This window comes from Pseudorasbora parva, chromosome 2, assembly GCF_024679245.1.
Source record: "Pseudorasbora parva isolate DD20220531a chromosome 2, ASM2467924v1, whole genome shotgun sequence".
Lineage (NCBI taxonomy): Eukaryota > Metazoa > Chordata > Actinopteri > Cypriniformes > Gobionidae > Pseudorasbora > Pseudorasbora parva.
Window position 1 is genome coordinate 10,341,311 of NC_090173.1, and position 72,089 is coordinate 10,413,399.

The 72,089-nt window shown below is 38.9% G+C and overlaps 1 protein-coding gene and 2 long non-coding RNA genes across 3 annotated transcripts; all 3 read left to right on the plus strand.

Annotated features, from left to right (window-relative positions):
- Window positions 1-29,925: 29,925 nt before the first annotated feature.
- On the plus strand, window positions 29,926-33,018 carry LOC137050109 (uncharacterized). Its single transcript, XR_010899871.1, has 4 exons — window positions 29,926-30,609; window positions 31,153-31,245; window positions 31,773-31,894; window positions 32,604-33,018. It is a non-coding gene; the product is annotated as an uncharacterized lncRNA (long non-coding RNA).
- Window positions 33,019-40,262: 7,244 nt separating this feature from the next.
- LOC137050120 (uncharacterized) lies at window positions 40,263-48,146 on the plus strand. The gene is made up of 3 exons (XR_010899882.1): window positions 40,263-40,330; window positions 47,553-47,653; window positions 47,784-48,146. It is a non-coding gene; the product is annotated as an uncharacterized lncRNA (long non-coding RNA).
- A 13,156-nt stretch (window positions 48,147-61,302) lies between these two features.
- LOC137050131 (interferon-induced very large GTPase 1-like) lies at window positions 61,303-66,169 on the plus strand. Its single transcript, XM_067428742.1, has one exon. The coding sequence runs from the start codon at window positions 61,389-61,391 to the stop codon at window positions 65,925-65,927; it is 4,539 nt and encodes a 1,512-aa protein (XP_067284843.1). The 5' UTR covers window positions 61,303-61,388; the 3' UTR covers window positions 65,928-66,169.
- The last annotated feature ends 5,920 nt before the right edge of the window (window positions 66,170-72,089 follow it).

Below are 72,089 nucleotides of genomic sequence, written 5' to 3' on the forward strand. Positions count from 1 at the left end.
CTCTGAGCTCATTGATGACTCTAGCCACAAGCATCTACATAACTCCAGACACATGATGCGTATTATGGACAACATTCTCTGGTGTGCACCCGATGGCAACACAGCGCCACAGCTTGTAGTGCCACGGTCGCAAAGGGGGGTGATGCTAATGTACGCCCACAACACACCATGTGCTGGACACCACGGCACCAGAACCACGTATGACACACTGAAACAGGTGGCATATGGGCCTGGGATGCATCAAGAGACGGCAGAGTATGTTAGAGAATGGCTAGTTCGCTGCCAGTTCCAACCAGCAAACCCGAACCACAGAGCCCCACTGCAACACAGAGGGACCACGTTCCCATGGTCAAACCTACAAATCGACCGGGTAGAACCCCTGCCCAGGTCCACAAAAGGCAAAAAGTACTTTCTCACAGTGGTGTGCCAGTTTACCAAGTGGGTGGAGTGTCAACCAGCACCCAACGACACCGCCCAGACCACGGCATACCACCTGATGAATCACATCTTTTTCCTGTCAAGATTGCCACTGAGAATCAACTCAGACAGAGGCATCCACTTCACTACTGAGGCCATGCAACAGATCTGGAAATGCCTAAGAAACGCGGCCGTGATCATGCTCCTGTGCCTCCAGACAATCAGAGGCCAGCCACCACCAGACATCATCACACCGGGTCCAGCCTCGGGCATCGTTCTGAGAGAGCAACCTGGACTGCTGATCACCAACTGCCAATGAATCCTCAAAAGAAAGACGTACTCTCCTGAACTTCACATCAGCAGCGCAAGCTCCTCCAGCCCTGCACACAAACGCAAAAGGGGGGGAGGAGCCCAAGCCCTCTGCCTAACCTTATACCAGCTTCAAGAACCTTCTCCTCCAACACCAGGTAGTCACCTTGTAGGCAATACTGCCAAGCCCCACACTATGTCATGCATGTGATTTGAGAAAGAAGGCCTTTAACGAACACAAGGCCGCCTCTGAAGGGATTCTCAAAACCCCAATGACTTTGAACTTTGAAACAGAGAAACCAAAGTGGATCACCAGAAGGCACCCAGCCTGGCCACAATGCGAGGCACCCTCTGAAAAGTTCCTAGTCAGCATAGGACATAAAAGTGTCAAGATGCACAGTCCATCTTCCTAGGCAGGAGACCTAAAGGACTGACTGGCCATTGCGAGGAACATGGTTCCACCCAGGGCTGCAGAAAGCCCACAGCACACCTGCACCACACAAACGGACTTCTGGATGACAGGTGACGCACCGTCAGGGCACCTGCTGCCTCGACACCTGCTGCACAAGCACAGAGACCTGAACTGGGCTACTGTCTGCCTTATCTGCCATGGAACGACCATCACTTCAGGAGACACAAACAACTGGAGCCTAACATGGCTATGGTGTGTCTGATCTTCCTGAATCTTTGATATCGCTCGTTGTTGTCCATAGGAGGGACAACAACTAGCGAAAGGGGGGATTATGTAGCGACTCAGGCGAATCAAACACACAATCGCCAGTTACATTTAACAAATCTGTTGTGAAAGCTGTGTGCTGGGTGGCAGACCTTCCCCCAACACAACAGAGGGAGATTCTTCAGTCACCCTGGAAACCATCTGATAAGACTGTTTTATGGCCCCGAAAGGAATTTAGCCACATGAAGTTTCAGACACAAAGAGTTTAAGACACAGAGCTTTTGCCTCAAATTATAGACAAACCATCTATAAATGAACATGCACCCCAGGACATTATATGTAAACACATAACTGTCTTGTAAAATGTTTATTCTGTATGGTATCTTGCATCTTTTTGTCTTTGTCTTAACAAAGTACTAGTTCAGATAACCTCATATATGTCATGTCTCCTATCAAATTAATGCTCACTTCACGACTTACACTTCCATGTATATCACTTATTCAGAAAATGCAGTGTGTGTTTGTTGCATTAATTATAGTATGAAGACTCAGAGACCCACTGAGTCGAACTTTCAAACAAAGGGCAATAAAATCTGCTGAGGAATTTCCCGCCGGGAAATCCCAACACTCTCATTGGTTAAGTCTAACCCTGGAGGGTGGGACTATTTCCAGACCTTAAAAGACCAGTGAAGACAGCCTCTCTTTTTGTTCTCTTACTCCGCTCTGTTCACTTCTCCTCTCTCTCCTGTGGGAGCCAACACCCACGGGGGGGGGGGGGGGGGGGGGGGGGGGGGGCTGGCACTCAAGCCAGGCCACCAATGCAGGCCCTCCAAGCAGGCCTCATCTCTTCCAAAAATCTTCTCTTCTACAATCCGATCTTCAAGAACACGAAGCATCGCTAAAGCAAACAGCCGCTTCCCTCCCAACCTCGGAAAGGACCGCCGGACCGCCGGACCGCCGGACACGCAGACACACATGCACACAAGCGAGAAGCCAAAACGAAACCAAAAAGAATGCAAGTATTCTATTTCTTACTGCTGTAAAGAGGGTGTGTTATTCTCCCGTTGGGATAAATTAACTCCGTGAAGGTCGTATTTGGTTGAACTGAAGGAAAGCTGTTTCTTACCCTCCCCCACTCTCTTTGTCTCTCTCTCTCACTCTCTTTGTCTCTCTCTCTCTCTCTTTTATCTCTCTCTAACTTCAGTCTATTCATTATTCTCTTTTATGTATTCTTTCGTTAATATCTATACTTCTACTCTCTTGTTGCATATTTAGTATGTACTTTCTGTGTGAATTGTAGTGTTATTTTTAGTCTGTGTTTATTAAACCTCCGAAAGACATTTAATGAGTTGAATCTGTTATTCTGCCACATACACAAAGTCAATGAAACTTGCGATCTAAACGTTACCTAACTGCTTATGCTACTATGTTAGTAAAGTAAACTGTATGACCATTTGAAATATTGAACTTATCCTGATCAGTAAAGTTAATGTTTCTTATGCGCTCGTAAAGCAGTAATCCCTTTATTGAGAATTGATTTGAAAAGTCTATAACTAATTTGCAGGACAAACTTAGTAGGATAATTTCAGGCAATTTCATAAAGGGTTACTTGTATTTAATTAAACAATTTTCCCTATCGGAAAATTTTAATACGTAATGAACAACTGGCAAATCATATTCATAAATTCCTGAATATTGAATATTAAATCCCTTTTGAGTTAATTATTCCCCGAGACATTAAACTCATTAGTCGTTGTTGTTACAATGCTTATAGCCAATGGTATCTGTTGGGCAGTGCCATCTTAGCCCTAGGGTAGACTCTTGAACCTCAGAAGAGTTTTGAGTAAGCCACAGTTCAGCATTATCTGAGCGAGCTTCTTGAGGAAGATGGCTTAGGACGTCAGGGGCAATACTGGCCCATTGGCGGATCTCAAAGCCCCCTGATGCCAAAAGGACACATAATTTCTCAAGTAATTCTTGGGCTTCAGCTTTCGATGGTAAACTCTGTAGACAGTTGTCCACTGTGATCATGCACGTGTTTTTGGAGGGCAAATGTGGCACAACAAGGAGAACATGTGGTACCAAAAGGCAGAACCTGCCACTCATAAACCACAGGAGGTGCATCACGACAGAGGTTTCGCCACACAAATCGAAGAAGGGACTTATCCTCAGGCAGAAGGCATACCTGGTGAAACATTGCTTTTATGTCCCCACTTATCGCGATGGCATGCTCTCGAAAGCGAAGAAGGACCCCCAAGAGCGATGGACCAAGAGTAGGGACAGGGAGAAGAGATTCGTTGAGGTTGCGGCCCTGGTATTGGTAAGAACAATTGAAAACTAGGTGGTTCTTCCCATTATGTTGTACCAGATGATGGGGAATGAACCATGATTCCTCACTCTGTGCAACCTCTTCCTCAGTCAGCTTGCGCACTGAACCTGCCAATTCAAGTTTGCTAAATTCCTTTAAGTATGCTGAGGCTTTGTCATCATCTTTAGCAAGTCGTTTCTCAGTACCTCTGAGACTTGGCATGACAGCATCTTTGGTCGCATGGAAAGGGGAAGTATTTATCTTCCGTAGCAAAGGGGTCGCATAGTGCTGGAGGTTGTTGTGCTCAACACGGATGGTTTTGCTTTCCAGGAATGAGAGTGCCTCTTGATCCTCTCGTGATCGAGTTGCCTGTTTCTCTGATTTGAATGGTAATGTGTCCACCTGCCACAACTTCTCCACATTTCTCATAAGTTCAACTGTTTCAGGGTTTACTGAGGGGTCAGGTAACAGTTCCGAGATCTAGAATGCTGTGGTAGACCTCTGGCTGGGCCTTGTAGTGTCCATCCCAATCTGGTCCTTATAGCAACCGGTCCCCCTGGTGGTCCCAGACGTACTGGTTCTGTTGGAGTGAACAAATGAGGCTGGTCAGCTCCAATGAGTAGAAAAGGGTAAACTTGATCAAAGGGCTCAAGTGGCAAGCCTCTGAGGTGTTTGTACCTCTTCTGTAAGGTGGCTAGTGGGTAAGAATGATCAGCCAGTCCCAGATTCTGAGCAGTGAACGCTCCATTGATGTGGTAATTCCGTTTTGGCTGTGAAGCAGGGGAAACACTAAAAGAGACAAATGCTCCTCTGAGTACTTGGGTTTCTTGCCTCATTGTTCTCAATGCTAGGTCCTCAGGAATTCCACACAGGCCAAGCTTATCTGCTGCTTCACACAGAAGAATGGTCCTCTCTGAACCGTCGTCGAGTACAGCATAAGTTTCCAGAGCACGTTCACAATACTGCAGACAAACCTTTGAAATGCCTCATGATCTCCTCGCTTGATGTCTGGAGCATCCATGACTTGTGCGATTCTTTTGAGGGCTAATTGATGAGGCTGACCAAACCTCTCATTTAAGGCCACCATTGTATCAGAGTATGGGGTGGCAGAGTTCAGGTAAGAATCAGCAATCAAGGTGGCTTCCTCTAATTTAAGATGGTCAACCAGTATCTGGTATTTAAAGAGCTCAGTAGTGTTGACTGGGAGTAGATTCTCCAATGACATCTTCAGCCTGGCGAATTCTGCAGGATCTCGATGAATTAACATGGGAATTCGTGGCTTAGGGCCTAAATAGACTTTCTCGGTTGCTGGCACAAATGTGGGAAAGGTTTCATGAGGCAATGGTTGTGGCTGACTGAATGGCATTGCTGGGTGTGTAGGCCATGGTTCAGTCTGTTGCACTGATTGTGGTGTATACACAAATGGTTGCAAAGGAACTACCTGCCATGGTGCAGAATTAGGCATTGGATATGGAGCTTGGATTCGAGGGCAGGTAAGGGAAGGATATGGTGAACTGACCTGACCTTGTGTATCTTGTGGCATGGGGTTAGTCCTGATCTCCCCTCGGTGAGGCCTGAATGAAGGATTCTGGAATGAGTTTACACAGACTGGAGTATACTGTCCATAGTAGGGCTGTGCTACTGCTCTCTCCACTTCTAGTCCCACGGGGTTTGAATAACTAACAGAAGTGACTAGAAATCCATGCTCCTTTCTAGCTCTGTAAGGGGACCCAACACATACAGGAGGTGATGGTTAAGGCCATGACTCAACCTCCAGAGGAGGTGGATTAACCTCCACTGTCGTTCTGCGTCTCTGTGGTGTCAGGCGGTTAACTGAATGGGACTTGATTGAGGCCACCGCTGATACTTGGGCCCGGAGTGGTGATACTTGGGATGATGCAGAGTGTGAAATTGGCTGACTTGATGCCAGGAAAGAGGCGGCTCGGTCATTTTCCAGTGATAGGCGAGTATCTGCACCTGAGATTCCCCCCAAAGTCCCATGGCCTCTGGATAATGCATGCTGGCGCACTCTATCACGCAAACTCTGTACAAGCTGAATGTCCTGGCCATTCTGAGTTTGAATGTCCTCTAATTCAGTATAGAAGGCACCCCACTCATCTCTGACAGAATACCGACTTCCAGGTCTGGCCAGCACTGAACCCGCTGTTAACATCATTCTGCCAGTTCCATCACTCTCTGCACTGCACTCCTCTTCGGGTCTAAATGTACTCTGTGCTGCAATACCTTCTATATAAGAGGAAGTCAATTCTCCGTGGCCTGTTACATTCACTTGGTAGTCTGACAAATAGGTTGGCAGTCGGACTTGCCGTTTTGGCCATACAGATTCTTGAAGGGCTTCACTCTTGTCTCTAGAAGCAGCCATCATTAACCAAGGTAAGCACTGAGCTCCGGCTCGAAGGACCAAATTTGTTTAGGAGAAAGGACCACAGGTGCTTAGTAGGTTATAGTTCTCGCCTTGGAGCGTCGGTCAGAACGCAAGACAGGAGTCAGGAATGAGTTTGAACACTTTACTGAAGTTTCTTCAGCAGCATAGACATACATTAGACCACAATGTTGTCACACTTTAGATTACAGGTGCAGATTTGGATGCAGAGGATGCAGTTGGTTTGCATTATTCTTGACTGTATATGTGTATGGCTGCAAATAGACAAAATAAATGTTACATCCAACACTATTATTGATGCAATCTTTCAGTTTAACATCATGTCCAACTATTTATCCAGGCAAAATAACTTTTGAATCCCTGTTCCTTAACATCTAAACGACGTGAATATGAATTATACGATGACGTTCATCCTTTGTCAACAACACGGCATGACTCATTTTGTCCCGAGTGGATTTATGATCCATATTCTCGATTATTCCTAGAAACTCACATATATAATCAATCTTAAACAAGTAAGGAATATAATGAAACTCACTTTCTTCAAATGGACGCACACAGTCATTAATAATCAGCGCAAACACTGCACTGCACTGCATGGCGCCTCAGCACTACCTTCGCAACAACCGGTTCTTTTACGTCTTTACGTAATGACGTCATTTCTATCATCCTGGCGGATGAAAATACATTCAAACAAATCCATATAAAGTATTTGTAATCAAAACTTAGTATAGTAATAATTATATGTAGTGGACAGCACATTCCAGGGCCCAGTTTATGGCCAGGCCCCTCTTTGCCCGTAACAATGGACAAAGGTTTGCTACATTTTGATTGGATCTTGTTGGACTAGCACAAACAAGATGTCCAACGCCATCAGATAAAGATGCTTGGACAACAGCCAGACACCGCTTTGAGGGCAAGAAGAAGACCTCTAGTACCAAGCCCAGGAAGGACAGGACTTCTCATTGGTCCACATGCAGTTTCTGCCCTTCACCCATCTAGAGATGGATCCCTAATGACCTGATTTGTGACGGCCATAAACATTCCCCAGGACCTCAGCAGTAGTGGGTGAAACAAAGAAAGACCAAAACTGATCCATCCAAATCCATTCACAACTATGTTTGGAAACCTTAAGTCTGATGTAAACTACACATATCCATCTCATACTTATTCAGAGAAATAAGTATTCTCAGTGACAGCTATTTGTAATGCAACATCTTCCACAAATTCAGCTGTTAATGAACAAATAAATGAACACATGACAGTTCAATCTTTTTCCATCATGTTTGGTGTCTATTTGTTTAGTATATTGCCATGGGTATTCTGATGGTGGTTTGGAAAGTGAGAAATGCATTGATGAACTTTAAAGACCCTTTAAAGACTTCTAACTGTGTACAGTATGCAAATGAGTTCCACAGGGGAAAGAAGGGTGGGCCACACTGTGTGCCCTCTCTGATGCCAGCAGCCAATAGCAACACTGGAATGGAGAAGCGCCAAAATGCAATCTCCTCCTATTCGGAAAAGGATAAAGGTACCCTTTCAATAGACACTCCTTGTTCTGAGTCTGTCCGCTGAGGATTAGACTGTGACAGAGCAACCAGGTTCTGAGTCTCCATGCAAGAGACAAACAGTTCACCAGGTTCTGAGTCTGTCCGCCGAGGATAAGACTGTGACAGAGCAACCAAGTTCTGAGCCTCTGGTTTAACCAGAGAGACAACACAAGATCCGAGGATCTGAATCTACAGTTTGTGAGGAAGTGACAGATACGACAACGTTCTGAGCCTCCAGCCGGTGAGGAAAGAGACATTAACCAACACTACGTTCAGAGTTTTAGTCCAGCGAGACGACTACAGCACGTCCAGAGTCTCCATGCTAAAGAGACCAGAGCAGATTGACCAACTTCTGGGTGTCTGGTCCAAAGACACAGAAGACACACAGAGACATTTGCAACAAGGTTAAGCTCAGGAGAGCAAACCTTCACTTCAAGGTTCCTTCGTCTGCGTGTTCCAGATTAAGGACCTTCTGCACCTACTTCAGGGCCTCATCTGCGTGTTCCAGATTTTAGGACCCTTTGGTGCCCCAGGAGATCAGCATCCCACAGACCTTCGTGTTCAAGGCTGTTGAAACAGATTCCAGCTCCTTTCTTCACTGCATCGTCTCCCAGCAAAACCATTGGAAGAAGTCATCACCATCGGACTGCTTACTCAACCACGTGGAACGTAAATATCACTTAACCAAACCTCTTTCTAGAGACCTTGGCATTGTTGATTATTATCAGTATATGATTTTCTAATTTACATTAGAGGTAATATAACTGATGCTAGTTAATAACAAATAATCTTTCGTTTATTTGTTTGATACATAATAAGGTTCTTCACCTTAGTTTCAGAGAAACAACAGTTTATCTTTCCATAAGATAACGTAACTCTTCTATAGCCTCACTCAACTTACTCACATGTATTTTATGCATGGTATGCACTTTATTCCTTTATCATTCATTGTATTCATTTAGTAGTTGTGTTAATTGTTCTGTTTATCTTTTGTTAATAAAATCTATTTTATTACAATTGTGTCTTCCTTGTGCTGATAAAACAGAAAAGGCTCTACAAGTTAGAAATCTCACCAATCTTTCAGATAAATCAGCTGACCAACTCTCCCCCCTTTACATTCATTACAAATGACTGGGCAGCCTCCTGTTTGGAGTGTTCTCATACAGCCAAGGTAAAAGGCCTTGACTAGTGTCCCAAACTAACAGGGGGGAAGGTGGTCATCTGATGTACTCATAACCACACCTTAAGTGACGTGTGATCCAAATTCACAACGTCAGCGGTGACGTGAGTACCAATCACTCTCTTACTTAGTGTCCTTGGGTGGACACAAGTAAAAATTACTACATATAATTGACATCATCATCATCTTGGAAACATTTTTTCATTTATGTTTTGCAACAGCACTAAATACAGTTCACCAAATCGAACTGAATCGATTGTTACAACATCTACTTCAAGATATTAGTTTTATTTCTAGTTTGAGAGACTGTCACTGATGGCAGAAAGTTAATAACTACAGTAACTTGTGGGATCAGCCCTGATTTGAGACGCGAACCGTTTAGAATGATTCAGTTCGATTTGGTGAACTGGTTCGACCGGTTCACTATAAAGATCCGGTTAAAAAGAACGATTCGTTCGCGAACCGGACATCACTACAACTTAAAACTGGCGCTAGCACTGGCTCTGAACTAGCACCCGGTTCATGCTGGTGTAAAAGGGGTATTTGCTTAAAAGGGGTATAATGCTTCAGTGTTAACACAATTCCTTCTAGTGTATAACTGGCCTCTGTAAGCCCAGTTTGCATGAGAGTACCCACATGAAAAAATTATATAGTATATTATAGTAAAATGACTCTAGTAAATACTATAGTGTTTTTGAAACATACTATACTAAATATACAACAGTAAATTAACAAAGTGTAGTAAATACTCTAATATATTTCTATTTACTGTAGTATCTTTACTGTAGTATGGTTCAAAAACACTAGTATTTACTAGAATAATTTTACTGTAATTTTACTATAATAGTATTTTACTATAGTATACTTATAAACTTTCAAAAACTCTGATTTGGGCCCTTTTAATTAGTGCTTCAGCATGAGGGAGTAGATGTTGCGTATATCTAGTGTTCATTTTGTCACTTACTTTTAATTTAGTCTTATGCTACATGTCCTTGTTAGTTTTAGTCATATTTAGTCATTGATTCCTCTGAGCTGACAGGACGCTGGCATGTATGTTGCCGCTTCTCATGCTCACAAACAAACTCCAGTTATCCTGTGATCATACTTCTGCTGCTTCAAGCTGCTTCTACATTAGAAAGGCTACTTTATCAATTTGGACTTTTCACTGTTGATTCCTAAACTTCAGGCAGAACTCGTAGTTCTGGACGTGGCGGAGGGCTGGCTGTCATCCATAATGCAGATTTCAAAATAAAAGAATTTCCAGTACATACCACTTCATTTGAATGCATTCGCCTTGCTCTGTCTGGGCCTCTGCAGTTACAAGTGGTATTTTATTTATTGCCCGCCTAAGGTATCTGCTAGCTTCCTGCCTGAGCTTTCTGACCTTCTTGCTTTGATCTGCCCAACATCTCCAGCTACCATCCTACTTAGTGACTTTAACATTCATGTTGACTCCAGTAATTTTTACGCTACAGATTTCTTGTCATTATTGGACTGCTTTAATTTTACACAAAATGTCAGCGTTTACACAAAATGTCAGCGTCAGTTACACATGCTAAAGGTCATACAGTGGAGCTGGTATGCTCCTTAGGTATTACACCAACCCATCTACAAACTATTGACCTGGCCGTTTATGATCACCTTACAGTCATGTTCTCTCTCACTGTGCACAGCACACACAGGAAGTGTAAGAAAAGATCCATTGTATATCAAAAAATTAAACAAGTATCCATAGAAAGCTTGTCAAACACTCTTGAAGGCCATTTGATCAGCTATTCTCCAAAATGTACTGTCGATGACATGGTTAATGACTATGCCTGGCCTTGTCACATAGTCTGGACTCTGTTGCCCCCCTCATTACTCGATCTGTCTCCTTCACCTGTCCTGCTCCCTGGTTTACTGCTGAACTCTGCCTCATGAAGGCCACAGGACGGAGGTTGGAGAGGTATTACAAAAAAACTGGTCTTATTGTCCACCGGGAAGCCTATAATGACCATGTTAGGAGCTACAAAGATGCTGTCCAAGGCCAAAAATAACTACTACTCTACATTCATTGGCAACCTACAGCATCAACCTAAACAGCTCTTTTCCACTATCAATCGTCTACTCCGCCCACTTGACAACCCTTTGCCATCTGACGTTCCTGGATTATGTTCCAGTTTTCAGGATTACTTCCAGGAAAAGGTGGATTCTATCCACCAGCAGCTACAGCAGTCCAGCTCCTCACATTCAACATCCCTCCCGCTGCTTGACACAAATTTCAAAACTGTCTTCACACCGGAGGACTCCTTTTCCTGATTCTCCATGCTCAACACAGCACAAGTTCTGGAGCTAGTGTCAAAGGCAAAGGCTACGACCTGTAAACAGGATCCAATGCCAAGTGTACTGGTTAAGGCTTGCCTTCCAACTCTGGCTCCCACCCTTGTCAACATCATCAACACCTCATTGTCTTCTGGGGTGGCCCCCTCAGCTTTAAAACTGCTGCAGTAATCCCTACACTTAAAAAGCCTGGTTTGAACCACGAAGATCCAAGTCCCTACCGCCCAATCTCCAACTTACCATTCATCGCCAAGCTATTGGAAAGGGCTGTGGCTTCCCAACTCAGACATCATATGCTATAGCACAACCTCTATGAGCCATTCTAATCTGGTTTCAGGAAACAGCACAGTACTGAAACTGCCCTAATCAAAATCACGAATGATCTTCTCATGGCAGCTGATTACTTCTGTACTGGCCTCATTGAGTCCACTTTCAATTATCCAGCAAGTTAAACTCCTTCATACAATAATTCCCGGAACCACGAAGTGATGTTTGAGAATGTTTACTGAATGAATGGTGTAAAACTGAAAATACAAATACAAAAGAAAGAAATTATATGCACTGATACATGTGAACAAAAACTGCTTTGACAAACAAATCATTAAAGACGTTAAGCAATGTCACATGAAACCATGAAAAACATGCAGGCTATTTCAAACAATATAATACATCAAATTTCACTATACAAAATGCATTTAAATTAAAGGTAACAAAATCAGCAAAACTCACAAAGAATGCCCCATCAAACTCCAAACAGAAAATGTCCTTGGACTAAGAAGCCCACAACATGTGCAACGTCATGGTGTCTCTGACTCACAGTCAGATTGAGTCTGAATATAATGACATCATCGTCCCTCATTAATGAGGTCACACTCCTCAAACTTCCTGCTATATTCCAAATAGCCTTTAGAGGTCACTTGACTTAATACAACTGGCAGGGCCAGGACAACTTCATACTGAATACTTCTTGACCTCTCTGCTGCCTTTGATACGGTTTCACAATCCATTCTTCTCACTCGCCTCTCAAATCTCGTTGGCCTCACTGGCATTGTGCACTCCTGGTTCAAATCCTATCTTACCAACAGGCAACAATACATCACCCTTAAGGATATTTGCTCTGGATTGGCACCGGTCCGACATGGTGTGCCACAAGGATCGGTACTTGGCCCTCTATTGTTTAATATCTATTTGTTGCCTCTTGGGATGATCATCCGTAAACATGGTTTACATTTTCATTGCTATGCTGACGATACCCAGCTCTACATTAGTACTAAGCCTTCCACTCCTCTTCCACCGCTGCCACTCATCAACTGCCTGAGGGACATAAAGATCTGGCTGGATAGTAACCTTCTTAAACTCAATAAAGACAAAACAGAACTCTTAGTGTTTGCTCCACAGTCACTTTTTAAGAAAATTGATGACTTCAGACTTGATGTGGATGGCTGTTCAATATCAGCATCTCCTCAAGTACGCAACCTAGGCGTCATCATGGATTCCACTCAATCCTTCCAGCAACACATTAAACACACTACTAAAACAGCATTTTACCATCTCAAGAACATCTCTAGACTCCGGCACTGCCTCTCTGACTCTGTAGCCAAGATCCCAAATCCACTCCTTCATCACGTCCCGACTTGATTACTGTACTGTAATATTCTCCTCTCTCCTTTGTCCTTCTCATCCCCCTCCTTCATCAACTCTTACAGCTGATGACTTTGCATCATTTTTCACAAACAAAACATCTCTCATCAGCAAACAGTTCTCCTCATCACAAACTGACACACACATCTCAACAACTAACACGAACACGCCTCCATCCTTCTCTCCGCTCTCCGAGGCAGATATTTCTAAACTCATCCTTTCCAATCACCCTACTACCTGTCCACTTGATCCTATACCCACTCACCTCCTTCAGGCTATTTCTTCTTCAATCACTCCTGCACTCACTCACATTGTCAACACTTCTCTTCACACGGGCACCTTTCCCACAGCATTTAAGCAGGCTCGGGTAACCCCACTGCTTAAGAAACCCTCTCTGAATCCAGCACTTTTAGAAAACTACCGACCGGTATCCCTTCTGCCTTTCATTGCAAAGACCCTTGAGCGAGTTGTGTCTGTCTGTGTGCATTAATTTAAATGTAAGGAGCCTTGCCTTCAGTAATGGATAAATCAAGAAGATCTGCTGAATCTTGGTTCTCATATAAAATGCATGGTTTCTTCAAATATGCAGAAATCAAATTGCTCTTGGTCTCCAGTGTCCTCTGTAACAATTAAAGAACAATACAACGATTTTAGCTACACACAAATTTACATACACAAGCTAAATACAAAGATTTAGTTTAAACAGTGAAACCTCAACACCAATTTGATTAATGGCTGGAGCTATGCATTTGTCTAGTATAATCTTAAAGTTATCAGCTTTTTACTAAAATCACCTGCTAAGTATCATGCACTTTACAATACATCATGTGTACAGGTCATGCTGGGCCATAGAAATGTTAATTAGATTAGATTAGATTCAACTTTATTGTCATTACACAAGTACAGGTACAAGGCAACGAAATGCAGTTTGGGTCTAACCAAAAGTGCAATAGTAGAAAGTGCAGTATTTACAGTGGTTGAATAAGTGCAGGACATGGTTATGTACTGATATAAATAGAGATGATTATTGCTATAAACAGAATATACAGGTTAATATGTACTATATAAATATAATATACAGATAACTATTACTATAAACAGATTATACAGGTGAACATGTACTATGAATATGATCATAGAATCAATGGCCCATTCGTAACGGTTTATCCAAATAACTTTAGTTATTGTTATGAATGGCCCATTAGGCTATGCATTAAATGTTCAGAAAATACAGCTATGACCAAATTTGTAATAAATAAAAGTTACAATGTATTAACAAGACGTATACTGGAAAAAAACACAACTTACTACATTCTGAAAACAAGCAAATCATTGTGTCAACTCTACACTGTAAAAAATTATTTAGAAAAAAAGTTACCTGGTTGCCTTAAAATTTTGAGTTCATTGAAATTAAATTTTTGAGTTAATACAATGAACATTTTTTGAGATTCGACAACCTTTATTAAAAGATTATTAAAAGATTTTGTAAGCATATTGGGAAATGATGTGTGTTATTTCTGGGGACACAGTGAAACATGCCAAATTGTGCTATTTTCATGATTTATCACATTTTTTATGTGGTTCAGATACAAAAATATTTTGAGTTTCTATTTATTGAAAAAATTTCCTTCATTGTATCAACTCAAATTTTTAATTTCAATAAACTCAAAATTTTAAGGCAACCAGGTTACTTACTTTTTTACTTACTTAAACCAACAAAAAACATCACAAATTTTTTACAGTGTAACCAAAGCAGATCATGAACATCAGTGTAATGTTGCACGATATCAGTAAATATATAAACCAACTGCTGATGATCACTATCTTATTTTACTTGTCATTTGGTTTTACATTAAAAATAATTGGGTAAGTTCAATAACTTACCCAAATGAATACCAGCATCATCCCAGTCCACAGGTCTCATTTCGTCTGGATGAAGTCATGAAGTTCATCACATGCACTCACTTCTAACTCTGTGTTGTGATTTGTCTCCGCTGTAATCGCTCCATTGTGATTTTTTTTTTTTTTTGTGACGATAAAAATATGCATGTGAAACATTCTCGTTGCAGTGGTCGCAAAACCGCCAAGCTCTCTTTCTCGTATTATTATCAACAGGTGGTTGTCCTTCCATGTTGATAGATAATTATGTCCAGCATTATATTTTTTTCACCAAATTAAATAGATACACCTGTGACGCGTCATACCGAGGGCGTGGTTTGAGTGGTGATTAGCAAGCAAACAACACGCGCCAAAGAGAGGGCGTTTTGAGGTTTGAAATCAACCACTCACAATAAAGGTGGGGACGGAGGCGCACCCAATAGAAGTGTATTGTTTCAAGCGCGCGAAAGTTGAAACCTCCGCATTGTTTCCGGAAGTACAGAGAACGGATTGTTTTTTTTTTTTTGTGGTGTTTGGTTGAGATTTGGAATCGGTCGTTTTCGACAGATTTAATATGGAGAGTAAAAGGAACCTTAGTTTTTCTACTCCACTGAACAGAGGAGGACAAGCAGGCTTAAGCCCAGTTACTGTGAATGCCTTGAGGAAGCAGCTGATCTCCGGCCAGAGTGCTATACCTCGTCAGCTTACTACTTTAATATCTGCACAGCCTGAACAGGCTGATCTTCTCCAAGAGGCTCTCCAGCATCTTTATTCTCTCGAGCAAAAGTATGAGCAGCACGGACTACAGGAAGAGCCTAACAACACTGTGAAAAGATTTAAAAGGGCAAGTAACGTGAGGTAAGTTCAGTTATTGTTATATAATGTGTCTGTAAACCAAAGTTGGCTTACGATTAACGTTAGCCTTATAGCGTTATGTGTTTTGTCTCCAGCGGTTACTTTGATGGCCATCTTATTCAAACTTGAAAATATTGTGGTTCTTGCAGATTGTGAATCCGTTTTTAATTTCAAACTTTACAGGAATCTGTAAGGCGCCTCCACAATTCAGAGAACAGCCCGCACAAATACGATCCACAAACTGGGTAAGACTGCTTATTGTATACTGTAAATGTTAGGTTAACCTACTACTAACGTCATATGGATTTGAAATGCCAAAACCGAATTTCATTAATTATAACTGCAACTTTTCCCCCCAGAATAGTCATCACACAACCTCGCTTTGACCATTTTCCTTTGAAGAATTAAGGACAACTTTTAAATATGTTGACCCTGAATGTGTAAAAGGTAATCCTAAAGATTTTATTTTTTTTAAACAAATTTTATATAAATATTTACCATGTGTGCTTTGTTTTGCTTACTTTTACTGGTATTACAATTATTCTTGATTTATTTAGCCGGTTGCAAGACATATTGAGACTCCGCGGAGGAAGTTTTCTTTGGCTCAGCCTGAAAAGGCCCAAAAAAAGACACACTATGAAGAACATGGCAAAGAACCGTCAAAGAAAGAGGTAAGGTAAGTTAAGAAACTGGCTAAGCATTTATTTTCTCTTTAGGAGATATGATTTTGTCAATATTGTGATAAAACTTTAGCTCATGTAAACCCAATACTTTGATCAAATCTGAGTGTGACATAACCATACTCATTAGTGAATAATGCAAATTGCATGTAAACTGGAGTGAAGAGTTCTGCTTGTCATGTGAGCACCTTCCTGCGATTAAGACCTTACTCTTAGAATACATAGTTGCATTATTATTGTTGCACATGTAAACACAGTCTGTGTTTTAGTGGTTAAATTACTGTCATGTTTTGCAGTTGCTGGAGACCATGTCCAGGGTTGTACAAGCTAACGCAGAAAGAGACCTGTGAGAGAACGCAACAATAGAGCAGATGTCTGATAAAGATGATGCTGTTGTTGATGGAAGGCCAGTGTGTATGGTGAGGTCTCCACCAAACAGAACTACGGTTGTCTGCGCTCTGCCAAGTACCACGAACCAGACTAGAAGCTGACCCATGCTACACGTCACATCATCAGTGCATCATTTTAATGTATCTTTACAAGGCTCTTTGGAAATATTTCCACCTATATATATTGTTTACTTGGAACATTTACATATATTATTCGCATTTTTTTTTATTCCTTTACATCGCTGTCCTTTTAAATACATTTTGCCATACATTCATTTTAATGTATGTTTACAATGCTTTTTGGAATTGTTTTTGTTTTTTTCATTTGGAATATTTATGTATATAATATACTTTTCTTTACATTCTAGTTCTCATTTCATGATGTCTATGTTGTATATTTATTCCTTTTTAGATAAACAATGTGTATTATTCCTTTACATCGCCGTCCTTTAAATAGAATTTGCTCACTTGTTTGTTTTTTTTCTTCACTTATTTTTATTGTTTACTTAGAACATTTATGTATATTATATAACCTTTTTTTTAACATTCTACATTCTGGTTCTCATTTTATAATGCTTACATTTTTGAATTGTCTCATTTTATAATGTTACTTTTTAGATACACTGTGTATTTATTCCTTTATATCGCTAACTAATTAACACATGTTGTGTTATTTTTTTCCCATGCCTTTTTTACCCTTTCATTTTAACTTATGTTTATTTTATATAGTTATATTTATATTGTATATTTGTTCCTTTTAAATGCCCTTGTTATTTTTTTTATTTTTATTTTTTTTGTTCTTTACATTTTCATCCATTTTAAATACATTTGTTCACTTGTTTTTGTTTCCCCATTCTATTCTTTTGCTTGTTTATAATGCTGTTGGTAATGTTTTATGTACCTTAATAAATATTCCAGATTTTCCTAAATTGTTTTTTGTGTGTATTTTTCCATTGGGGGGAGAGGGGGGTGGGGTTTATGGTGTATGTATATTTGAGCAATATCTGCATAGCTGACCTATAATAACCAATCAAATCACTATGCTATAAGGCCTAGGTTGGGCTAAGTTTTAAAAGTAACCAATCAAATCACTATGCTATAAGGCCTAGGGCGGGCTAAGTTTTAAAAGTAACCAATAAAATCACTTTACTGGGTTTTCAATGTGCCCTGTCCTCCAATAGCAGTTTGGGTTTTGTGAGTGGTTTTAAAAGAACAACCAATCCAGTTTGAGTTGAAAGGCCAATAGGGGATGGGAGGCAAAGCTGCTCAGAGGTGTGAAAATGTCTCCTGAAAAACCTGATAGGATTACTTGCCATGGCAACAAATGGCTGTAGCATGGAAGTATACGGCCACAACATTCATCCGATTTGGTATCATTCCGGATGTATACGGATATATACTGATCCATGGAATTTGACCTATCCGGCCAGTATACTCCTGGATTCTTCCGAATTTCAGCAGTGTATACAGGAGTATACGGGTCCGGATACACCTTTTTTCATGCAGTGTTTCTTGAACGGAACAACCTCCTAGACAACAACCAATCCGTCTTCAAAAGCGGCCATTCGACTGAGACTGCCTTGCTCTCGGTAACTAAGGCACTGAGACTGGCAAGGGCAGCTTCCAAATCCTCAGTGCTCATTCTGCTGGATCTGTCTGCTGCTTTTGACACAGTTAAATACCAGATCCTCCTGTCGACACTTAAGAAGACGGGGATCTCAGGAACTGCTCTCCAGTGGTTCAGGTCTTACCTCTCTGGTAGGTCCTACAGGGTGTCATGGAGAGGTGAAGTGTCTAAGTCACATTATCTAGCTACTGGGGTTCCACAGGGCTCAGTCCTTGGACCACTTCTCTTCTCCATCTACATGTCATCATTAGGTTCTGTCATTCAGAAACACGGCTTCTTCTATCACTGCTATGCTGATGACACTCAACTCTACTTCTCATTTCAACCAGATGATCCTACAGTCAGTGTTCGTATCGCTGCCTGTCTGACAGACATTTCTGACTGGATGAAAGAGCATCATCTTAAACTCAATCTTGCAAAGACAGAATTACTTGTTTTCTCAACCAACCCAGCACTTCATCAAAATTTCTCCATTCAGATTGGTTCATCGACCATAACTCCATCAAGGACAGTCAGGAACCTTGGAGTTGTGATTGATGACCAGTTAAACTTCACTGACCACATTACTTCAACAGCCCGGTCCTGCAGATTTGCTTTATACAACATTAGAAAGATTAGACCCTTCCTATCAGAACAGGCTGCACAACTCCTGGTTCAAGCTCTTGTTCTCTCCAGACTGGATTATTGTAATGCTCTTCTGGCTGGGCTTCCAGCATGCACTATCAAACCCTTGCAGCTGATCCAGAATGCAGCGGCGAGAGTGGTCTTTAATGAGCCGAAGAGAGCGCATGTTACGCCTCTCTTCATCAAACTGCTGGTTGCCAATAGCTGCTCACATCAAATTCAAGGCACTAGTTATCGCCTACAAAACAACCACTGGCTCTGCACCAATATACCTAAATTCACTTGTTCAGACTTACACACCCTCCAGAAGCTTGCGTTCTGCGAGTGAGCGGCGCCTCGTGGTTCCATCCCAAAGAGGCATGAAATCGCTCTCACGGACATTTTCCTGGACCGTTCCCACCTGGTGGAATGACCTGCCGATCTCAATTCATGCTGCCGAGTCTGTAGCCATTTTTAAAAAACATCTTAAGACACATCTTTTCCAATTGCACCTGACCAATACAGAATAGCACTTACTGATCACCACAGCAATGACCAAAAAGCGCACACTCCTGGATCATATCTACGTCTCTCATCCGGATTTGTGCCTTCAGGCGGGTGTGTTACATAGTTATCATAACTATCAGAATCCAGTGTTCTGTATTTTGCGTACGTGAGTTTTTGTTGTAGATGGCTATTGCTGTGCGTTTAGCTAGAATGCCATACAAAACCAACCCATTGGGCCACTGAATCTGCATTAACGACAACAGCTGGGGCAACAGCCTTAGTCCTAATGGGTTGTTATCATGGCTATCAAAATCCAGTGTTTTGTATTTTGCGTACGTGAGTTTTTGTTGTAGATGTCTATAAAAAATAAAAAATAAAAATGTAAACTGTGCTAATTAATTGTGACTTCTTACAGCTCTTACAGGTTGTTGGCCTTGTCTGTTTCGTTGCTTCTATTGCTCTCCCCTTTTTTGTAAGTCGCTTTGGATAAAAGCATCTGGTAAATGATTAAATGTAAAATGTAAATGTAATGGTATCCTGTTTGGTCTGCCTGGCAAAGCTACTGACATACTACAGTATGTACAGAACTCTGCGGCTAGGATGCTTACTCACACAAAACTTGGATCTTATATAACTCCAATCCTCAATAAACTTAATTGGCTGCCAGTTAAATCAAGGATCAAATATACATTTCTTCTCCTGACGTACAAATCTCTAAATGGACTTGCACCACAGTATCTGACCGATCTACTCCATCCTTACAACCAAGCCCGGTCCCTGCGGTCCTCAGACAAGGACCTGCTTGCTGTCCCAAAGTCCAGGCTACGGACATTTGGTGATAGAGCTTTCTATGTTGGTAAACCTTTACTCTGGAACAAGCTTCCTCATTCCATCCACTCTGCATCATCTCTATCTACCTTTAAAAACCAGCTTAAAACACATCTCTTTACTGAGGCCTATGGACCATAGCTGCTCGGGTTTCTCTCCCTGCCCCTCTTCCCTTCCCTTGCTGTTTGTTACGTGTCCTTGGGTTTTGTGAAAGGTGCTATATAAATTACAGTTATTATTAGGGGCCAAGCACCGAAGGTGCGGAGGCACCTATTGTAATCGTAGCCGTTCCTATTATTAGGGGCCAAGCACCGAAGGTGCGGAGGCACCTATTGTAATCGTAGCCGTTCCTATTATTAGGGGCCAAGCACCGAAGGTGCGGAGGCACCTATTGAAATCGTTAGTGTTCCTATTATTATTCTGCTTCTTCTTCTTCTTCTTCCGCCATAGGAGTCTCTGGCAGCCCATAGAACCGTATGGTAAAAAGTTGTGAAATTTGGCACACTCATAGAGGCCAGTCTGAGCTGTCACTATAGCAAATTTGGTGCCTCTAACTCAATCCCTCTAGCGCCACCACCTGTCCAAAGTTTCACTCATATTTATGCTTATAACTTTTGACCCCTAAGGGCTAGAAACAAAATTCTTTTTTCATCGGATTCCTTGGCTCAAGCCGATTCGATTTCACCCTATGATGTCATTTTCCGGTATGCAAATTTTCCCGCCATTTTGAATTTTCTGAAAAACCTACTTTTTCGAACTCCTCCTAGGCCGTTGCTCCGATTTTCACGAAAATTGAAACAGATCATCTTCAGAGCATGTTGACAAAAAGTTATGGAATTCAAGTTGATTCGTCCAATCGTTTTCAATAAACGCACAAACAAATTTTACGTGGAGGTTGCAAAAACACACTAAAGGCTATATCTCCGCAACGCTTTATCGTATTCAAACCAACCTTGGTACATGTCATCACAAGCATGACTTGAAGCAACATGCAGCGTTTCGGCGCAGCGCCACCTACCTGTCCGGAGATACGAAAAATGCCTATTTTGGCTTATAACTTCTGAACCGTTTATCCAAAAATCATAAAATTGGTCTCATTAGATTCAGGGCGTCATGCCGAGTCGACTGATATCCAATTTTACCATGTCGGCCATTTTGGATGTCGGCCATTTTGAATTATGTGCAAAAATGCTGTATTTTATGAACGCATGAACAGATTGTTATGAAACTTGGTATGGGTCATCACCACGATGCCCTGAAGTAGCCTGAGAAGTTTCGAAACAGCGCCACCTAGTGGAGAATTTTTTTTTTCAAACGCTTATAACTTTGGGTGTGGTTGACATATTTTGATGGGAGTGTGTTTTTTGGTCTCCTGAATCCTTGCCGACTCCAACGATACCAGACTTGCCAGGTTTCGGCATATGGTTTGCGCAGAGTTGTAATTTAGTGCTTAAAAAACATTTGCTGATATCTTCGAAACCGCTAGTCCGATCGAGACGAAACCAGCCTCAGAAGTTCGGAAACATAGGTCGATAGCTATACGCTAATGCCCAAATCTCAAAATATTGATAGTAAGGGGTAGTAAAATCCAATCAAAGTCAGGTGTCAGTCATTTTTTACGTGTTTTTTCATATAAATGTCTATAACTCCAAAACAAAATGAAATATTTTCACCAAACTTGACACACATATGTATGGGCTCACTACGAGGACACATAAAAAAATTGGTGGGATTGTGCCTCTTGGTGGCGCTATAATAAAACAAAACATGAAATTCCCATTGACTTCAATGCAGTATTACGGTTTAAAATGCTAATGCTATAATTTAAGAATGCACTAGTGTATCATTACAAAACTCGGTATGTGTCTTCCGCTCTATGTCCCGAACATATTCAAAAAGTTTCGGGGCAGCGCCACCTTGTGGTCAAAAGTTGTAATAAAATGTACAAAAATGCTAATAACTTTTGATTAAATTAGCCTATTGTAATGAGACTGGTCATAATACATTCATTGGCTCATGCCGAGAAGATAGATACCAATTTTGCCATATTTTGCAAACATATCTGTGCTCCATCTTGTTATTTGTTAAAAATCTACTTTTTCAAACTCATCCTACACCGTTTGTCCGATTTTCACCAAAATTGATCCGTATCGTCTTCAGACCATGCTGACAAATAGTTATGGATTTCGGATTGATAGACAAAACAGTTTTCATATACCACTGCAACAGAGTTGAGCCATGATGCAAAAATTACTCTTGAGGCTGTATCTCTGCAATGCTTTGACATATTGACACCAAACTTTGCATGTGTCATTGTCATCTCAATCTGACTAAACCACATCAGTTTCGTAACAGTGACACCTATTGGTCGAAAGTGATAAACCATTAAACCATTATTATTGACTGTATTTAAAATTTGACTGCTATTTTGCCTAAAATCAACTTAATAGGTCCTTAATGGCTCATTGTTGCAGTTGGCTTGAGACTTCCAGCCATGCTGGCATGTCTTGTCTTCTTCTTTGCGCTTGGCCCCGATAATGGCTGCTTGTTATTATTCTGCTTCTTCTTCTTCTTCTTCTTCTTCTTCTTCTTCTTCCGCCATAGGAGTCTCTGGCAGCCCATAGAACCGTATGGTAAAAAGTTGTGAAATTTGGCACACTCATAGAGGCCAGTCTGAGCTGTCACTATAGCAAATTTGGTGCCTCTAACTCAATCCCTCTAGCGCCACCACCTGTCCAAAGTTTCACTCATATTTATGCTTATAACTTTTGACCCCTAAGGGCTAGAAACAAAATTCTTTTTTCATCGGATTCCTTGGCTCAAGCCGATTCGATTTCACCCTATGATGTCATTTTCCGGTATGCAAATTTTCCCGCCATTTTGAATTTTCTGAAAAACCTACTTTTTCGAACTCCTCCTAGGCCGTTGCTCCGATTTTCACGAAAATTGAAACAGATCATCTTCAGAGCATGTTGACAAAAAGTTATGGAATTCAAGTTGATTCGTCCAATCGTTTTCAATAAACGCACAAACAAATTTTACGTGGAGGTTGCAAAAACACACTAAAGGCTATATCTCCGCAACGCTTTATCGTATTCAAACCAACCTTGGTACATGTCATCACAAGCATGACTTGAAGCAACATGCAGCGTTTCGGCGCAGCGCCACCTACCTGTCCGGAGATACGAAAAATGCCTATTTTGGCTTATAACTTCTGAACCGTTTATCCAAAAATCATAAAATTGGTCTCATTAGATTCAGGGCGTCATGCCGAGTCGACTGATATCCAATTTTACCATGTCGGCCATTTTGGATGTCGGCCATTTTGAATTATGTGCAAAAATGCTGTATTTTATGAACGCATGAACAGATTGTTATGAAACTTGGTATGGGTCATCACCACGATGCCCTGAAGTAGCCTGAGAAGTTTCGAAACAGCGCCACCTAGTGGAGAATTTTTTTTTTCAAACGCTTATAACTTTGGGTGTGGTTGACATATTTTGATGGGAGTGTGTTTTTTGGTCTCCTGAATCCTTGCCGACTCCAACGATACCAGACTTGCCAGGTTTCGGCATATGGTTTGCGCAGAGTTGTAATTTAGTGCTTAAAAAACATTTGCTGATATCTTCGAAACCGCTAGTCCGATCGAGACGAAACCAGCCTCAGAAGTTCGGAAACATAGGTCGATAGCTATACGCTAATGCCCAAATCTCAAAATATTGATAGTAAGGGGTAGTAAAATCCAATCAAAGTCAGGTGTCAGTCCTTTTTTACGTGTTTTTTCATATAAATGTCTATAACTCCAAAACAAAATGAGATATTTTCACCAAACTTGACACACATATGTATGGGCTCACTATGAGGACACATAAAAAAATTGGTGGGATTGTGCCTCTTGGTGGCGCTATAATAAAACAAAACATGAAATTCCCATTGACTTCAATGCAGTATTATGGTTTAAAATGCTAATGCTATAATTTACGAATGCATTAGCGTATCGTTACAAAACTCGGTATGTGTCTTCCGCTCCATGTCCTGAAGATACTCAAAAAGTTTCGGGGTAGCGCCACCTTGTGGTCAAAAGTTGTAATAAAATGTACAAAAATGCTAATAACTTTTGATTAAATTAGCCTATTGTAATGAGACTGGTCATAATACATTCATTGGCTCATGCCGAGAAGATAGATACCAATTTTGCCATATTTTGCAAACATATCTGTGCTCCATCTTGTTATTTGTTAAAAATCTACTTTTTCAAACTCATCCTAGACCGTTTGTCCGATTTTCACCAAAATTGATCCGTATCGTCTTCAGACCATGCTGACAAATAGTTATGGATTTCGGATTGATAGACAAAACAGTTTTCATATACCACTGCAACAGAGTTGAGCCATGATGCAAAAATTACTCTTGAGGCTGTATCTCTGCAATGCTTTGACATATTGACACCAAACTTTACATGTGTCATTGTCATCTCAATCTGACTAAACCACATCAGTTTCGTAACAGTGACACCTATTGGTCGAAAGTGATAAACCATTAAACCATTATTATTGACTGTATTTAAAATTTGACTGCTATTTTGCCTAAAATCAACTTAATAGGTCCTTAATGGCTCATTGCTGCAGTTGGCTTGAGACTTCCAGCCATGCTGGCATGTCTTGTCTTCTTCTTTGCGCTTGGCCCCGATAATGGCTGCTTGTTCTGCTTCTTCTTCTTCTTCTTCTTTTTCCGCCATAGGAGTCTCTGGCAGCCCATAGAACCGTATGGTAAAAAGTTGTGAAATTTGGCACACTCATAGAGGCCAGTCTGAGCTGTCACTATAGCAAATTTGGTGCCTCTAACTCAATCCCTCTAGCGCCACCACCTGTCCAAAGTTTCACTCATATTTATGCTTATAACTTTTGACCCCTAAGGGCTAGAAACAAAATTCTTTTTTCATCGGATTCCTTGGCTCAAGCCGATTCGATTTCACCCTATGATGTCATTTTCCGGTATGCAAATTTTCCCGCCATTTTGAATTTTCTGAAAAACCTACTTTTTCGAACTCCTCCTAGGCCGTTGCTCCGATTTTCACGAAAATTGAAACAGATCATCTTCAGAGCATGTTGACAAAAAGTTATGGAATTCAAGTTGATTCGTCCAATCGTTTTCAATAAACGCACAAACAAATTTTACGTGGAGGTTGCAAAAACACACTAAAGGCTATATCTCCGCAACGCTTTATCGTATTCAAACCAACCTTGGTACATGTCATCACATGCATGACTTGAAGCAACATGCAGCGTTTCGGCGCAGCGCCACCTACCTGTCCGGAGATACGAAAAATGCCTATTTTGGCTTATAACTTCTGAACCGTTTATCCAAAAATCATAAAATTGGTCTCATTAGATTCAGGGCGTCATGCCGAGTCGACTGATATCCAATTTTACCATGTCGGCCATTTTGGATGTCGGCCATTTTGAATTATGTGCAAAAATGCTGTATTTTATGAACGCATGAACAGATTGTTATGAAACTTGGTATGGGTCATCACCACGATGCCCTGAAGTAGCCTGAGAAGTTTCGAAACAGCGCCACCTAGTGGAGAATTTTTTTTTTCAAACGCTTATAACTTTGGGTGTGGTTGACATATTTTGATGGGAGTGTGTTTTTTGGTCTCCTGAATCCTTGCCGACTCCAACGATACCAGACTTGCCAGGTTTCGGCATATGGTTTGCGCAGAGTTGTAATTTAGTGCTTAAAAAACATTTGCTGATATCTTCGAAACCGCTAGTCCGATCGAGACGAAACCAGCCTCAGAAGTTCGGAAACATAGGTCGATAGCTATACGCTAATGCCCAAATCTCAAAATATTGATAGTAAGGGGTAGTAAAATCCAATCAAAGTCAGGTGTCAGTCATTTTTTACGTGTTTTTTCATATAAATGTCTATAACTCCAAAACAAAATGAAATATTTTCACCAAACTTGACACACATATGTATGGGCTCACTACGAGGACACATAAAAAAATTGGTGGGATTGTGCCTCTTGGTGGCGCTATAATAAAACAAAACATGAAATTCCCATTGACTTCAATGCAGTATTACGGTTTAAAATGCTAATGCTATAATTTAAGAATGCACTAGTGTATCATTACAAAACTCGGTATGTGTCTTCCGCTCTATGTCCCGAAGATATTCAAAAAGTTTCGGGGCAGCGCCACCTTGTGGTCAAAAGTTGTAATAAAATGTACAAAAATGCTAATAACTTTTGATTAAATTAGCCTATTGTAATGAGACTGGTCATAATACATTCATTGGCTCATGCCGAGAAGATAGATACCAATTTTGCCATATTTTGCAAACATATCTGTGCTCCATCTTGTTATTTGTTAAAAATCTACTTTTTCAAACTCATCCTAGACCGTTTGTCCGATTTTCACCAAAATTGATCCGTATCGTCTTCAGACCATGCTGACAAATAGTTATGGATTTCGGATTGATAGACAAAACAGTTTTCATATACCACTGCAACAGAGTTGAGCCATGATGCAAAAATTACTCTTGAGGCTGTATCTCTGCAATGCTTTGACATATTGACACCAAACTTTGCATGTGTCATTGTCATCTCAATCTGACTAAACCACATCAGTTTCGTAACAGTGACACCTATTGGTCGAAAGTGATAAACCATTAAACCATTATTATTGACTGTATTTAAAATTTGACTGCTATTTTGCCTAAAATCAACTTAATAGGTCCTTAATGGCTCATTGTTGCAGTTGGCTTGAGACTTCCAGCCATGCTGGCATGTCTTGTCTTCTTCTTTGCGCTTGGCCCCGATAATGGCTGCTTGTTATTATTATTATTCTTCTTCCGCTCTTGAGTCTATGGCAGCCCATAGAACCGTATGGTAAAAAGTTGTGAAATTTGGCACACAGATAGAGGACAGTCCCATCTGTCACTATAGCAAATTTTGAGTCTCCAATTCAATCCCTCTAGCGCCACCGCCTGTCCAAAGTTGCACTTATGTTTATGCTAATAACTTTTGAACCATAAGGGCTAGAAACAAAATTCCTTTTTCCCTTGAATCCTTGGCTCAAGCCGATTCGATTGCACCATATGACGTCATTTTCCGTCATGATAATTTTCCCGCCATTTTGAATTTTCCAAAAAAGCTACTTTTTCGAACTCCTCCTAGGCCGTTGTTCTGATTTTCACGAAAATTGAACCAGATCATCTTCAGACCATGCCAACAAAAAGTTATTAAAGTCAAGTTGATTAGTCGAACCGTTTTTGATAAATGCGCAAACAAATTTTATGTAGCAGTTGCAAAAATACTCTTAAGGCTGTATCTCTGCAATGCTTTATCGTATTCAACCCAAACTTGGTACATGTCATCACGAGCATGACTTGAAGTGATCTGCAGCATTTCGGTGCAGTGCCACCTACTGGTCCGGAGATACAAAAAATGGCTATTTTGGCTTATAACTTCTGATGGGTTTTTCCAAAAATCATAAAAGCGGTCTTGTTAGATTCGGGACATCATGCCGAGTTGATAAATATCCAATTATCCCGTATTACCCATTTTGGGCGTCGGCCATTTTGAATTTTGTCTAAAAATGCTGTATTTTACGAATTCATTAGCATATCGTTACGCAACTTGTTATGTGTCTTCTGCACCATGCCCTGAAGGTGCTCAAAAAGTTTCGGGGCAGTGCCACCTTGTGGTCAAAATGTATAACAAAATTTACACAAAGGCTAATAACTTTTGATTAAATTAACCTATTATGATGAAACTGGTCATAATACATTCCTTGGCTACTGCTGAGAACATAGATATCAATTTTGCCATATTTGGTAAAACGTCCTTTCCTCCATCTTGTTATTAGTTAAAAACCTACTTTTTCAAACTCCTCCTAGGCCGTTTGTCCGATTTTCACCAAAATTGACTCGTATCATCTTCAGCCCATCCCGACACAAAGTTATTGATTTCACATTAATAGATTAAATAGTTTTTGTTTAACACAGCGACGAAGCTGAGGCATGATGCCAAAATGACTCTTAAGGGTGTATCTCTGCAATGTTTTGACATATTGACAGCAAACTGTGCATGTGTCATTATCTCACCCTGACCACACCACATTCATTTGGTCACAGCGCCACCTATAGGTAAAAAGTGATACATTATTAATTTTTAACTTTATGTATAATTGTATATCTTTTTTGCCTCAGCTTATTTTAATAGGTCTTTAATGGTTCATTTTTGCAGCTGGTCACTCCCAGCCATGCTGGCATGTCCCATTTTCTTCTTTGCGCTGAGGCATGATGCCAAAATGAATCTTAAGGTTGTATCTCTGCAATGTTTTGACATATTGACACCAAACTGTGCATTTTTGCAGCTGGTCACTCCCAGCCATGTTGGCATGTCTTATTTTCTTCTTTGCGCTTGGCCCCGGAATTGCTGCTTGCAGCTATATTTATTATTATTATTATTATTATTATTATTATTATTATTATTGACATATATTTTTTAATTAGTCAAGTTTTAGTCAACTAAAAGTCTTGTCTTTGTAGTTTAGTTTTAGTCAAAAGACAACTCAAGGTATCTTAGTCAAGTTTTAGTTGACTAAAAGTCTCGTCATTTTAGTCTAGTTTTAGTCAAAAGAAAACTTAATATATCTTAGTCAAGTTTTAGTTAAAACATTTTAATCTTTTTTTACATTAATTATTTCTGAGATTATTTCTAATACCATTTCAGTCAAATAGTGTTTCACACATCTTAAATATCATAATTATCAGACAAAACACACTTGATGAATGACTTTTGTTGAATGCAAAATGTAACTTTGTCAAATGTATCGATTTCGACCAGAATCAATTCATATATATAAAACTAAAATATAAAATATCTTAAACTGTGTTCCGAAGATGAATGGATGTCTTAAGGGTAGGGCTGTAACGATATGCGATATGAAATCGAAATCGCAATACGCAGGTCCACGAACCTGTATCGCGATCTGAGAAGGCAGAATCGCGACACACCCCTTCCAACTCCCAGAATTATCCTTCCTGTCCAGGTCCAACTTTTAAGTCAGCAGTATGGCAACATTTCAGCTACCCGGTGGAGAACAAGGATGGCAATCGTGTAGTTGACAAGACCCACACAATTTGCCGTAAATGTTTCAAGAAGCTTCCCCAACCGGCTGGCAAAGTGGTGTGAGCGTGGCGTTTCTGTTGCGTGTCATCTGCGTGGCGTTTTCTCTTTCTTTGCACACCAGAAGCGTGTCTGACGCTGCGCTTCTGTTGGTATTGATGTACAGGAGGCCCTATACTTCATGTTAAATATATATTGCCTATTGGTACCGCAAAGAAAACGTCGGCAGTAGCCTATTGACCATACAGATATATGGTATTGACGGCAAAATAGGCTACAGAATACTGTACAGAATAAAACTGTTTTGTCCCTCCCATATCGAGGTTTGTATCGTACCGTGGGTCAAAAATCGTGATACGAACCGAATCGTGGGTTTGGTGTATCGTTACAGCCCTACTTAAGGGTGTGGAACGACATTAGGGTGAGTCATTAATGACATCAATTTCATTCATACTGTGTTTCTAAAGTGTATGTGTGCTATGCAGGTACCCAGCATGCAGTGTGGCACGAAGAGATTATGCTGTGGAGTTTCTTGATTCTTGATGTTATTATGCTGTTTAAATTGTGTTTGTTTTGCATTTTGTGCTTTTGGTTTATTTTGTAATGTTGGTCAACACAGTCTCACCCCTACTCGTCAAATGTTGCCGAACGGTCAAGGGACCCTGACGTCAGCTGTTGACGCACAGGGTACCCCTAAATCGCCATTTTTCGACGTACTGGGTAATCCACTGATTTCAATGAGAAACCTAGGACGTCATAAACAGACGTGTTGGGCATGTGAATGTTATCGTTATGATGGAATATATTGGGTTATAATTTTTACATTATGACATGTTGGAGTGTGATTCTCAATTTAATCAGCCAGCACAATTGTATTTACATTTATTTACGCTATGATACACGTTTGAAACAGCAGTCAAACCCCACCCCGCCCTAAACCTACCCATTTGCGTATTATATGATATAAAACACAGACTGTAACAGACAACAGGCACACTTTATTGAAAAAGTCCAACTATTCCGAGGCCAAACGATTGAATTGTGTGAAGAAAAGACCCAAAAGCAATCACCGTCTCTATCCGCGCCGCGCGCCGCGCGCGCCCCGGCGTCACACTGAAGACGCCACAGGTAGACCCCTCGGCGTCACGCGATGGACGAACTGGGAACCCAATTGCTTTCAGTGGGAAACCTTTGGCGTCAACATTAGACGGCAATTCTATCGGTATGAAATCGCGCTGAAGAAGTCTCATTCAGAACACATCGCGATGTTTGGCATCAGATCACGTGTGCCACATGTTGGTGAGTAGTCATACATATTATGTCCTAATATTTGATATAAAGTATTTTCTGCTTGTCGTTATCGATCATGTTCAGTCACTGCATTGTATCTGTCATCATCTCCACTGAGGCTTTGCATTTCTTTGCTTTCTAAATAAACACACCTTGCTAATAGGGTGATTAAACACTGTCACGTGACGTGCTATAGACCTTTAAACATTTGTTAATATTTAATAATAATTACTAGTGTAGTTCCAACGTGGCATTTGTAGTAGAAGCACAATAAAAAAAATAAAATAAAAAAAAAAACACTTGTCATGCGTTTACCACAGTATTGGTAGTTTTAATGTGATATTTGTTGTAAATAAACAGTAACCACAACAATTGCTATTTTTAATGTGATATTTGTTGTAAATAAACAGTAGCCACAACAATTACCATGCTTTAAATGCATTTTAATGTAAAATCCAAATATTGTTATTTAAATAGTATACTTTATAATGCTATATATTATATATTATGACTTTTTTCTCTCTTTCTTTTTTTTTTTTTTTACCTGAAAAGACCAAAAGGGCCTCTCGGACTCAGTCAACCCATTCTTGTTTGTGGAGAAGTAACGGAGAAAACCAAAAGCTGCAACAGCAAATATTTGTAATGGTATGTATGTGTTGGTTTGAACCCTTTATCAAACATTTTATTTAGCATTTGTTGTTACTTATTCTTACAAATCCCATATCTCAATCATTAAGAACATATTCCCGAAGTCTTAATAATTCACAAGATTTAACAAGTTGTCAAATTCGTATGATTCTCGTACATATAGCTCTGAAAAAAATGAAGAGACCACTTAACATGGATTTCTAAATGTTAAGTGGTCTCTTAATTTTTTTTCCAGAGCTGTATTTGTATATGAAGAGTTCAGATGCAAAAGCCTCAAAAAACCACTTCGGTCACATGACATCAGATATTCAATTATTTTTTCTTAATCAGATCAGTTGCACTGTTTATAACGTCCCGTTTGCATGTAAATAATTTATGTGATCACAAAATCAAATGAGTTATCTACATTTTCAAACAAATTCTTATGATATAGCTTGCTATTACATACTTTTAACTGTCTTAATTTATATGTTTTAAAAACAATAGTATTTGCACAGAGTAAATGATACTTTCTTGTTTTACAGAAGAGAAGAAAGACCAGACCTTATATCGAAGCAAGCTAAGAAAATAAGTCCTTTGTTTAGGGTGAGGAAGGAAGATGGACATCTTGTGCCCGAAGAAGACAGAAAAGTGCGCAAGTCCATTGGTATGTCTTGTATTGAAGCAATGCTGTAATATGTAGTACAAAATTTGATGTTGATCTCTCAAAGGACTATTCATTTCAACAGTGATCATTTTTTCTACTCTGATAAAATACGTACCATTATTCATGTCTAAATATTTTAATAACTCCTAAAATAAGCAAATGAGGTTCTGTATCTTGGATTTATTTAAAATGGTAAATATTTGTTTTCCCTTTTTGATACAATTATTATTACACTTTTGGCCTTCAGTTCTTAAAAACTGCACCGTCTTTTTGTCTTAGATAAAAGTAGACAAGTGTGGGAAAAAGCATTTAGTTGTTATAAACTCCATGTATTTCTCCATTGTTTTGTAGACCATGGATGGTTCTGGGTAGCTTTAGAAGATAATGAGTTGGGACATATTAGGAATCAAATAGTAAATGTTCTTTGAAATATCTGGTTAGTTCTTTCTAAAAGATCTACTGTTTAAAAGGTTGCTGTTGATATGGGTAAATTAGTTTTTGTTCAGTACTTGGCTAATATTATGGGCTGAAATATTATACATAATGCTTCAATGTGTATATTATTTTATGTACTGACTGCTGCTTTGTAAATTTAAATCAGGAATTGGCATTTCTGCCCATTTTGAGGTGGAGAGTTTACTGAAGAACATAGGTTGACCTGACTGTACATTAAACTTAATCTGAATTGTGTTTGTTGTTTTACTTTTAGACCAGGACTGGAGAACGCCGGATTATACGACTTCTTCCTCTGGTTGAGAAAAGGCTACACAACATCAGTGATCACATCATCTGTACATTGATTATACTGTAGGGTACAAGTGGGCGAACTGTTTAGAAGAAGAAGAACATGAACATGATAGAGGGAAGAGACAGAAACCAGTCTAGTTGTAATAATGAATCATTATTTTCCAACACTATATCAAATCTGTTTTCTGTATCATAGTTGACTGGATGGGATTATGTGGCACTCATTTGTGTGGCTTCAGCAGCTGTGAATGGATTAATATGATGTTAATGTGTTTTTTAAAACCCATTTTTATTTATCTTGAATCTAATTTGACTTTATTCTACTTTATCAACTGTATACTGTATCCTCCAATAAAGTGTTGAGTGATAAAGTATGGTGAGTATTGTGTATGGTGTTTGGTACAGTAAATACACATTCAACAAGTTTATTTAGGTTATCTAATTAATTACCAAGAATATTTTTACTTGAGAAGTAAACATTTTTTATCTGGTTATATTATATTTGGTACAATGCTCCAAAAAGTTGTATATACTTGCATGCTGTGACAAGTATGTCAGTTTTCAGTGAAATAAAGGGAAGGATTACAAACACTTCAAGCTTAACTGAAGATGATCCATGTTGATCATTCTGGTACATCTACTACTGCAATAAAAATTAAAGCATGCACATTTTCGATGCCAGGTACGTGAAGAGGGTGTAGATGAAATTGTGACAATGTCTCTTGTTATTTTACTTAATGGTGCATGGTCCTATATTTAATAGTAATAATGAAGTGTAAATAATATAAATAGTTTTTGTTTACTCTGGAAAGTGGATAATGGCAAGTTGTTGCAGGTTCATCCATTATATTTATTAGTGTTTATCCATAAAAGAAAAGAAAACTTAATAATTATTATTTTACAACATTTCTTTCAAATATTTCTGTATTTCATCAGATGGTCTTACAATATCAAAACCTATACACAAGCATGACGTTAGAATAGAAAAGACAAAATACTCTGATATTTAAATGTGACTCAAAGTTTGTTGTCCGTGATGAGGAGAATAGATCTGTGTATGTTGTACTGCCCTTACACCTCCAGGGACCCAGTAGTGGCCCCTTGAAGAGCAAAAAAAAAGCATATTTCAAATGGCTTTAACTCAAAGTCTGGTTAGCCGCAGCGTTTCTCAAAGTGTGGGGCGCGCCCCACTGGTGGGGAATAGAGACATGACAAGTGGGGCGCGACAAACAGGAGGAAATGTGTTAATTTTTTGTGCCCATCTCTATTAACCTTTTGAGCGGTCCCACATGGGATTTTTATGTCTATGCCCCTGAGAGTACGGACCCACATAAGGGATTTAGAATGTTCAATGACGTGACATCACTGCCAGAATTAAACGGTGGGACGCGCTTCCGCTGGCACTGAGCCAAATGCGGACGCGCTCAGCTCTTGACATACATCATGCAGTTTTCAACCACTTACTGTTTATTTTAGGTTTAATTTAATAGGTAACATTTAAATACACAAGTACAAGTAAAACAATACATTTAATATTAGAGTTTGTAATACACACTAGTGGCTATGGAAGCAGCAATAACAATCAATTCAAATATAATTGGCTGACATGTTTTATTCATATCAGATACACATAGTGTAAGTAACTATAAAGTTTGCTCGATTCTTCTCCCAGTTCACCGGTCACTTATTTCAGGAGATGCTGATGAATATATGTGCTGTAAATCCAATTGACAGGACTCTGAACTGCAGTGCATTTGTTCAAACGGTTCAATAACGTAATAAAAGCGATACATCTGTCATACAGCGTTTTTTTGGTTGTGGTGAGTCACGTGATAAACATGACGCATTGCCATAGAAACATTAAGGTGAAACGTTCTTAAATAACGTTGCCTTAAAATAAAACTCACACTCTAGTCAGCTGACACTTTTAGTCAGCTAAAATATTTTGACTGTACGCATGAAAGGTTTAAATGTGATGTTAATAAAATAAATGTTAACAGGCAAACTTAAAAGCCTAGATAATTACCATTTTGTTGGGGTGATTGGGGACAGGTGGGGCTCGGAGCCCTTCCCTACCTCCAAAGTGGGGAATGGCAGAAAAAGTTTGAGAAACACTGGGTTAGCGTATCACAGAGAAAATTGGCAGGACAACTGCATATGCAATGTTTACTAAATAATGTTGGCCACAGTTTTCAGACATATATGGAAAGCTGCCATAAAGGTTTTTTTAAAAGTGCTCACAGTAAAATATACAATTTCAGCTGGGCCCTCATATATGTCATAAAGGTTTACACAATGAACATATTTTAATATCCAGTTGTCCATTAAATATGTTATTTACTTAACATTTATTGTTTCATTATGAAACCTTTTAAACTACATTACCCATATATCTGTCATTGTATCAATGCAATGGGAAACATGGCGCTGTAGTTCATAGAAGTGTGCAGAAATGCTTAGGGTTAGGGTTGGGTTCTCAGTAAAGGAGTCATTTCTCAGAACATAGCGACACTTTATAGTTAGCTTAACGTATTACTGACGTAATAACACCAAAACATACTTTGTAACATGAAACGCCGTTTTATATAAGTTAAAACAAATAGTCCAATCACAGCGCGTTCTGCGATAAAGTCACAGCCAATGACAACCCAGCTGAACAGAGCCGTCACACTTACTTGTCCATTTATGGTAAATTATATCACATCTCATCCGGTTCAACTGAAGGGGTAGATTCCTTAAAGAATTAATATTTAGGCTAAATATTATATTTATTATAATAAATATTAAATATTATTTATTCTAAATATAGGCTAAATATTTATTTATTATAATTAAATAATAAAACTCACATTTTAAAATGAAAGTCTTCTTTGTGTGGTTAAACTGATGCATAATAAATATATTTGAAAGAGAATCCTTTTTCTATGTTTGTGGGTCTACAAGCATAAACTTCTTTAAGCCATCCTTTACAATCTGACCTCTTGGAATTAAAACAAATATAACAAAAGCACAATGAATGCACACAATTTTGTAAGCATATTCCAATATTTAATGTCAAACAGTTTAAATACAAATGTAGTGCCCATATATATATATATATATATATATATATATATATATATATGCAAAAAATAACATTTTACATTCTAAACTTTAATACTATATATTTGCGATTATTGTTCACTTTTATTGTAACTAAATTAAATGCCAATTAAAATAGTTGATGATTATTGTAAATGTTAACCATTTTCAGTAAGAAAATACTTCTATAAAGTACATTCATGTTACAGTTACATTAACAAGGTAGTGATATAATGATAGGTAGTGAAATAATGATAGAGGTAGTTATGGTGGACATGTACTTTAGTGACCATTGTAATAAAAGTTTTAATGAATAATTATTGATTTCAAAAGGTATTAACTCTCACTATCTTCATTTGTTCAAACAAACAACAAATGCAGAAATATACATTGGACTATAGCATCATGAAGTCAATGCATGACTAGAACTAGTGGATGGCAATAGATATGTCCTTCACTAAATCTCCTGATGATAAAGGCATAGGCAGACATCAAGAACAGTTTATGAATATTGGTTCTGCATATATCAAAGAGATCATAAGACTCCACAGACTCCATGTGAAGACTTTGAGACACTGTGACAGAGCAAAGGGTGCACTTCACTGGACATGTCCTATGCATGCCCAAACAACAACACCCAAAAACACTTATGAAGTGGACACCACCAGGAGGACGCACGAGACAGGGAAAACCAAGGAAGATATGAGACAGATGTTTCACGAAGACCTCAATGCCGGTGTTCCATGAGAAGATGTGAAAACGTGGCCACAGATCGAATATGTTGGAGGACACATGTTGCCCAATGTGCCCAGGACAGGACATGATGATGATGTTGTCAGTTTATACATAACTGTAGGATTTATTTCTGTAAAAAACGATGCATAATTAAATGTTAAATACATTTATGTAATAAGTTCACAGATACGTGTGCATTCCCATTATTAAAAGTATATAATAGCAAGCTATATCATATGAATTTGTTTGAAAATGTAGATAACGCACTTGATTTTGTGATCACATACATTATTTACATGCAAACGGGACGTTAATAATAATAAAAAATAATTGAATATCTGATGTCATGTGACCGAAGTGGCTTTTTGAGGCTTTTGCATCTGAACTCTTCATATACAAATACAGCTCTGGATATACTATACTATTTAAATAACAATATTTGGTTTTTACATTAAAATGCATTTAAAGCATGGTAATTGTTGTGGTTACTGTTTATTTGCAACAAATATCACATTAAAACTACCAATACTGTGGTAAACGCATGGCAAGTGTTTTTTTATTTTTATTTTTTATTGTGCTTCTACTACAAATGCCACGTTGGAACTACACTAGTAATTATTATTAAATATTAACAAATGTTTAAAGGTCTATAGCACGTCACGTGACAGTGTTTAATCACCCTATTAGCAAGGTGTGTTTATTTAGAAAGCAAAGAAATGCAAAGCCTCAGTGGAGATGATGACAGGTACAATGCAGTGACTGAACATGATCGATAACGACAAGCAGAAAATACTTTATATCAAATATTAGGACATAATATGTATGACTACTCACCAACATGTGGCACACGTGATCTGATGCCAAACATCGCGATGTGTTCTGAATGAGACTTCTTCAGCGCGATTTCATACCGATAGAATTGCCGTCTAATGTTGACGCCAAAGGTTTCCCACTGAAAGCAATTGGGTTCCCAGTTCGTCCATCGCGTGACGCCGAGGGGTCTACCTGTGGCGTCTTCAGTGTGACGCCGGGGCGCGCGCGGCGCGCGGCGCGGATAGAGACGGTGATTGCTTTTGGGTCTTTTCTTCACACAATTCAATCGTTTGGCCTCGGAATAGTTGGACTTTTTCAATAAAGTGTGCCTGTTGTCTGTTACAGTCTGTGTTTTATATCATATAATACGCAAATGGGTAGGTTTAGGGCGGGGTGGGGTTTGACTGCTGTTTCAAACGTGTATCATAGCGTAAATAAATGTAAATACAATTGTGCTGGCTGATTAAATTGAGAATCACACTCCAACATGTCATAATGTAAAAATTATAACCCAATATATTCCATCATAACGATAACATTCACATGCCCAACACGTCTGTTTATGACGTCCTAGGTTTCTCATTGAAATCAGTGCGTCGTACCCAGTACGTCGAAAAATGGCGATTTAGGGGTACCCTGTGCGTCAACAGCTGACGTCAGGGTCCCTTGACCGTTCGGCAACATTTGACGAGTAGGGGTGAGACTGTGTTGTGTTGGTTTATGTTGTAAGTGTTTTTATTACTTGAGTGTCACCAATGTTGTGTTTTGATGCATACCTAATGTTAAATCATAAACGTCTCAGCACGGAGCTGTGCTTGATTTATGACAATTCCAAATTCAAAGCATGCGGAGGTGCTGTCACATTTCCCCCGTTTCACATTTTTTAATTTAGAAAGAATCTGAACGATGTGTTCACGGAAGCACTGAACTCCTAAACATCAAGGAAGCCCTAAACGGCTATGGGTTACTTCCTGATCTTGAGATAACAAATTGTTTAAATACCCACTTTATTTTCCTCATTCGTTTGAAATAAAATTACACTACATCATTTGTTATCCTACTATCGTGTAGAATAGGCTGTTTGAGAAGAGTTTATTTATATGTGTGTGGTTTGCTACAAATAAATAGTTTTAGTTGCAGTAGCCTATCACTGAATTAAATTAGCCTACAGGCTGCTACACATCCTAACAAAAGGCTCTAAATCATGTTTTCTACTCCTGAATTTCCTCCTCATAACATTCTAAATCAATATTCAAACACAATAAATGCATTAATGTGTGCATTCTAAGATAACATTCGATGTCGAGCTTGCTAATCAACATTAGAGGATCAGGCTGAATACGCGCAAAGACACTAAACATCTGTTAAAATGTTATTCTACACCACGACCCAGAATCTGACCCACTTACATGTATGGGGGTACCTTGGGTATAATTTTTTATTATTATAAATAATAATTATAATGACCCGCTCATCAGAGTCCAATCAGAAATGGAATTCTTTTTTTTTTTTTTGTTTTTTTTTTTGTATTAGACACCGCGTCTCCTTTCACGCGCCTCAATCCATGCAGAGCTTTTCAGAAAGTCAGCCGTGCACCTTTAATCTACTTTACAGCGACATTAATAATAAATACAAAATCTGCTCAAAACTCACTCTATTGTGACCTTATGCAGATATTAGCTCTATATAAAAACAGACGCATACATGTATAGGCTAATAAGACAACGCAAAAGTTTACCGGCGACATCATGAATTATTATCACGCAATATTGACTAATTAATCGGCAGAGAACCGTTTTAAGAAATTATCTAAAATATTCTATCGAAAGAAATATGAGGTAAATGTGTGAATACACACGTTTAGCAAACGCGATTGAAAGGCAAATATGTACAGGTTTGTGTCTGGTTATTCAAATCAAAATATTAATTAAAGATTGATTTTACATTCCTGTCAGAAATTAAGAATTATTGTCAATGTAAATAGTGGTCAAATATCGAAGCTATATAATCTATTTAATACTTCAAAGCTCAAAGTTAAATCAGAATATTTATTGTAAAAATGTAATAATAATAATAATAATAATAATAATAATAATAATAATAATAATAATAATAATAAAGGAATTTAATCATTAAAGGATTAAAGGGGATAAGGGAATAAATAAAAAAGAATGGTAAATTTCTATGTCTAATTGTAGTAGACTAATGAAGTAATCAGTTTAAACTATTTGCAAATATTTTATTTTAAAAGAGTTCACTCTTATTCGTATGTCTAATATTTATGCTAGAAAATGCAAACGTTTTATGCCTCGTCGTCACATTAATTTATGAATTATGATCGCATTTTTTATTTTATTTTGTTCAATTGAAAATGGCGAAATTTCACAAAAAGTGAAAGAGTATTTCGCAGTCAGTTACTGTCGGTAGCTGAACATTTCTATCATAAAGCAGTTGTCTAAGACTTGCATCAACTTACATCTTTCCACAAACTCTTGTTGAGTTGTGACAGTGACAGTATTGGTAAGACCGGCCTTCTTTGATTTGATGGCCACTCAGGTAGAGCAGCCTACAAAATAATCAACTAATAAATAATTATTAAAAATAATCATATGATAATTAATCAGAAATTTAACTTAAAACTTTGTCATCTTAAAAATAATCAGTTTTACTGTGCCAATCCATTAAACGTCCATTATACATTAAAAGGATAAATTAAGACAAATAAAATGAGGAGAAAAAAAAAGTATATATATATATATATATATATAAAATTGCTCCCATTTTTTTTTTTTTATTGCTATATAATATATATATATATTTTTTTTTTTATTCATAGCTCAGACAAAATAAGTCCCCACCCCCAAACTCCGCCCATGGTCATGACGTGAAGTACTGGAAAAAGAGCAGATTCTTATTGGCTGACCCGCATTTTGCATAATATTAAACAGTTATTTAAAGCCGCAATGTGGCAGCACAAACGAATATAGCAAAAGAGACCGTGGAAAGAAGACATTCTAGCAGAAAACATCAGCGGCCTTTCTGGAATCCAGATTCCCTCAGGTTTGGCTTTTATGTATAATTAGAATTATTCATTATGCAGAGGCGTTTATCAAAACGAAACATTTTTGGTTCCTAGGAAATTACGAGAATGTTAATTGGGACGAAGTAGCCAAAAAAAAAAAAAAAAAAAAAAAAAAAAAAACACCTTTTAGGATAGCTGAACCATTTCTTCTTACTAGAGTAGGCTAAGGGAGAATTTGCTCGGTAAAATAAAATGGATCTCTCTGAGCAAACCGTAAACCCGTAGCTTTCTTCAGTGTCCGAACAAGTGTCATGATTTTTCATTCCAAATAATATCGTTAACAAACTCGGCGGTCTGTCTTTCCTATTAATGTGTAACTTTCTGCCTGCAAGTTTCCCATTGCCTTATCTAACTTTCATCAACAATGCGTTTTCTCCTGGAAAATGTGTTTTGTCCACAGTCTGTTTTTAATTAATTTTTTATTTCATTTTTATTATTATCTATTTTTCAATAGGCGGACATACTGTAGTTTATCCTAATTTATGTCCTTACGTGACCCAATCCTTAGACAAAGCAATTATGTGGCTAAAATAAATTTTAAAAAGAGGAGATCCCTGTCTGACTCCATGATAGATGTCAAACCGTTTGGACGTGTCAATATTAATGACCACTGAGCAGTCACTACATAAAACATGGTTACAGTATCTATAAATCATTTGCCATATCCAAATAACTATAGAGTGCGGAAAATAAATCTGTGAGAGATTTATTTTAGAGACAAGAACAAGTATGAGACCATCTTTGAATCAGGGCTGGATTTCCCGATAATGTTGTCTCTTAGCACACTACGGAGACTCTAAAGGTATAACTTAACTAAAGGTATTCAATTTCTAGGCTTAAGTAACATTACCAGGTGCTGTCCGTGGCAGTGGAGCTGAATTAGTTTATCAATGGGTCAAAAAACGATTATTAACTCTATGCAAGGGCTATTTAACTGCGTTGTGTGCGAAAGCGGTGTACTTTATAATAGAAGAACTTCAGAAATAGTTGAATTTGCTTTTATCAGGACTCATTTTAGGTGTGTTTGTTTCTTCAGTAGAACAAAAAGGAAGATTTTTAACTTTCCAGTCTGCCAGTCATAATGCATGTCAATGTGTAACAACTCTGAAAAAACATGCTTAGACAATATAAACAAGAACCCTGCGACACATTGTTGTCTTAATACATGAACCAATCGGTTTCTGTGAGAAACACAACAGTATTTGTAATTTTTTGTACCTCATATCCACAACGAATCTCATCTAGTGTTTCCATCCACTATTACTTCCATCTGGTAAGATCAAACTGATTAAATATCATGCGCGATTATATATATATATATAAATCGCATTTAATATATTTAATTATATATATATATATATATATATATATATATATATATATATATATATATATATATATATAGAGAGAGAGAGAGAGAGAGAGAGAGAGAGAGAGAGAGAGAGAGAGAGAGAGAGAGAGAGAGAGAGAGAGAGAGAGAGAGAGAGAGAGAGAGAGAGAGAGAGAGAGAGATTCCTCATTAGTGCCTGCGTGGATCAGTCGAATGAGGCATCTACATGTATATCTATGATCGCACCTAATTGACCTTACCGGACAGAAGTAATGACGGATGTGAACACTAGATGAGATTCGTCGTGGATATGAGGAAAAAAAAATACCATAAATACTGTTGGGTTTCTCACAGAAACTAATTGGTTCATGTCTTAAGACATCAATGTGTCATCACGAGCAGCAGGGTTTTTGTGCATGTTTACTCTCATAGAGTTGTTACCCATTCACATGCATTATGACTGGCAAACTGTTAAAAATTAAAAGTTAAAGTTAAAAATTTTCATTTGTGTTCTACTGAAGAAACAAACACACCTTCATCTTGGATGCCCTGGGGTTAAGCAGATAAACATCACACTTTCATTTTTGGGTGAACTAACCCTTAAAATAGCTGTCAGCATGTGTGTATGTTATCATAATATATTTAGCCATAGACTTCATTTACTGCACCAGCAGCGTTAATTGCCCACATCCCATTATTGGTGTAAATAACTAATTTATTTTATTGAATGACCTAATAAAAGCGCAACACGCAAAACATAATCAACAGGCCTACTATAGCGGAGAAAAAAGAAAGAAAGGGAAGAACAGCCGGTAGCTGAATTTCGGGGCTGAGCTCTGTCAGGTTTTACTTGACCAACAAGATTTAAAAGCTGCTGAATTTGCTGCCGTGGCAGGCAAACATTTTTTAATTGCAGCTTCTGAAATGGTAGCCAGGGGAATAAAGTTTTCACAGATGAAACATAGAAATGGCGTCTTTGATTTAGCACAACTATTCGCTGAATCACTTTTGATCAAACTTCCCCTCCACAGTCATCCCCTTTAACTAGACTCAATAATGGTTTGCCAGCTGATGTACCTTTGGATAATATAATTAAAAAGCTAACAGCCATCAGTGTAATGACAATTGTATTATTTGCATGAAAACACTTCAATTAGCAGAATTATATTCGTATAGACTGAGATGTAAAGAAACAGTGGTGGCCACTACCGGAATGAACTGTCAGTAGTGATAAGGTACAGCTAAGAGTGGTCCAGACCAACCTTATGAACGAATGACTTACAGAAGACATACTGATTGTTTCGGGAAACAAGTATTAATGTTAACTTAATATTGACATCGTAGAAGGTTTCGGAAAATCCAGCCCAGGATAATCTAGCACATATAATACCAATCTAATGTTATTCGACATATGATGGCCTATGATAGTTGACATATGATAGTTATGAATCCCAACTACTTTTTTAATATCAAAAATTAAAATGAAACAAGTACATAACAACAGGAACAATAACAAAACAAGACATAGATCACGAAAAATATACAAAGAAATAGATTACCAGAGGGAAAAAAAATTAAATTGCATTTGTGAATAATAATTTAAAAAAAAAGCCTAACAAGAATCATAAACAGATTAACAATGTATTGAATATGATAATTTGGATGATGATAAAGAAAAATAATAATAAAGGTGTTAATGCCTATTTTGGTATTTGTTATTTTCTGAGAGATATGTACAACTCATTCCAAAAAGCTTTAACACAAACACATTCACAAAAAAGATGACCAATTCAACATCACAGAAAGTGCATTTATCTTCTGTGTTTTGGGTATATTTATTGACTATTACAGGGGTAGCATATACATACATATATATATATATATATATATATATATATATATATATATATATATATATATATATATATATATATATATATATATATATATATATATATATATATATATATATATATATATCATATTTTAAATATTACAATGATGTTACCTATATGTAATATTTACAGTTGTAAGTCGCTTTGGATAAAAACGTCTGCTAAGTGCATAAATGTAAATGTATTTTCTTCTATCTAGTTTGTGTACAAATATTTGTGTGGAAGAGACCAGAGCACACTCCAGTTAATATTGTGTAATGCCTTCCACTTGAAAGAAGCTGGAATAGATTTTCTGTTCATAAGATTATGAACAAAATGGTTATTGAATTTTTCATCAACCAAAATCCCTTCAATTTAAATAGAAATGATATACAAAGATATTTTACTATAGGTTTACTCTCCTTTCAAGAGTTTTATACCACTAGGAAGGGCATTGAATACAATAATACATTCCCTTAACAAAGCCCCAAAAAACAATTTTCTGGCCATTGTCATCCATCAGCTGATTAACAATATATATGTTATTTGAATACCATCTCTCATTTATCTCTGTAAATAATATTCTGTTTATTCCAAATAAAACAACGGTGAGGTGAAAAATTATGTTTGTAAACTATGAAAACGAAACATGAAATTTTGCTAATTTAATGGGTAGTTTACCAAGTGAGAAGGGGCACTGTAACAATAATGCAATACCTCCAATTTTCTTAAAAACAGAATGAGGAAATACGTTCCATATAGAGTTAAACACATTAAATAGGCTAAAGTCAACAACTTCAAATACTTCTCACATTTCCAGACTGTCGCGGGCGAGGATTCACTGCAGCATTAACTTGAAGCATTGCAGGAGTTTTGCCCCTGGAGACATCACAGGCTCCAGCGGAGGGAACCTCACGCAAGCGTCATCCCAATTCATCAACAGAAATTGTAGTAATATTTGGAGTAGTTATGCGAATTAATTGTGCAGTCTCTTTGTTCATATTATTTAGGATTATTTAAGAACAACGGCCAATTTTGATCAATAGGAATCGTAGACTCCTCAACCCATGCATGCCTAATTCTGTTAAAGTATGCAACAGGGCTTTTACCAGTTCTCTGTTTGGTATTGGCTGCATGTTGAGATCACTTGTTTAGCAGAAGACACTTTTATCAAAAAAGCAGTCAATTGCTTGGAAAAAAAACTTGAGTTTACCTGAGTTGGCCCATACCCAATCAGCGTCCTCTTCATTATCGTCATCGGAATCAGCAATTAGAAGCGTGATTATTTAGACACATCAAGGGGCTTAGAATCTCCAGGTTTCTGAAACACAACACAACAAATGTTATCATATATGGGATTTAAGTTATCGACTTCTTCAATCATTTCCTCCTTGTGATTCCTGCGTGATTTCCGCAGACAGTGTTTTAGTCAAAGTAAAACAATAATCTCAACCCTTCAGTTGACTGTAGGCTGTTAACCGTTGCAGTACTGCCACAAATTGATGTGTTGACTTAGCCAGGACAGGCATATCTTTACAAATAGCTACTGCCTCGGTAACACTCAGAGGAGCCATTTTGTAACCATCTGGAAGCTGTACAAACGGAAAAACTTCAGTTGTGGTTGGCAATTGCAGATATAATCGATTAGTCAAGGGCTTTGGAACTTCAGCTGAAACAACACATTCATACGAGGGGAGGGACACATCAGATTTTAGCTGAATCTGAGAGAGAGAGTTAACTTGTTTGTTTGTTTGTTTTTTACTCTGGACCCTTATCCAATAAGTTTTCATCTTTATCCAAGCTTTATACGCATCTTTCATATAATCAATTGGCCAGTCTGGGTCACCCCAAGAACCAATGACCATACATTTTGCAGCACACATATCTTTATCTTCAGAAGAACCATTGTGGGGAAATAGATCTAATTGTATTTTCCCTTCTGACCATCCCGTGAGATTAAAGAGATAGGGCTCTGTAAAAAAACACTTTATTTTTGCTCTTCATGAAATCCTTGGGGGTTTCCCCCATTAACTAATATAAGGGAACTAATCGTCCCTTCTAATCGACTAATCGTTTCACCCATTTGAAACAGCCAACAAAGAGCTCTCCTCTGCTTTAATGCAAGCCTTACAATTTTAGAGAATGGACAAATAAAATAAAATAAAAGTCTGCGGTTTTATATTAACTTTTTGGTATTTTTGGACAAAATATATATATTTTTTAAATTCAATATTATTCATTCAACTGCCAAAAAGAACTGAGTATATAACAATGAAATGTATTAGGATTTTACAAAACAGACAGTAACATCGGTATTCACCACTATATTTAAGGGTAGCTCTAAAACCATTCAGAACGAGTTACTGGACTGCATGCTTGATGTAATGCAGGGCTTAATCACGATTTCTCCATTCAGCTAGTTTCATCAACCTGATGACATCCGCTATGCAAAGCTTCAAAAGTGAGGAACTGATGCAATAGAGGCAAACAGAATCACAAAAAGCTTTGTAGATTCCATTGGCAAAATTTGTGATGATGTACTGATGTACTGTACTATGTACTGTTGATCCAAATAAGGAACAAGGCTCTACTAGGATTGAATGGGAGACAGGGAATGGTCCCTGCTTTTGTATTGCAAGTATAGGTTAAGGTCTTTGGGATCCCCAGGAAAGCCAAGGTATCTGACTGGGAGATGATCATAATTTTATGTATCACATTCCTATACCATGAGCTGTATGATGTATAATCTCTCTCATTGGTTAAATCTATACTACACCCCATGTACTTTTTAAATATAATTTCTTCTCCTGCTAAATAAAAGGGATACTTTATACTCTCCCTTAACGCTGAGTAACTCTTCATTCAATTTCCAATTAAGAGGACTGGGATGAGGCACACCTCAGGGGCAATAATCTAACAATTTGGGGGGCTTTATCTTGGGATTTCTCCAGACAGGTAAGCAATAAAATGCTTAAGTTCATCTTACTGTCTGTTGAGTAATTGATCCTTGATGGAATTTTATATGAAGCTTGTCGGGGGCCAAGTTCTTTGATAGCATTTTCTTGCTAACTGACTATCTCTCAAACAAGTTCTGTAACAGAAACTCGACAGTATTACATGCTGGATGATCTGACACAGAATCATATACGCTTTGCTGACGTGGAAAAATACAGCACTGTCTGGAACTATGCTCACGTAACGTAAAACAGATTTACATTGGAAAAATGAGGTGCGCTGTTGAGCTACGGAGGGCTCCGAGACCAGCTGCCCTACTAAGTGCAATCATTAATATAGCCAACCTATCAACCGAAGCCATGCACTAAATGTCTCATCTATCTATCTCACTTTACAACTTAAAATGACCTAGACGCTCAGAAAATATTTTTTTGAAATAATGATGAAGACAATTATGAGTTAATTTAAGATTGATTAAGTTTATAAAGTTCTATGTTTTCAAATGGCTGAATATTTTAGTAGGTCTTTGCCCAACCTTCCCATACAGACAAGCTGTGGCTGGTAAAATCCCAGGACATCCCTAGTCTGAAAGTTCACTGCTCACTCCTGCATTGTCTACCGTTAATAATCCATTCATTTTTATAACAGGACAGCAGCGACTTTGACAGTTACTGAGTTAGACAGTAGAATAGGCTTAATGAAGCCTAGTGCTTGGGTTCTATGACGGTCCACGTTATGTCATTTGCATCACCAGGATTGTCCGCTGACGACCACTCATACAGCCCGTGTACAGCCCATTCTGAGTGTGCAGAGTGCGCTGTAAAGCTGATTTTAAAACAATCTGTATTGCATAAAACACTATATAAATTAAGCTAACTTGACTTGTCTTACTGTATATGCTGAAAATGTTACAAAATAAACCATGTTAAAAATATTCAAGCTGTTTATGCTGAGAAAAAAAAGAAAAAAAATAGTAGTAAATGAGATAAACTAATAAATAATTGGATGTGATATATTGAAACATTGTCTTTTTTTATGTAGAATAATTGCTTTGGGGAATATGGATGGCAGGAAGAGCTGTGAACCTGACCAGGATCTGAGTACTGATGAGGAGATGACAAGACCAGAGTCATCATGTGACGGTAATTTAATATCAATGTGTATGAACAGCAACTTACATTTGGATAACATCATCTTATACATTAAAATGTTGGGCATATTTAAAGTTTTTTTTTCTATGATAAATAATTTGTATTCCTTTAACTGTTGCAGGTGCAGGAGCAGGAATGGCAAGTCAACAATCGCCACTACCTGCAAAAACATGGAAACAAGTATCATTAAAATCAACAGTAATAATAGCACTGATAGCTGCAGTAGTTGCAGAAGTAGTAAATAAGGCAGGAACAACAGGAGTTGATGCGGCAGCAGGAGCAGTAGTGGGAGCATTAGCAGCAGCAGCAGCAGCAGCAGCAGGAGGAGCAGCAGCAAAAGAAGCTATATCCACTTTAAGATCATTACGGGAAGCAGGAGTGAGTGAAGTAGCAGCAAGAGCAGCAGCAGCAGTAGGAGGAGCAGCGAGAGCAGCTATATCCACTTTAAGATCATTACGGGAAGCAGGAGTGAGTGAAGTAGCAGCAAGAGTAGCAGCAAGAGCAGCAGGAACAGTAGGAGGAGCAGCGAGAGCAGCTATATGCACTTTAAGATCATTACGAGAAGCAGGAGTGAGTGAAGTAACAGCAAGAGCTGCAGCAAGAGCAGCTATATGCACTTTAAGATCATTACGGGAAGCAGGAGTGAGTGAAGTAGCAGCAGGAGCAGCAGGAGCAGCAGCAGCAGGAGGAGGAGCAGCAGCAAAAGAAGCTATATCCACTTTAAGATCATTACAGGAAGCAGGAGTGAGTGAAGTAACAGCAAGAGCAGCAGCAGCAGTAGGAGGAGCAGTGAGAGCAGCTATATCCACTTTAAGATCATTACGGGAAGCAGGAGTGAGTGAAGTAGCAGCAAGAGCAGCAGCAGCAGGAGGAGCAGCAGCAAAAGAAGCTATATCCACTTTAAGATCATTACGGGAAGAGGGCGTGAGTGAAGTAACAGCAAGAGCAGCAGCAGCAGTAGGAGGAGCAGCTATATGCATTTTAAGATCATTACGGGAAGCAGGAGTGAGTGAAGTAGCAGCAGGAGCAGCAGCAGCAGCAGTAGGAGGAGCAACGAGAGCAGCTATATGGACTTTAAAATCATTACAGGAAGCAGGAGTGAGCGAAGTAGCAGCAGAGGTGGGAACAGCGGCAATAGCTGGAGGTGTAGCAGGAACAGCAGCAGCAATATTGCAATCATTAGTAGGAGCACACTCACAAATAGGAACAGCAGTAGTTGGAGCAATAGCAGGAGCTGCAACAGTAGCAATAGCAAAACCACAATTACAATGGGTAATAATTACAAAAAAGTGGGCAAAAGAGACAGTAAAGTGGGTGATATCTGTAGTAGAAAAAAATACAGCAGCAGTACAATGGGGTACTGAAGCAGCAAAATCACCTGGCAGGAGAGAAATTAATGGATCACAACTGGATGGACAATCACAGACACCAGCAGCAGTGATGGTAAGAATTCAGATTTTTACAGAATAACTGCGATCACATGAACTGCACTATAAAATTCTTTAAGTTGTAGTTTGTAGAACATTTAAAATAGTAACTAAGCAAGTGATATATGAACACACTCCTAATAACAAGCTTCCCTTTTCAGAGCCCTTATTAATGGTTGATTAAAGTCTGCAGTAAAGGTTGTAAATGTTTTTGTATTTAAAAAAAACACTTATTTACCCTTTTTTGTAAGAACAGCAGTTAATAATATACATAAATAACTATTTAACAATGAAATACGCCACTCAGCAGGATCTTTGCCCTCTTTGTGAATTAAAACGATGGTTGCATCCCTCCAAGAGGACGCCACTGTACCAGATTGTAGCGCATAATAAAAAAAAAATCATATAATTCATTCATTTATATATCTGTCAGGTCCTAAGCATTTCTTATTCTTCAAAGTAAAGATTGTCTTAATTATTTATCTTTCCTCAATACGTCGATTCAAATAATTTGCCATTGACTCATCAGAGCAGATATCTGATTTTTTGTTGAGGGATTTGTAGAAATCTTCAAAGGATTCTGCAATTTCATCAGGTTTAGTACAGGGATTGATAGAGCTACAAGATTTAATTGTTTGTATCATATTTAAAGAACTTTGCATTCTTAATGTAATTGTTAACAAAATCTAGCCCTATTCATGTGTTCATAATATCTTTGGTTAATAAATCTTAGATTGCCTTCAAACTTATCAATGATTAAGCTGTATGCTCTCTGAGCATCGTTCACCCTCCTATAGGGTCACATTAATAATGCGCTAAACCGGCTTCATGGTATTCACTTGGAGATTATAGAATCTCGCAGTAATGGGTAGCTTTGAGCAGTAAAAAAAAAGTGACCGCAGCACCAACATGGACATTGATTTGCATTGAGAGCCTGCACCATCCACAAATGCTCTCTCAGCATGCTGTTTGTCCAGGCATGTGATACAGCGATCATGGCTGTCAGATGAGATCAGAAACGACCTCATCCAGAAACATGGACGAAAAGACTCTTGAAAAGAGTCTTTAAAAAAGATGCTGATCATCCATGCTTTTTTAGGGAACTGCTCTTTTAGCTGAATGCCGCTGAGGGTGGCCATTTCCATAACACCAAAAAGGAGGACACTTTGCGGCCTTTAGTAAGGCAAGAATATTTGCATAGGACATGGTGTAGGCTACTCATAACTACAATACAATTTTGTCCATCATATCGATGGTATCATGATACAGTGATTCTGAAATAGCCTACTCTATTCATTGCCACAATTTGATCTGCGATACCTTAGTATCGTCCAATGCGTAAGACAATGCATATTTATTTAAGACATTGTGATATCTGTTTCAAAAACTGAGCACTGAGATGAACCTGTCTTGCAAAGTGCACCGTGCCTGAAAACATAGGCCTAACATTTCTGGACTTCTGGAAATAACAGAAATACAAAAAATAAACAAATAATAAATGCAAATAAATAAATAAATACACATTTCAGCAAGCAGATAGAGCAACCACTGACTACCATATTAGAGAAAGAAATACTATGGTAGTCAATGGTTACAACTGTCTGCTTTGTTACAAACATTCTTCAAAATTCAACAGAAGAAAGAAACTCATACAGGTTTGGAACAACTTGAGGAGGAGAAAATGATGACAAAAGTTTCATTTTTGGGTGAGCTATCCCTTTAATAAAGAAGTACAACCTCTGCAGAAGCTCAGGGAGCTCTTAGTTAAGAACTGAAATGTGTATTTATTTATTTCTCACTTTCATTATTTGTTTATGTATTTGTTATATAGTTTGACTGGTGATGCGTGACTGCATGAATTTATAAAGCTCTGCAGTGAAGCATGACTGTGGCGGAGGGGGCGTGGTTTAGTGAGGTCTGCACGAAAATGGAGAGTTGGAGAAAGATTGCTGTGAACAAGTTATATTGAACTGAGTTGTTGACTGCGCTGTGAGCACGACCTTCATTTGTTTCTACATCGACAGTTCTGAATAAACACGAGTCCCAGTCACGCCAAGCCTGTCTACTTCCTCCTTATTCTAAGAACTTTGTTACATTGACAAAAAGGGAAGACGTACCTGTAACTCGCCGGTTACTTTTATGTTTTTCCGTGCTGGCATGTCAGTCAGTGGCGGCTTTCTCTTGACTACTAACGTCCACTTCACAATGACACTTTTCACAATGTGTGATTTTGATATATATTCGTTCCCTTTTGTCCATTCTGGGTCTGACGTTTCGGCATGTAACTTTATGATATGACATAGCCAGCACATCATGCTTACGTTTTTAACCAATGATATATCAGATATTTATTTGACACCCCTTTCAGCCAATCATTTATTTGACTAGAGATCTCTGGGCATTAGACGCTATATGCTGCTGCCTGTGTCGCAATAAAGATTCTAGAGTGGATTTTTTTTAGGCTTAGGCTTTTTTATTATTATTAAGCGTGACTCCAAAAAGGAGGAAAAACAAGTGTCTGGCTTGAGGTTGTACCGGACAGGGCTTAAAATCCAGACTGTCCAGTCAAAATCTGGCGGTATAGCAACCCTAATGCCGCTGGACACACACACCGCTGCAATCTTACAATTGCTGTTTTTAGAGGTGAGACTGGAAACGAGCGATTGCTTTACAACTCTCGACTATTTATACCCGTATGTCCGGGTGGCAGTGACAAGGCATGCAATGGGCAATGTCCTTGGCTCATTTTGTTACCACTTGGAGGTAATTGGGCTCCCAGGCGAGACCCCATGAGACCCGTAAGTCTAACATAACTGCAAACATGGCTGACAGAATGGAAACCGCAGTATCCAGAAATGTCAGAGGTGCAGCATGTAAGCGGAGCTATCCAATACTTGCATGTTCAAATACATAAACAAAAAATAAGGGTAATTGTCAAAGAAAAAAAAACCTGTGTCCATAAAGTACATAGGTGTTGTACATTATAAACCAGTTAGTTCCAGTCCTTGATTCTGATTGGTCAATAGCTGTGTTTTATTCACAATAAAACAAGGCTATGAACGCTTCACCCAATGGTTCTGTGTATCACTGAACAACACCCTTAGCAACCACTCTTAGTAATGTAACATATATTTTTTCTCATTAAAGGTGTCATGAACTGGCTTGTTAAAGATTTTATACTGTTGGCTGGGATAAACTTATGACGTTCCCATGGTTTTTACATTTAAAAACATCATGATGAATTAGTAATAGGCTATTTTCTGCCCTGGTTTTGAGGCTCTCTCCTGAATGCTCAGATTTTATGGGCGTGCCGCACTGAAGACTAGGAAGTAAACGTCCACGGACAGGATTGGAGAAGATTTGCATATTTAATGAGCTTCAGCTCCCTTGTCAGTACATTCGGGAATTGTTTTGAAGCGTGGGGGAAACTGCAACCGGAATGATTCTCTCGATCACAGGGCTCGTAAACGTCTTTATCAAACAAACACAATGATTTATTTCTCATATATCTGCGATTGATTGGAATGTTATTTTTGTATTACTTGGCCCGCCTGATCTGCGGATATAAGTGTGAACCGTGCATCACACACACAAACACACACACACTAATTTGCTTAGAAGTTCGATACGGTTTAGCTATATGTAGGCCTATGTCATGTCAGCCACAAGTTGTTAGGCGGGGCTACTGAATCAGGTGTTATTCATCTTCTGTTGAGGCGGTTTCACCATACGATTACAAAAAGTGTGGCATATTCTTAGATTGAGCGTTTACTGGGTCTGGTGTCAATAAAAGCTTTTCTTTGACTAACAAAGACATTTTCAGCTCTGAAGCTTACAGGATATTCTTATAATAATAATTAATCATTTGCTACATTTATATCGCTCTTTTCTGGGTCCTCAAAGCGCTTTACATATAGAAGGGGGGCGATCTCCTTAACCACCATTAATTAGCAGCACCACCTGGATGATGAGACGGCAGCCATATTGGGCCAGAACCTCCACCACACACCAGCTGATTGGTGGAGAGGAAACAGAGTGATTAAGCCAATCAGGAGAGGGGGATGATTAGGAGGCCATGATGGACAGAGGCCAATGGGCAAATTTGGCCAGGATGCCGGGGTTACACCCCTACTCTTTATCTAAGGACATCCTGGGATTTTTAATAACCACAGGACCTCGGTTTAACGTCTCATCTGAAGGACGGTGCTCTTTGACATGTTAGAACCCACACAGACCACAGGGTGAGCGCCCCCTGCTGGCCTCACTAACACCTCTACCAGCAGAAACCTAGTTTTCGCAGGAGGTCTCCCATCCAGATACTGACCAGGCTCAGGCCTGCTGATATGGCTGAAGGCCTTTTTACAATGACCATTTTGTATATCAAAAGCTCAAGGGGAACTTGATTTCTCAATTCATGAACTCTTTAATATTGTTCATTGAAGCTTGTATTGAGAGAGAGATTAAGTAACAGTGTATTACCTGCAGTCATCATATTCCTTAAGGTCAGTCCCATGTTCATAATAACAAAAATCAGTTGAAAGTCCACTGTGATATCTTGTCCTTTTAACAGTAAAAGGGTCTTCCTGAGTCCTGACAGTGACAGTGCTCATTTGTCATTTGCGTCTATTTCCTGTGTTCATTTCACTATAAAAGTCTTAGCTATAACTATTAGTTAACTATTAACTTATTCTTATATGCAATTATAAGTAATATGTAATTTTGGTTATTGGTTTTGAATTCATTTTGAATTAGTTAATAGTCCTGTGCCTCAACAAGTAAAGTCATGACAATGATACCTTTGTAAATCATAAGCTAATGATTAAAGCAGACAACTGGAAGCTAAAATGCATGTCTTGTATATAATATATGTTATTAAGGAATTAAGACACGATGTCATATTTAATTAATAGCAATTAATACATTATTTAATCTATTAACCATATAAAATCTTCATTAGTTGCTGATGCAGTAATCATTAATAAATGGGTTAGTTCTTCATGAGTCATACATTAATTCGTGATTATCTGTGCATCAGTTAAGCATGAATTCATGCATATTAGGGCAACCATATTGTAAAGTGTCACCAATTTGGTATTAAGCAAAGTATTATTACAACAGCATTGTAAATAATAGTAGATATACACTGCTGCTTTTTAACATATTTCCCATTATGAATTATGAAACAGCTTAGTTGGTTGCTCTGTTGGGTCGATCCAACCTGTGTGACTTTCCGTCTTCTGTGTAACACAAAAAGATATTGAACAGACAACATTTTCCATCTTCAAAAAATGTCTCCTTTAAAGAGACGTGGGTATCTTTATATGATTTAATTCAGGGTTTTATTTACATACAAACATAAACACATACGTATAGCATGCCAAATACGGTGACACCCTTTTCACATGTGAAATGAGATAAAATACTATATTGAATCACATATAGTTCTGAATTTTTGAGATTAAGTCTCATTGCTTTGACAGATTCATGAAACAGTCAGCTCAAAAATGTGACACTCAAACTGTTCATTTCAGCAATCATAGAGACAAGGGATATTTCCAAACAGCATTATAGCTCGCTTGAACATTTCTGCTGAATTTATCACATTTGTATTCAGTTTATTTGAGGTGATGAGGTAAAGGCATCAGTATAGAGGTAGACTCAGCCCTTTGATGTATTGCTCTTTTATCAGAAAATTTAAAAACTAATTATTTTTGTTAAGTTTCAATAAAGTCTGTTTTTTTTTTCATTGGGGAGAACGACCACACTGATCCTTCATTTTTTAGAAATGTGAAATCATAATTGTTATTAATATTTATGTTGTTTTCATGTGTAATTTGTAACTTGCACCATTGTCATCATTTCTGCAGACAGGAGAACGTCCACAGTCAGAGGAACATCTGCAGACAGATAAACCTTCAAAGACAGATGAGTCTGATGATGATAAGTCATCTCCTATAATATCAGGTAAAAATATTTATTTATTAATTAATTTTTAAGCAATTTATCTAGGAAAATGTAATCACTAAGACAGAATTAATCATATCATTGTTGGTGTTAGTGCAAAAACTGCTGAGTTTTAGTCCCAACTCAAGATCCTTTCCTGATTCAGTTGTCTTCACTCAGTCCTTTGGGGTGATGAAGTTTCTGAAACTAAATCGGTCTGATCTCATTCTTTTCACAATATCATGCATTCTACTTGGGCAGGTGCCCAGTGGCACCGAAAGTGGATACTCACCTTCTCTGGCTATTGGGGAATCTTAATAATCATTGGTTCTTCATCTCATAAACACTGGTTACCATGCTATCCTCTTATTCTTAATAATTTTGTAAAAGGAAAAATTGCTTTGCAAAATAATGTTTGAATGGAAGGAATTGACTTCAATTGAATGTGTGGTTATGTAATCAGAATACTTTTTTCAAGTAATTAGTAAAGTAATGCACTGCTTTTAAAAATTACAACAAAATAGTTACTTCTTAAAGTAAGTAACGGAAGTTACTTTGTTCTCTTTCGAGGGAGATCTGTGTCGGAACAACACTTTGGCCCCGTCCCAAATGGCACTCTTCATGTGCACTTTCGGTCTTCTGGACTTACAATGGACATTGCCTGCACGTGTCCGTTAAATCCACAAGGCTGTAGAGTGCCCCATCCGTCATTTAAGCTTAAAGAAGTGTGCTTGTGAGCGCCCCCTTTATGGCTGCTATGCGTGCTCTATGCGCACTTCAGCTGAGCCCGCAAGTCCGCGAGCTACCCAGAGGTCTTCTACCCGGCAGTCAATGCGGCATTACGTTGTGAAAGTGCGGACTAAAAGGAAGACCGTGAGGGTTTAGGGTCCAATTTGGGACAGGGCCTTTGGCGACGCTCCCTTAGCGTTACTCGTCTGAAGCCTGAATGAAACTAGATCTTGATTGGCGCTACGTCATGACATAGTATGTGACGGAATACAAGAAGCATCGGCGTCGGAAACAAATAAAACGTGGGTGGGTCAGTAGCGGCTAAGACAAAATATTATAGGTGGGGAAATAGTTTTGCGGGGGGTCTGGGGGTTTCTCCCCCATAAAAAAATTGATTTCATAGATGTGATTTCCTGCATTATGGTGCATGCGTTTTAGGCCATATCTCTTTCCTATACCAAAAAAGACCTCAAACCAGTCAATACCAATAGTCTAATAAAAAGACTATATTCATTTAACTGCCATAGAAATCAACAGTTTCACAGATAATGATAATGAACAAGTTGCATGTTTTTTTTTTGCTCCGTATCCAGACAAAAAAAGTGCCGTTTACTAAACGATTGATTGGGCCAGACAAAATTACAGAAATCACTGAATTATTAAATGTGGCTATAGAGTAGGGGTACGACGCATGGCACTAAGTTGACGTATATCGCGAGCATAGGTTCGAATCTGCCTTTTGCCACACTCACTCTACTCCATTTCCCCATCACTTATCAGATCGGAAAGGTATTTATTTTCAATAAAAAAAATATATATATTAGAAAAGGGGAAATAAAATATGTGTTTAATAATAAGTTTCTTAATAAGTTTCTCGGTTAAGGGGTAGTCGATGTAAGCAGACATGTGCTGAATTAGAGGCGATAAAAGTGAGTGGGTCCAATATCATTGGTCTTAAAAAGTGGGTGGGTCTTGTCCCACCCACACACAATGGTTCCGACGCCCATGACCAGAAGTATAAAGGAATGCTTGTTTCAAAGGCCCTGTCCCAAATGGCACAGTTCATGTGCACTTTCGGTCTTGTGGACTTACAATGGCCATTGAGTGCGCGTGTCCATTAAGTCCACAAGACCGTAGGATGTTCCATTCGCCATTTAAGCTTAAAGAAGGGTGCTCGTGAGCACCCCCTGTGCGGCTGCTATGCCCTTGATGCACACTTCAGCTGAGCCTGCAAGTTCACATGCTACACAGAGGACTTCCCGGCAGTCAAAGCGGCATTACGTTGTAAAGTGCGGATTCAAAGCAAGACCGTGATGGTTTAGGGTGCCATTTAGGACGGGGCCAAAGACTGATTTTCTAGTTCAGTGAAGTCCAGTGGTGTAGTCTACGTGATACGCAGGTATACGCCGTATACCCACTAGGAAAGGACAAGGATTTCCGTATACCCACTTAAAAAAGCGTGAGGATACGTAACAATATTGTTTTGTGACAGAACTTTCATTCATAAATTCACCACATCTGTGCTGCGAACACAGAATGTGGTTGCGATTGAGAATCACTAACGTTTTTGGACAATTGGGACTTCCGTGGACGTCACCTACCAAGGAAAATCAGTTGCTTGGCGGTCTTTTTTGGTGCAAGTTTGAAATTAACTAACTAATGTAAAAGAAATTAAACGAAAGCAGACTCAAACTTTGAGTGTTTTCGGAAGCCTGCCCCTAAAGCTACAGCAGCTTCGCCTGACACTTCAGCTGCAGCAGATGACACGGACGTTACAAAAAATCCAGAAAAAGAGGCTTATGCAATTGTGACGTAACCTGGTAACGTTAAGTAAATCTAGCATGTATTACATGTTATCATTAAACATAACTGTAACAGCAGGCAGGGGATTGTTCAGTGACAGTCCCTCCATGATTTCGCGATGTTGCGATCGCAACTATTAACGCATCTTCAACAAATCCCTGTGAATTCATTGCGACTCGCAATTTTGACCAATCACCGCAACTTTTCTGCAACTTTGACCAATTATTCGCAACGTCCTGATTTTTACATCGAGCACATCTCTGCAATGTGAGCAAGATGCACTGAAGCTCACTTGCTCATATCTGAGTTAAATCATTAACACCATCACCGCTTACATTACGTTTTATTGAACTAAATACATTGCAATCGGCTAAAACGAACACGCAGTTTACTTTTCTAAACAAAAGCTCCAAGTCCGTGTTTCTCACACTGTTCGTGTGAATCGCGGCACAGTTCTGCACGCACACACAAAATACCGGCAGTTCAATGGGGGACGCGCATCTCTTAAAGGGGCCGCGCTATATTCCTCCTCCAGGTATGGTGTGGTTCTGGTGCACTCACAGGTCCGCATGACAGCTTTCACATTACCAACTTTTCATACGAACTGTGCCCTGTTCTGAGCTAAACTGCCAGTGTAAAAACTCCCTTTATTTATATTCCCAAAATGAGAGAAATAACTGCTAATTCCGATTTTTTTACATTTAGGCTTAAGAGAAATGAACTAGTTCTGAAAAACAGCTGTGACCTTTGACACTTGCTAGTCTTTATGCTGTATTATTGAATAAGTATGATTTTACTAATAATAAATGTACGTTTGCAAAAGTATTCAATGAGGCCTTTATTCAAGTATTCAAGGGGGAGAAAAATATTCTTAATTCAAACAGAAAACAAGATTATTTTTCTTACTCCAATGGCAGATTATTTAGCTTATTTTAAGCAAAAACTGGCTAAATTTTGTGTATTTTTTTCCAAAAACAAAAAAAAAAATTGTCTGTTGCGATTACGCGATTTTTACTCTTAAAATCTTGTCGTGTCCTGAGCAAGAAACATGTCAGACTACACGCTGCTACTCTACCAATCATCGCTTGTTACCATAATGTTTGGTTCTTGGTTTTACGATGTTTCATCAAGGGACTACCACAACCAAATAATAAAGAAAAACGATAGTGATATCCCTCCAGCAACCCAGGGAGTAACGTTACTGGAATTTAACCTTAACAATAGATGGTTTAGAAATAATGTTACATTGTGGCGGCAAACTTTCACTACTGAATATGCATATGAATGCATGCGCGACACGGAACTGCAGTAAACACACACTGCAAAAAATGCTTTTCTTACTTAGTAATTTTACATAAGCAGTCTTTATAATGCTCTCAATTACATGTAGATGCATACTTTATGCATTAGTGAGCGTGGTGGTGCCTGTTGTGTGTCGCTCTGGATGGGTGCGTATGAGACTGGTATAGGAAAAAAAAAAAAAATCACAGTATACTCACTACAAAAATCTAGACTACACCACTAGTGAAGTCACTGTGTGAAATAAAATGACGAGTGAACAGTTATGTTCACTAAAGATATGTGTACCCCTATCCTCGCTACATCCCCTGTCGGGACACGCATCTTATGTGTAAACTGTTTGGGAGCGCAGCACGCTCGGTCAGCTCTCGAGGGAGCTGGCTGTGAGCACTGTGAAGCACTAAACATCAGAGTGCTGTGTTCCTGTCTGGCCGTGTTTGATGAGGCCGGCCAGGCTCACATTCCTCGCGGTGCGGATCCTGCATCTGCTGAAGCTGTGCAGTGGCTCAGATCGTGGGGATCGCAAAGGCAACTGGCACTTTCCCAGGCATCAGACAGTTCCAATGTTCTCCCTCCACGTGACAAATATATTGTGAACTCCAAGCCAAATATATTGTGTACGGATCGAATCTAGCATTTACCGAGGCAGCATGTGGATGAAGAGACCATATAAATAATGTTAAAACAGTATCATCTGGTGACAGTGATTTTCTAGACAACTGCTTAGAAGAACCCATGGTGCTGATTGTTGGAGCAAGGTCAGATGAGTCTGGGCATTTAAAACCTTTGAGATTAGCATGACCTGGTCTATCAAGACGATGACTGACAACAATCCATGACACTGTCAGGTCTCTGCTTGCCAAACGGGGCAGTACAAAGTATTAACTCTGCAGGGTGCCCAAACTTTTGCAGACGGCATTTTTTTTTTTTTTTTTTGAAAGTGTAAATGATGGAAATAAAATTTACTTTTTTTGACTTATTAGTCTAATCTGTCATTTGATGCCTTCTGGAGATTTTTCCATGTTTTCTTGGCGTCTTAATGCACATTAATAAAAATATTTACCTGGGGTAACCAAACTTTCGATCCCTACTCCCAAAAAATAATATTTTCAAATTCTATCATTTACTTATCCTTGTGTTTTTTAAACCTTTGTCTTTCTTTCTCACATGGATAAAAACTACAGTAGATATTAAGCAGAATGAAAGGCTCAGTCACCATTCATTTTCACTGATTGGAAAAAAGATGAATACTGTGAATAAAGTGGCTGTCATTCTGCATTCCATTTTATTTTTATTTTTTATTTTTCTGCATTCCAGATATAAAAGTAACTGGAACAATAAGTGAGTAAACAACAAAAGACAGAATTTTTTTTTTTTTTTCTTAGTTGAACCCTAAAATCTTCATTGGTTTTATTTTACAAAGTAGTGCCCTTTTCTCTTTCAGATTCACCTGAGAACACAGAGATGGCAGGAAAGCAATGGACAAAAGATGTTGAATCTAATGATTATACAAAGGTGAGCATTCAGAGAAATTCTTTATAAGACGTGTTTAAAACTGATGCCATTTCTCCCATGATATGTGTCACTGCATGTAGATATCACACAAACTGAAGAAGCTCTGTGAAGTCTTAAGTCATTTTTGGGACTGTAATAGTCAAGTTCATTGGCATGTTATAGAAAAATATGAAATTATATATAATCTGATTCAAATTTAGCACAGTGTGGATCAATTTTGTAAGGTAAAATGATTTAAAGGTTAAGCAAAGGTATAATAGTTTAGGTGATTTTTTTTTAACCAGTAGGTGTCCCTGTTCCCAAACTGCTCAGTGAATCTGAAATGGTGCCAAAATGCAGATTATTTGAATAAATATATTATTTGATTATCTGACAAAATTCTAGTCAGTCATTGTTGGAAAATCTATTCAGTCAATGTTGAACTCAATAATAAAACAATAGACACAACTTTGTTAATGTGATGTCCTGGTCAAAAGTTATAATCTTAAAGCTTATACTATTGTGTTTACTATTGTCGTGATGTGAGTTCCTGAAATTGTGACCAGGGATGTTGAGAATCTCTTCAGTCAGTGTAACACATATTATTGTTTAATTTCAGTGATAAACAAAAATAAAATCTATATTATTTTAATAATATCATAATTACAATCCTGAGAGAGAAAGAAAACTAATGAATACAGAAATTAAACCATCTTCTAATATGGCTAAGTTTAAGATAAAATGCAATAACACAATCAAATCAATACTGAATGAGATTCTGTGAGAATGGGACTGAATAAAATACATCTATTATTATTGTGTCTGTTAAACAGAGAGAAAAGGACATTGGACAAAATCTACAGCAGCAAAAGACTGAGAAAGAAAACATAGAGCATCTATTTCAAAGACTTATTCACAGAAAAGATAAACTAAGAGCTGGAGAAATTCTTCAGATAACTGAACATTCATTGCAGTCCCATGAATCCTGTGCTGAAGAGGAACTTGGTTTGAGTTTCATACAAAAACTACTGATGATGAACTACAGAGCAAGATACATTCATGTTAATATCAATGAACTGGATCGTACAAAACAAGGAGACTCTGACCTATCTGAAGACAGTAGTGATATATTTGAAGTAAAATCGTTCTCTAATGAAGCAGCAAGTCAATCTGATCGAATCCACCCGATGGATGTTCAGATGGCCGTGTTTCATTGTGCTGATGGTTTCCTGAAGCAGCTGATGGTCACTAAACTGTCCCAGTGTCAGTACGCTCTGCCTCTGCTTGTTCCTGATCCATTCACAAGAGAGATTGAGTTTCATCTCTGGACATTCAGACAAATCAACAAGAGCTGGAAGAAAAACAGCAATGAAAAAATCATCAGTCAAACCCAGTCGATCTATAAGGCACAAACTCCAATGGTGTCTTTCTTCCGGTTTGGCTCTGTGTCTTCATCCAAGTCTCAGCTGATGAACAATCTGATCAATGAGAAACACAACACGTTCTTCCACAGGAACTGCCCGGGCAGCAGCAGAACCAGAGTCCTGATGGATGGGGTGGTGGAGATCGCCTGGTTCTGCCCCTCTGGGAAAAACACGGATAAATTCACTGACTGTGTTGCGTTCTGTAATCTACACGGTGATGCTGGAGACCATGAGAAACAGCTGCAGATCCTCACTGAAATGGCCTCAGTCAATGTTATTCTTCTACCACGACTGGACAGGAATGACAGAAGTTCAGCAATAATCCAAAACCTGTACACAAATGGAAAGCCACTCATTTGTCTTGTTACAGAAGATGAATCTACTGTAATGCAAATGAATAAAGCGAAATTCAAGATTGGTCTGAAGGACAGAAATCAGTCAGATGTATCTGACGAACTCAGAAGAGCAATAAATGATTGTCTCCAAGAATCATCTTCTTCTTTCAGACTTGAAGATGTGTCCAAACACACAGGCATCAGAGTAGATGAGGAAGATGATGATGACTGCAGGAGAGGAAGAGAAGCAGCACAGCAGATGATGAGTTTACTGGAGAAGAAACATCTGACAGAAATCAAAGAATCATTTCTGCCCCGTCAGGGGAAACTGTGGCATCAGTGGTGTGAGAAGAACAAAGAACTACATCGACCTCAAGGAGATGACACAGATGAAAAAAACATCAGTGGAAAACGAACAGATATGAATAAAATTCGTGAACAGCAGCATGAATCGGACATATGTGAGTTTATTAAGCTCTTTATTAAAGAAATGAACTCAAATGATGAACATGAGAAGAAGTTTTTTCTGAAATATCTTGGAATCCTTCTTGATGAATATATCTCAACTGATCTTTCTGATCTACTCCAAAAGTATAATGAAAAGTGGTCAACAGTTGTAAAACTAAAAGATATTATTGCAAAATTAGAGGAGTTCAAGACTGAACAAGCTGAACTTGAGAGAATATCTGAGGATCTTCAAGCTGCATCCTTTGGTTTGGAGCACATCATGAGGGAGATCGGTCAGATCTATGAATCATGTTCATCTGTGAAGAAGAACAAGAAAGACCTACAGTTTGACTTCTCTCTCCCAAGTCTTGCAGCAGAGATGATGATCTCTGGATTTCCACTGGAGCTGATGGATGGAGATGCTGCTCATGTTCCTCTGATCTGGATCTCTGCTGTTCTAGATCAACTCATCCAGAAACTGGGACACAAGAGAGTCTTTGTGCTGTCAGTTTTAGGGCTTCAGAGCTCTGGGAAATCCACCATGCTCAATGCCATGTTTGGACTCCAGTTTGCCGTCAGTTCTGGCAGGTGCACCAGAGGAGCTTTCATGCAGCTGGTCAAAGTGTCAGACGAGATGAAAACACAGATGAACTTTGACTATATTCTGGTTGTTGATACGGAGGGACTTCGTGCTCTAGAACTGGCTGGAAGATCAACCAGACATCATGACAATGAATTGGCCACATTTGTTGTTGGTCTTGGAAATCTGACATTAATCAACATCTTCGGAGAAAACCCATCTGAGATGCAGGACATTCTTCAGATTGTTGTTCAGGCCTTCATGAGGATGAAAAAGACCAGACTGAATCCCAGCTGTGTGTTTGTGCATCAGAACGTTTCAGACATCACAGCTGGAGAGAAAAACATGGAGGGAAGGAGACGACTGCAGAAGACACTGGATGAGATGACAAAACTCGCTGCTAAAGAGGAAGACAGTGATGCTGAATGTTTCAGTGATATCATTAGATTTGATGTTCAGAATGATGTGAAGTATTTCGCTCAGCTCTGGGAGGGCAGCCCACCCATGGCACCACCAAACCCAAACTACTGCGAGAACGTACAAGAACTAAAGAAATTGATTATGACTCATGCCTCAAAATCACACATAATGATTCTGAAAGACATAAAAGATCGTATTAAAGATCTCTGGGAGGCTTTACTGAAGGAGCGATTCATCTTCAGCTTCAGAAATTCTCTGGAGATTTCAGCCTACAGGAAACTGGAGACAGAATACAGCAAGTGGACCTGGAGTCTTCGCAGTGCCATGAGGGAAACTGAGAACAAACTACACAACCAAATAGAAAATGAAAAAATTCATGAGGTTGAGACAACTAATCTTCAAAGAGAACTGAAGAAGACAAGTGAAGAAGTGGAGAAATCAATGTCTGAATTATTTGAAAAAGACAAAGATAAAGATATACTGATTCAGTGGAAAACATCATTTACAATCAAAATTAATTATGTTCAGGAAAATATTGTGAGAGAAACAAAGAGGAAATTAAATGTGTTTCTTCAGCAGCGAGACATGAAGAAAAAGATTGATGCTCAGAGGACAAATCATGAAAACACTCTCTTTGAAAAGAGCAAAGAACTTGCCTTAAAACTGAAAGACAAAGCAAATGACGAAGAAACTCTGAAGAAAGCGTTTGATTTGTTTTGGGAACAGAGTGTGAAGAAGATCATCTCGGACACTTCTCCAATCAGAGACAGTGACATAATGAGAGATGTGAGAGAGATCCTCAGTGAGATCTATGGAAGTGTTTCTGTAGACCCCTGGAAGGAGAGCAGGGATATCCTTACTGTGCAGAATTATTCAGATTACATAAAGGTAAAGAAGTCCAGTGGATTTACAGGAGCTTTGACAAATGTCTACAGAGAAACTCAGAAGAAGTTAGGTAACATTCTATCTAAAGAGGATGAAGCCCAAATAAGAGCATTAGTCACAGATATTGCTCAGCATACAGACACACTGATCATGTCATTTAACATTTCTAAGATGGGCTACAACATCAGCTGCATTCAGCAACTCATAGATTACATCAAGAAGAGAGTAATGCAACATGAGGAAGTGTCACTGAAATATGTGTTCAAGACTGAATTCTTCATGGATTTGGTTCTTTTCATCTGTAAGAGAGCAAACAAGACTATTAATGACCAACAGATCATGTTCAGGGAAGCCAACGATCCTGTAATATATGTTGAGAAGAAGAGGGAAGAGTACTATAGTATTTTTAAAAAATATCTTAATGGAGCAACATCAGCTGCCATTTTTGGAGAGATCATCTGTCAGAAACTGAAAGAGCCCATTGAGGAGAGCGTCTACAAGAAGACTGCCAGTGAACTGGCTGATGAAATGAGATCAAACTGTGAATCACTGAAAGGAAACAGATCCAATATTGAGAAACACATCCTGAAGACACTGGCAGAACAGCTGGACTTTGACAAATACATGAACTACATTCATAACCCCAGAGATTACTTCAAGAGTTTCATCAGAGATGAAGTCAGTCGGTACATCAATGATAAGTTCAGTGACACTGTTTCACCAAAGATGAAGGAGAACATTAAACTCCTGCAGCAGAAGATCATGAAAACAGCTCATGAATCTACTGAACATGTTAAAGAGAACAGCGGAGATGCTGGACTGTGGTTGAAGAGTTTCACACAGCGGCTCTCAGATGAGCTGATCTTCTCTGAAAAAGACCTCAGTGGAGTGAAGCGTGATGATGTTGATGATTTCAACCTCCTAGAAGATGTGATAAGACAAGAACTTCCTGCTATTATGTCTGATATCAGCAGTAGATTTAACACAGAGACATTTGACCAAAAACTGGACCTCAAGTTCAGGCCAGATGAGCTTCTGATTGATCACTTCTGTCAGTGCTGTTGGGTTCAGTGTCCGTTCTGTGGAGCCATCTGCACCAACACCATAGAAAACCATGAGGAAGATCACAGCGTTCCTTTCCATCGTGTTACTGGAGTAAGTGGGATGTATTACAGGAATACAACTAACCTGTCTACAAGCATCTGCACATCAGTGGTGGCGAGCAGTCGCTCTTTTTATCCTAATGCCTCAGATGATACAGTACTCTGGCGAGAATACAGAAAGGCAGGAGGAGTTTATGCCGACTGGAGCATCACCTCTGACCTCTCTGAGCTGCCCTACTGGAAGTGGTTTGTGTGCAGATTCCAGAAAAATCTAGGAAAATACTACGAGAAAACATTTAAGGGGAGTGGTGAGATTCCAGATGAATGGAAAAAATACTTAAAAAAGGATGCTCTTGAGAGTTTAGATATTTTTTAATACATGTAAAATTAAGTTTTATGAAGTTTTTATGTGATTGGCCTGACCAGAGATTGGTTTTTACAGCTTAGAAGGTATTGAGAGTTGCTAGACGACATTCGCGGCAGATTAGATTTGCTGCCGCTAGGGTGCGTCTAGATTTCTAGGCTAACAGTTTATATTTTACAGCATTTACTGGTTTTTAGATTCAATTTAATAGATATATGTACAAGAAAACATTTTTATTGGTTTTGGAGAAAAGATCTGTTTCTCCAGTCGCTCACTTCACACAATACAAATTATTAAAAGAAAGAGTATAGACATTCTAAAAAATGGAGCATGACAAAACAAAGAATAATCTAGTATTACTATAGAACAAATTACTCGAAAATGTTGTAATTTTTTACTTAGCTTTTTTATTTACTTTATGTAAATCTGTTTGTATACTTAAAAAAACAACATTAATGGTTTGTGGTGTAATGGTGTGAGCAGTCTGAGCTGTAGTAGATTTCACTTTTACATGATTAAAACACAAATGCCAATAGTGGACAAGTAAAATGAATAACAATTGATATTATACTGTACATGATTAACAATAAATAACATGAAACTGAAACATGTAATATTTAAGCATAGACATGAAACAATGTTAATAAATAAACAATTCGTACCTCACCTAAACCTGTTTGACTCACTTTCTTCTGTAGAACATTTGAAACATGTTTTTGTCACTCTCATAACATTATTTAGGCAATTGTACTCCAAGTGTAATTCTGATGAAGTTAAGATGGATTTTGTTATACTGATTTAATGTGATTTGTATAACAGCCCCAAAGCGTATAACGCTCATTTGTGTACGCAATTAAAAGATATTCAGCAGTATCAATTCAGCTATAAAGCAGCTCTACAGAATACATAAAACCATCATCCAGTTAAAGTTTTGATGTCATCCGGTAGCCTCAGTCCATTAAAATCAATAACTGAATATTAAACATTTTAAAACTCAACTAAAATGCCACTGATTTATATCATCACTGGATCTCTCATGACGATCAAAACTGCCATCAATTGGGGAAGCCACCGGAAGAATTTGAGCGGCCATCTTTATTCCCTACGGACAGAGGGCATCATTGATTTAAAACCAAAACATTGAGCTAAAAATCACCCAATTAGCAGCATCTCAATCTCACAGGATTAGTTTTACGATATATGCATGCAGAGCTTGACATTAACACAGCCGCCAACCTGCCAAATGCGGGTAGATTTCAGCTGTGGCGGGTAAGGCAGCCACTCCCACTGGCCACTTTGGCGGGTTGAATATAATTTCAGCCTACAGCCAAATGAAATGCGAAGACCGTCGTATCACAAAATTAAAATTGTCTTACAATTCTTTATCGATCAACTTGCAGTAAGTGAAGGTGGGATAGGCGGAATCGCGCTGAATGACAACAAAAGCATGCAGAAGCTCTGTCACACGCACAATCAGTTCTCCTTGTCAGTGTTGGGCAGTAGCATCGCTAAATTTCTGAAGATCAAGCTCAAATTGGAAACCAACTGCCAAGTCGCGGATATACTTCACTTTCTACGTTCCTTTCTGCCTCGCACAGACGCGCACAGATGCGCGCAAGCCTTTCAAAGGACTCCTTTGGCAATGAGCGCGGAAAGACGGGTTCGTCGCGTGCAGTGGATACGCGCACTATCTAATAGTTGACGTTTGTTTCCGAGCGCTCAGTTCGCTGTTGCACGCGCGTCATCCACGCTGTGACAAAAGAGAAATCGTCTTCAAGTATTAAAATAATCTATTGTGTCTCTTGAATAAACACCTCTTATTAAAAGCATCGGGGTCCAGCCTGGCCACCTCTTGATGTACAGTCTTGTTCAAAATAATAGCAGTACAATGTGACTAACCAGAATAATCAAGGTTTTTAGTATATTTTTTATTGCTACGTGGCAAACAAGTTACCAGTAGGTTCAGTAGATTGTCAGAAAACAAACAAGACCCAGCATTCATGATATGCACGCTCTTAAGGCTGTGCAATTGGGCAATTAGTTGAAAGGGGTGTGTTCAAAAAAATAGCAGTGTCTACCTTTGACTGTACAAACTCAAAACTATTTTGTACAAACATTTTTTTTTTCTCTGGGATTTAGCAATCCTGTGAATCACTAAACTAATATTTAGTTGTATGACCACAGTTTTTTAAAACTGCTTGACATCTGTGTGGCATGGAGTCAACCAACTTGTGGCACCTCTCAGCTGTTATTCCACTCCATGATTCTTTAACAACATTCCACAATTCATTCACATTTCTTGGTTTTGCTTCAGAAACAGCATTTTTGATATCACCCCACAAGTTCTCAATTGGATTAAGGTCTGGAGATTGGGCTGGCCACTCCATAACATTAATTTTGTTGGTTTGGAACCATGACTTTGCCCGTTTACTAGTGTGTTTTGGGTCATTGTCTTGTTGAAACAACCGTTTCAAGGGCATATCCTCTTGAGCATAGGGCAACATGACCTCTTCAAGTATTTTAACATATGCAAACTGATCCATGATCCCTGGTATGCGATAAATAGGCCCAACACCATAGTAGGAGAAACATGCCCATATCATGATGCTTGCACCTCCATGCTTCACTGTCTTCACTGTGTACTGTGGCTTGAATTCAGAGTTTGGGGGTCGTCTCAAAAACTGCCTGTGGCCCTTGGACCCAAAAAGAACAATTTTACTCTCATCAGTCCACAAAATGTTCCTCCATTTCTCTTTAGGCCAGTTGATGTGTTCTTTGGCAAATTGTAACCTCTTCTGCACATGCCTTTTTTTTAACAGAGGGACTTTGCGGGGGATTCTTGAAAATAGATTAGCTTCACACAGACGTCTTCTAACTGTCACAGTACTTACAGGTAACTCCAGACTGTCTTTGATCATCCTGGAGGTGATCATTGGCTGAGCCTTTGCCATTCTGGTTATTCTTCTATCCATTTTGATGGTTGTCTTCCGTTTTCTTCCACGTCTCTCTGGTTTTGCTCTCCATTTTAAGGCATTGGAGATCATTTTAGCTGAACAGCCTATCATTTTTTGCACCTCTTTATAGGTTTTCCCCTCTCTAATCAACTTTTTAATCAAAGTACGCTGTTCTTCTAAACAATGTCTTGAACGACCCATTTTCCTCAGCTTTCAAATGCATGTTCAACAAGTGTTGGCTTCATCCTTAAATAGGGGCCACCTGATTCACACCTGTTTCTTCACAAAATTGATGACCTCAGTGATTGAATGCCACACTGCTATTTTTTTGAACACACCCCTTTCAACTAATTCAACTAATTGCCCAATTGCACAGCCTTAAGAGCATGCATATCATGAATGCTGGGTCTCATTTGTTTTCTGAGAATCTACTGAACCTACTGGTAACTTGTTTGCCACGTAGCAATAAAAAAATATGCGAAAAACCTTGATTATTCTGGTTAGTCACATTGTACTGCTATTATTTTGAACAAGACTGTAAATGAATTAAACTTTTCCATGGAGAACACACACACACACACACACACACACACACACAAACACAAATATAGCCACGTTTTGTTTTTTTCCATGTTGGTACTATTTGGAGCAGGTCTTAATTATTTTGCTACTGTAGCTTACTTTGAGCTGAGCTGAGTTGAGTTGTAATTAACTTAGTTTCCTGCAAAAGTGCCCAAGTCTAAATTGAGCATAAATGCAAACACATATACACATACAGATGAGCACACACACACACTCGACACCTGGTTTTGTTAATATTATGGATCACATGTTTGTGTTGCCAAATCGATTTCGACAATTTTTGAATAGCCTAACGGAAAAAGTATGCATGTCTATCTGCTTTTTTGTCTGTCGAATTTCATTGATCACAGAGATAGCGTTGATTGGAATGAAGTTGGTTCAATGTAAAATTAAATTAAAAAAAACTAGCTTAGATGTAGTTAACTTCTTTTGCCAAGTTGCTGTAGCTTAGCTTGCTACATTTCCTATAGGGGGGTAGTATAGCTTCAGTGCAGTGAAGCTTAATTTAATGTAGAGTAGGCTACGTTATTTCACTCTACATGTGAACGTTTGAAAGGGTTTTAAATCTTCAAAATCAAGTAAAATGACTCAAAATCAAGTAATTTGGGCATGCCAAAGTCAACTTTAATCATATAAGATGTAATTTCCAAACTGCAAAATTGTGGCCAGTGAAAACGCTGAGTGGCTAGTAACTTTGGAAAACCACTAGCCACGGTGGCTGGTGAGCAAAAAAGTTAATGTCAAGCCCTGTATGTATGTATATTAATAGTTACTTATAGATCAGTGTTAATGCAGCTCTACAGAAGACATCATCCAGTTTAATTAAGTGGTATATTGCAGGTTAATTTTTTTTCAAAATGAATATATAACCTTGTATGAAACTATGACCATATGAAAAGGTAATGCAGGATTTAAACTGGTTTAAAAAAAACATAAGAGCACAAATTTAGTAGATAAGGTGGCCGTTTTTTCAACATCGCGTCACATTACGTCACGAGAGGGAGTCGTGTGCGGGGCTCTGCGTTGGCTCAGTGCAGAATTGGTTGGTATTCAGTAGGAGTCTGTGTATTTTCGGTAGTTTCAATTTAAATTTATCATTGTCATTGTAAATTATTGTGTCCAGCCTGTCAGGACATTGAGTCCACAGGTTTCCTAACATTTTTTTGGAAAAACCTGCATGTGCATGTTTTGTGCAGGTGAAGAGACAGGACATCACTTCTGCATCTGTTTTGAAACACACGGTGGTGTGTGTGGTGTTTCATTTAGACCGGAGGATTATAATCCCCGCGATACGATGTTGTAACAAGGTTCGTGTGTGTGTTGGAAGGAAGAAGATGGGGTCGGCGAGACTGGGACTGCACACTTTTATTTATCACACTTCTCTTTAACATAAACAATGCACAAGGGCGCTTCTCTTTCATATACTCAAAACTCGGTAGGCAACGTTTCTCAGCTCGTCAGCTTCAGCTCATTCAAATGCTCAGTATCCCGTGTCAACGTTAGCAGCAGCAGTCCCAGTCCTGGTCTCTATCAATCTCCTCTGTCTCTGTTGCCGTTTAAAAGCTGTCTCTCCACACCAATTACTGCAATCAGACACAGGTGTTAGTCATTTGCACTTTACCTACTTTCTCCATCTCTTGGTACAGGCCTCGCGGAACCACGCCCCCTCCGCCACATACCCCCACCGCCCGACTCAGGCTAGGGGATCTGCCAATATCCCTTTGTTAAGTCCAGTGTCGAATAAAAGCGAGCGGTCCCTAGACGATCAAGCAGCTCGTCAATCCTTGGCATTGGGTACGCATCAAATTTCGACACCGCGTTCACCTTTCGATAGTCCACACAGAATCAGACCGAGCCATCAGGTTTTGGAACCAAAACTATGGGGCTAGCCCAATCACTGTTAAACTCCTCTATTACCCCCATATCCATCATTGCCTCTAATTCCGCCTGAACTACTTTTTTCTTGTGTTCCGGCAAACGGTACGGCCAGCTGCAAATAACCACGCCCGGCTCGGTTTTAACGTGGTGCTGAATGAGGTCGATACGACCCGGTAGGGGCAAGAAGACGTACGAAAAATCTGCTTGTAAAACTCTCAGGTCGGTGAGCTGCGAGGTTGAGAGGTGATCCACCCCTGGGGCCAGAGCGAGAGATCGAGGCTTTTGAACCGCTTCTGGCCTGAGATCCCCCTCTCCACCATCGCCAGCATCACCGACTCCGCCTCTGACCATTTTTTTTAAGAGGTTTAGGTGGTAGATTTGTCAGGCTCCGTCCCTATCTGATCGTACCACCTCATAGTTGAGTTCACTTTGCGAGTAATTTCGAGCTGGAAGTGGGGAGTAATACCAGCACTTTATCTCCCAGTGCAAATTGACGCTGTCTAGCCTCTCTGTTGTACAGCTGTCTCTGTCTGTCCTGGGCCTGTAACAAATTCTCCATTGATAGCCGCCCCAACGTGTGGAGTTTTGTTCTCAGGTCCAGGACATACGGAATTTCATTCTTGCCCGTGGAAGGTCCGTCCGCCTAAGCCTCTCTAAGGACATCCAGCACCCCCCGAGGCTGGTGGCCATAGAGAAGCTCGGAGGGGGAAAACCCCCGTGGAGGCTTGCGGGGCCAAAAGAATCGGGCCATGAGACGGTT

Excerpts from the sequence above, each read along its gene's own strand:
- LOC137050131 (XM_067428742.1), top strand. The coding sequence starts at position 61,389 with ATGATGAACTACAGAGCAAGATACATTCATGTTAATATCAATGAACTG.